The sequence below is a fragment of the Sapajus apella genome, unplaced genomic scaffold (genome assembly GCF_009761245.1).
Source record: "Sapajus apella isolate SASKATOON/1434 unplaced genomic scaffold, GSC_monkey_1.0 scaffold204, whole genome shotgun sequence".
Classification (NCBI taxonomy): domain Eukaryota; kingdom Metazoa; phylum Chordata; class Mammalia; order Primates; family Cebidae; genus Sapajus; species Sapajus apella.
The window spans coordinates 447,164-519,072 of NW_022437144.1; the positions used below are offsets into that span (position 1 = coordinate 447,164).

General features: G+C 44.3%; 2 protein-coding genes across 3 annotated transcripts in view; both read left to right on the plus strand.

Moving 5' to 3' along the window:
• The first annotated feature begins 20,987 nt into the window (after nucleotides 1-20,987).
• Nucleotides 20,988-25,696, plus strand: RPS4X (ribosomal protein S4 X-linked). Of its 2 annotated transcripts, none has more exons than XM_032270146.1 (7): nucleotides 20,988-21,110; nucleotides 22,063-22,140; nucleotides 22,556-22,736; nucleotides 23,194-23,291; nucleotides 24,356-24,527; nucleotides 24,924-25,081; nucleotides 25,528-25,696. In XM_032270146.1, the coding sequence occupies exons 1-7, from the start codon at nucleotides 21,108-21,110 to the stop codon at nucleotides 25,627-25,629; spliced, it is 792 nt and encodes a 263-aa protein (XP_032126037.1). In that variant the 5' UTR covers nucleotides 20,988-21,107; the 3' UTR covers nucleotides 25,630-25,696. The 2 variants fall into 2 exon arrangements, with proteins under 2 accessions (XP_032126037.1, XP_032126038.1); XM_032270147.1 differs by lacking the exon at nucleotides 20,988-21,110 and adding an exon at nucleotides 21,216-21,234.
• Nucleotides 25,697-58,486: 32,790 nt separating this feature from the next.
• ERCC6L (ERCC excision repair 6 like, spindle assembly checkpoint helicase) overlaps nucleotides 58,487-71,909 on the plus strand; it is a 42,437-nt gene continuing 29,014 nt past the window's right edge. The window contains exon 1 of the mRNA XM_032270148.1: nucleotides 58,487-58,705. Coding sequence (XP_032126039.1) covers nucleotides 58,638-58,705 — 68 coding nt within the window. The 5' untranslated portion in view covers nucleotides 58,487-58,637. The remainder of the gene's footprint in view (nucleotides 58,706-71,909) is intronic.

Genomic DNA, 71,909 nt, shown 5'->3' on the forward strand with positions numbered 1-71,909 from the left:
AAAGCACAAGGATGGAAAATGATATATCATACAAACATTAATTTTTAAAAGCAGATGTGGTTATATTAATATCAGATAAAGTAGACTTCAGAGCAAAGAAAGTTACTGAGGATAAAAGGGACATGTTTAAAGTTTCTTGTTTAAAATCCACTGAAAAGACATAGCAATCCTAAATGTGTATGCATCAAACAACAGAGGTTGAAAATACATGAAGCAAAAAACAAGAGAGCTGAACAATAAAATAGATAGATCCACAATTAGAGTTGGTGGGCTCAACCCCCTCTCTCAGCAATTGGTAAAACGACGAGACAAATTCAGCAAGGATATAGAAGAACTCAACAAAACCATCAACCAAGAGAATCTAATTGACATTTGTAGAATACTTCATCCAGCAACAGAAAATACACATTCTTTCCAAGTGTTCATGGAGCACTGACCAAGATATATCATATACGGGGTCAAAAACAAACCTTAATACAGAAGTGAAACCATACAGAATGTATTCTCTGGCTATAATGGAATCAAACTAGAAATTAATAACAAAGATAACAAAAAATCTTTAAAAACTTGAAAACTGAGCAGCATATTTCTAAATAATCCATGGGTCAAAAAGGAAGTCTCAAAGGAAATTTCTAAAAAATATATTTAACTGAATGAAAATGAAAATATGACATATCAAAACTTGTGGAATGCAGCTACAGTAGAGACGTTTATAGCACCAAATGCTTACATTTAGAAAGCAGAAAAGGGACCAGGAGCAATGGCTCACGCCTGTAATCCCAGCACTTTGGGAGGCAACGACAGGAGGATCACTTGAGCCCAGGAGTTCGAGACAAGCCAAAGCAACATATCAAGACCCTGTCTCTACAAAAAACAAAAGGAAAACAAAAACCAGAAGTGTCCAGTCAATAATCTAAATTCTTATGTAAAAAAAATACACACACACACACACACACACACACACACACACACACACAAGAAAAAAAGGGCAAAATAAACCGAAACCAAGTAGAAATGGAGAAATAATCAAGACAAGAGCAGAAACAAGGCCGGGCATGGTGGCTCACACCTGTAATCCCAGCACTTTGGGAGGCTGAGGCGGGCAGATCAACCGAGGTCAGGAGTTCGAGACTAGCCTGTCCAAAGTGGTGAAACCCTAATTCTACTAAAAATAGAAAAAAAATAGCTGGGCATGGTGGCTGGCCCCTGTAACCTCAGCTAATCAGGAGGCTGAAATAGGAGAACCGCTTGAACCCAGGAGGCCAAGGTTGCAATGAGCTGAGATCATGCCACTGCACTCCAGCCTGGGCAACAGAGCAAGACTCTGCCTCAGGGGAAAAAAAAAAAGAGCAGAAATAAATGAAATTAAAATCAGGAAAACAGTAAAGAAAATCAATGAAGCAAAAAGCTGGTTCTTCAGAAAAAAAGTCAATAAAACGGACAAACTTCTAGCAAGATTGACAGAAATAAAAAGAGAAAACACAAATTACCAACATCAGAAATGAAACAGAGGCTAACACTACAGATCCTACAGCTATTAAAACCACAAACATCCCTGTGCTAATGAACTCAACAACTTAAAAGAAAGAAATCAATTCCTCAAAACCCATGAACTCTCCAAAACTCTACCAAAATGAAATAGATAATCTGAGTAATTCTGTGACCATTAAAGAAATTGGATTTGTATAATTAAAGAGCTTTCAGAAAAAAATCTCTAGGCCAAAATTTTTTCACTGGAGAATTTTATGAAATATTCTAAGAAGGATTAGCACCGATTTTACACAAAAGAAGAGGGAACGTTTTCCAAGTATTACCCTGATATCAACACCAGACAAAGACAGCATACAAAAGAAGATAACTACAGACCACTCTCTCTCATGAATTTAGATGCAAAAATCCTGAACAAAATTTGATCCAATCCAATCCAATAATATATAAAAAGAATAATGCACCATGGCCAAGTGGGGTTTATTCTAGATATGTAGGGTTGGTTCAACATTCAAAATGAGGCCAGGCATGGTAGCTTCTGTCTGTAATCCCAACACTTTAGGAGGCTGAGGCCAGAAGATCACTTGAGGCCAGGAGTTCAAGACCAGCCTGGGCAACATAGTGAGACCTCATCTCTACAACAAATCAGAAAAATTAGCCAGGCATGGTGGTCTGGTGCCTGTTGTCCCAGCTACTTGGGAAGCTGAGACAGGAGGGTCATTTGAGCCCAAGATTTCGAGGCTGCAGTAAACTGTGGTTGCACCATTGCACTCCAGCCTATGCACCAGAGGTGAGACCCTGTCTCAACAAAAAAATTCAAAACTCAATGAATATAATTTACCATATCAACCGGCTAAAAAAAGAAAAATCACAATTATATCAATTAATGCAGAAAAAGTATTTGACAAAATTCAACACCAGATCATGATTAAAACTCTCAATAAGCCAGGCGTGGTAACTCATACCTGTAATCCCAGCACTTTGAAAGACTGAGGCAGGTGGATAACTTGAGGTCGGGAGCTTGAGACTAGTCTGGCCAACATGGTGAAACCCTGTCTCTACTAAAAATATAAAAATTAGCTGGGCTTGGTGGCATGCACGCCTGTAATCCCAGCTGTTCAAGAGGCAGAGTCAGGAGAATCACTTGAACTAAGGAGGTGGAGGTTGCAATGAGCCATGATCTAGCCACTGCATTCCAGCTTGGGCAACAAGCGAGACCCCATCTCAAAAAAAAAAAAAAAAAAAAAAAAAAAAAAACGGAAAAGAAGAAGAAGGAGGAGGAGGAGGAGGAGGAAAAGGAAAAAAAACCTCTCAATATAGGTCAGGTGTAGCGGCTCATGCCTGTCATCCCAGCACTCTGGAAGGCTGAGTTGGAGGATCACTTGAGGTCAAGAGTTTGAGACCAGACTGGCCAACATGGTGAAACCCCGTCCCCACTAAAAATATAAACATTAGCCGGGTGTGGTGGCAGGCGCCTGTAATCCCAGCTACTCGGGTGGCTGAGGCAGGAGAATCACTTGAACCTGGGAGACAGGTTGCAATGAACTGAAATCATACTCTAGCCTGGGTGACAGAGCGAGGCTCTGTCTCAAAAAAAGAAAACCCAAAACACCTCTCAGTACACTAGCAATAGAGGGGAATTTCTTCAGTCTCATAAAGATCATCTCCAAAAACAAACATATAAACAAAAAAAACCCACAGGTAGCATCATACTTAATGAAGAAAAACAAAATGCTTTTCCTCCAAGATTGGGAACAAGATAAGGACATACACTCTCGTTATTCCGCCTAGTACTGGAAGTCCCAGTCGCTGCTACTGTAAGGTAAGAAAAGAAAATAAAAGCTATGCAGATCAGAAAGAAAACTTTCTCTATTTGCAGATAGACATGATGGTCTATGTAGAGAATCCCCCAGGAATCTACAAAACACTGTTAGAACTAATAAGTGAGTTCAGCAAGGTCAAAAGATACAAGATCAACACACAAAAAGCAATCACATTTCTATATTCCTGTCCTAGCAATGAACGTTAAAAACAAAAAATCAGAATATGATACCATTCATCATCACTAAAAATATATGTATACTTAGGTATAAAACCTAGTCAGGGTCTGTTTGCTGAAAAATAAAATGCCAATGAAAGAAATCAAAGAACACCTGAAATGATCCATAGGTTTAATGCAATTTCTATTAGACTTTCAGCAAGGTTCTTTGTAGACATACACAAGCTTATTCTAAAATTTCTATGGAAAGGCAAAGGAACTAGTATGGCTAAGACAATTTTGTTAGAGAAGAATAAAGTGGGAGGAATCACTCTAGTTGATGTTCAAGCTTACTACATAGCTACAATAAATGTGATACTGGTGAAAAAAGATACATAGATCAATGGAACAGAAATAGAGAACCCAGAAATAGACTCACATAAGTATAGCCAAATGATTTTTAACAAAGGTGCAAAAGCAATTTAAAGGAGGAGGGGACCAGGCCTGTCTATAATCCCAGCACTTTGGGAGGCAAGGTGGAAGGATTGCTTGAGGCCAGGAACTCAAAACCACCCTGGGAAACATAGCAAGGCTCTCTCTATAAAAAATTTTTTTGTTGTGTCTCTGCCACATTTTGGTATCAGGACAATATTGGTCTCATAAAATGAATTAAGGAGTATTCCCTCTTTTTGTATTGTTTAGAATAGTTTCAGAAGGAATGGTACCAGCTCCTCTTTGTAAGTCTGGTAGAATTCGGCTGTGAACCCATCTGGACCGGGACTTTTTATGGTTGGTAGACTACTAATTGCTGCCTCAACTTCAAACCTTCTTATTAGTCTATTCAGGAATTCAACGTCTTCCTGGTTTAGTCTTGGAAGGGTGTAAGTGTCCAGGAATTTATCCGTTTCTTCTAGATTTACTGATTTATGTGCATAGAGTTGTTTGTAGTAATCTCTGATGATAGTTTGTATATCTGTGGAATTGGTGGTGATATCCCCTTTATCATATTTTATTGCATCGATTTGATTCTTCTCTCTTTTGTTTTTTATTGGTTTGGCTAGCAGTCTATCTATTTTGCTGATCTTTTCAAAAAACCAGCTCCTTGATTTATTGATTTTTAAAGGTTTTTTTGTGTCTCTATCTCCTTCAGTTCTGCTCTGATCTTAGTTATTTCTTGTCTTCTGCTTGCTTTTGAATTTGTTTATTCTTGCTCCTCTAGTTCTTTAAATTGTGATGACAGGGTGTCGATTTTAGAACTTTCCTCACTTCTCATGTGAGCATTTGGTGTTATAAATTTCCCTCTAGACACTGCTTTAAATGTGTCCCAGAGATTCTGGTATGTTGTGCCTTCATTCTCATTGATTTCAAAGAACATCTTTATTTCTGCCTTCATTTCATTATTTATCCATTAGTCATTCAGGAGCAGGTTGTTCAGTTTCCATGTAGTTGTGCAGTTTTGCATGAGTTTCTTAGTCCTGAGTTCTAATTTGATTGCACTGTTGTCTGAGGGACTGGTTGTTATGATTTCTGTTCTTTTGCATTTGCTGAGGAGTGATTTACTTCCAATTATGTGGTCAATTTTAGAGTAAGTGCGATATGGTACTGAGAAGAATGTGCATTCTGTGGATTTGGGGTGGAGACATTTACATTATGTAGATGTCTATTAGGTCTACTTGGTCCAGATCTGAGTTCAAGTCCTGGATATCCTCATTAATTTTCTGTCTCATTGATCTGTCTAATATTGACAGTGGAGTGCTAAAATCTCCCACCATTATTGTGTGGGAGTCTAAGTCTCTTTGTAGGTCATTAAGAACTTGCTTTATGTATCTGGGTGCTCCTGTATTGGATGCATATACATTTAGGACAGTTAGCTTTTCTTGTTGCATTGATCCCTTTACAATTATGTAATGCCCTTCTTTGTCTCTTTTGATCTTTGTTGGTTTAAAGTCCATTTCATGAGAGACTAGTATTGCAACCCCTGCTTTTTTTGCTCTCCATTTCCTTGGTAAATCTTCCTCCATCCCTTTATTTTGAGTCTATGTGTGTCTTTGCATGTGAGATGGGTCTCCTGAATTCAGCATACCGATGGGTCTTGACTTTTTATCCAATTTGCTAGTCTGTGTCTTTTGATTGGGGCATTTAGCCCATTTACATTTAAGGTTAATATTGTTATGTGTGAATCTGACCCTGCCATTTTGATACTAGCTGGTTGTTTTGCCTGTTAGTTGACACAGTTTCTTCATTGCGTCAATGGTCTTTACCATCTGGTATGTTTTTGCAGTGGCTGGTACTGGTTGTTCCTTTCCATGTTTAGTGCTTCCTTCAGGAGCTCTTATAAGGCAGGCCAGGTGGTGATGAAGTCTCTCAGCATGCTTGTCCATAAAGGATTTTATTTCTCCTTCACTTATGAAGCTTAGTTTGGCTGGATATGAAATTCTGGGTTGAAAGTTCTCTTGCTTAAAGATATTGAATATTGGCCCCCACTCTCTTCTGGCTTGTTGGGTTTCTGCCAAGAGATCCTCTGTGAGTCTGATGGGCTTCCCTTTGTGGGTCACCCGACCTTTATCTCTTGCTGCCCTTAGCATTTTCTCCTTCATTTCAACCCTGGTGAATCTGATGATTATGTGCCTTGGGGTTGCTCTTCTTGAGGAATATCTTTGTGGTGTTCTCTGTATATAAGCAACTTCAGCAAAGTCTCAGGATACAAAATCAATGTGCAAACATCACAAGCATTCCTATACCCCAATAACAGACAAACAGAGAGCCAAATCATGAGTGAACTCCCAATCAAAATTGATACAAAGAGAATAAAATACCTAGGAATACAATTAACAAGGGGCGTGAAGGAACTCTTCAAGGAGAACTAAAAACCACTGCTTCAGGAAATAAGAGAGGACACAAACAGATGGAAAAACATTCCATGCTTATGGTTAGGAAGAATCAATATCATGAAAATGGCCATACTGCCCAAAGTAATTTGTAGATTCAATGCTATCCCCATCAAACTACCACTGACCTTCTTCACAGAACTGGAAAAAAACACCTTAAACTTCATATGGAACCAAAAAAGAACCTGCATAGCTGAGACAATCCTAAGCAAAAAGAACAAAGTTGGAGGTATCACATTACCTGACTTCAAACTATGCTATAAGGCTACAGTAAGCAAAACAGCATGGTACTGGTACCAAAACAGAGAAATAGATCAATGGAACAGAACAGAGGCCTTGGAACTAATGCCACACACCTGCGACCATCTGATCTTTGACAAACTTGACAAAAACAAGCAATGAGGAAAGGATTCCCTGTTTAATAAACAGTGTTGGGAAAACTGGCTAACCATGTGCAGAAAGCTGAAACTGGACCCATTCCTTACAACTTATACAAAAATTAAGTCCAGATGGATTAAAGATTTAAACAAAAGTGCTAACACCATAAAAACCCTAAAAGAAAACATAAGCAATACCATTCAGGACATAGGCATAGGCGAAGACTACATGACTAAAACACCAAAAGAAATGGCAGCAAAAGCCAAAATAGACAAATGGGATCTAATGAAACTTAAGAGATTCTGCATAGCAAAAGAAACAATCATTAGAGTGAACTAGCAACCAACATAATGGGAAAAAATTTTTGCAAGCTACCTATCTGACAAAGGTCTAATATCCAAAATCTACAAAGAACTAAAACAAATTTACAAGAAAAAAACCGACAACTCCATAAAAAAGTGGGCAATGGATATGAACAGGCACTTTTCAAAAGAAGACGTTTATGCAGCCAACAAACATATAAAAAAATGCTCATCATCACTGGTCATTAGAGAAATGCAAATCAAAACCACATTGAGATACCATCTCACGCCAGTTAGAATGGTGATCATTAAAAAATCTGGAGACAACAGATGCTGGAGAGGATGTGGAGAAATAGGAACTCTTTCACACTGTTGGTGGGAGTGTAAATTAGTGCAACCATTGTGGAAGATAGTGTGGTGATTCCTCAAGGATCTAGAAATAGAAATACCATTTGACCCAGCAATCCCATTACTGGGTATATACCCAAAGGATTGTAAATCATTCTATTATAAAGACATATGCACATGTATGTTCATTGCAGCACTGTTTACAGTAGCAAATACTTGGAACCAATCCAAATGCCCATTAAGGATAAACCGGATAAAGACAATATGGCAGATATACACCATGGAATACCGTGCAACCATTAAAAAGGATGAGTTCATGTCCTTTGCAGGAACATGGATGAATCTGGAAACCATCCTCAGCAAACTGACACAAGAACAGAAAACCAAACACCTCATGTTCTCAATCATAAGTGGGTGTTGAACAATGAGAACACATGGACACAGGGAGGGGAGCATCAAACACTGGGGTCTGTTGAGGGGTGGAGGCTAGGGTAGCTATGGCAGGGGGACAGGAGGTTGGGGAGGGATAACATTAGGAGAAATATGTAATGTAGGTGAAGTGGGGGATGGAGGCAGCAAACCACCATGACATGTGTATACCTATGTAACAATCCTGCAAGATCTGCACATGTACCCCAGAACTTAAAGCATAATAAAAAAATTAAATAAAAATAATTAGCCAGTCATGGTGGTGTGCACCTGTAGTTCTAGCTGAGATGGGAGGATTGATTGAGCCCAGGAGTTTGAGACTACGGTGAGCCACAATTGTGCCACTGTACTCCAGCCTGAAGAACAGAGCAAGACCTTGTCTCAAAAAAAAAAAAATCCAACTAAAAAATAGGCAAAACACATGAACAGACATTTCACTGAAGAGGATATACAGATAGCAAATAAGTATATGAAAAATGTTCAACACCACTTAGCTATTAGGGAAATGTAAACTAAAACCACAATATCACTACACACTTACTAGAATGGCTAAAATTAAAAGTTCTGACAACACCAGATGCTGGCAAGGATGCAGAGACATTGGATGACCCGTACATTACCAGTAGAAATGTGAAATGGTACAGCCGCTGTGACATAAAATTTGGCAATTATTTATAAAACTAAACATGTACTTACCATACAATCCAGAGATTACACTCTTGGACATTGACCTCAGAAAAATAAAAACTTACGTCCACACAAAAACTTGTATACCAACGTTCAAGGATCTCTATTCCTAAGAGCCCCAAACTGGAGACCACCCAGATTTGCTTCCATAGGTCACACAAATGGTGGTACATCCATATCATGGAATACTATTCAGCAATCAAAAAAGAATTAACATCAAGGAAATTATGCTGAGTGAAAACCAGCCAAAATCTAAAGAAGACATATTTTATGACTTTATTTATGTAACATTCATGAAATAGCATAATTATAGGAGTGGAAAACAGATCACAGGGGTATTAGCTCATTTTCATGTTGCTAATAAAGACATACCCAAGACCGGAAAAAAAAAGAGGTTTAATTGGACTTACAGTTCCACATGGCTAGGGAGGCCTCAGGTTCATGGCAGGAAGCAAAAGGCACTTCTTACATGGCGGCAACAAAAGAAAATGAGGAAGGAGCAAAAGCACAAACCCCTGATAAACCCATTAGATCTCCTGAGACTTGCCCACCATCACAAGAATAGCACAGGAAAGACTGGCCCCCATGATTCAGTTACCTCCCCCTGGGTCTCTCCCACAACATGTGAGAATTCTGAAGGATACAATTAAAGCTGAGATTTGGGTGGAGACACAGCCAAACCATATCAATGGGAGACTGAATGGTTAAGAGCACAAATAAGCCCCGAAACTAGAATGGTTTCTAAACTCAGCTAGTGTGACTTTGGGTGAGTTGCTTAATCTCTCTGAGCCTTGATTTCCTCATGTGTAAAATGGTTTTCAAATTCATTTATTCAGTCAGTCAGTCAATAAACTTGTAGTTCCAGGTGCTCAGGATAGCAGTGAACAAGACAGACAAAATCTTTTTTTTTTTTTTTTTTTTTTGAGATAGGATCTTGCTCTGTCACCTAGGCTGGAGCAATCATGGCTCACTGCAGCCTCAACCTCCCGGGCCCAAGGGATCCTCCCACCTCAGCCTCCAATGTAGCTGGGATTACAGGCACGCACTACCATGCCTGGTTAATTTTTTTTATTTTTAGTGGAGATGAGGTTTCACCATGTTACCCAGGCTGGTCTTGAACTCCTGAACTCAAGCAATCCTCCTGCCTCAGCCTGCCAAAGTGCTGGATTACAGGTGTGAGCCATGGTGGCTGTCCCAAAATCTTTGCTCTCACAGAACTGACATTCTAATGGATAAGACAGGCAATAAACAAAGATAGAAATTAATATATATAAGCAGATATTTTAGTCTGAGGAAAAGTAAAGCAAAGCGAGATGAAAAAGAAAGCATAGAGACTGGCACAATGCTGGGATGTAGTAAGTATTCAAAAATATTAGTGTATCGCTTCTCAGCCTTTTGGCTAAGATCAAGTGCAAAAATATTAGTGTCATTACACATTGTTATTAATAACCACAAAAAATGCTATTTTAAAAGATTTAATTGCTGGTGAGGGTGAAGGGAAATGAACACTCTCATACACTGCTTGTGGGAGTGCAACTTATTACAGCCTCTTTAGAGGCCGATTTGGCAGGTCTTTTAAAATTAAAAATGCCAGCCGGGTGCTGTGGCTCATGCCTGTAATCCCAGCACCTTGGAAGGCCAAGGTAGGCAGACCATCTGAGGTCAGGAGCTTGAGATTAGTCTGGCCAACATAGCAAAGCCCTGCCTCTACTAAAAATACAAAAATTAGCCAGGCATGATGGTACATGCCTGTAATCTCAGTTACTCAGGAGGCTAAGGCAAGAAAATTGCTTGAACCTGGGAGGCAGAGGTTGCAGCGATCTGAGATTGTGCCACTTCACTCAAGCCTGGGTGAGAGAGCAACACACTGTCTCAAAAAAAAAAAAAATTAAAATGCCTATGCCCTATAACCCAGCAGACTTCACTCTAGAGCCCGTCTATCTGGGCTCAAACCCTGACCTTGCTATTGACTAGCTGTGTGACCTCTGACAAGTTGCTTAACTTCTCTGCACCTTAGTTTCCTCATCTGTAATCAAGGACAAAAACATGAGGTTGCTGTGAGGATTAAATGAATGAACATAGATAAACATTTAGAAACAGCACTTAGCATAAAAATGTTATAAATGTGTCTGCTGCATAAATTTCACATCTCGGTGTCTACCTACCTTACACATATGCACCAAAAGTAGATTCAGAGATGCTCAGCATTGTTTATAATAGTAGGAAAAAAATGGAAATAACCTAGATATCCATCAATAAGGAGATAGAGCCGGGTGCAGCGGCTCACACCTGTAATTCTAGCACTTTGGGAGGCCAAGGCAGGCGGGTTGCCTGAGCTCAGGAGTTCAAGGCCAGCCTGGGCAACATGGTGAAACCCTATCTCTACTAAAACACAAAAATTAGCCAGGAGTTACTCAGGAGGCTGAGGCAGGAGGATCGCTTGAACACAGGAGGTGGAGGTTGCCATTAACCAAGATCTTGCCACTGCACTCCAGCCTAGGTGACAGAACAAAACTCTATCTCAAAAAATAAAAATTAAAATGGGCTGGGCGCAGTGGCTCACACCTGTAATCCCAGCACTTTGGGTAGCCAAGGCAGGTGGATCATCTGAGGTCAGGATTTCGAGACCAGCCTGACTAACATGAAGAAACCCTGTCTCTACTAAAAATACAAAATTAGCCAGGCGTGGTGATGCACGTCGGTAATCCCAGCTACTTGGGAGGCTGAGGCAGGAGAATCGCTTGAACCCGAAAGGCAGTGAGTCGAGATCACGCCATTGCACTCCAGCCTGGGCAACAAGAGCGAAACTCTGTCTCAAATAAATAAATAAATAAAATAAATAGACCAGGCACAGTCCCTCATGCCTGTAATCCCAGCGCGTTGGGAGGCCGAGGCGGGCAGATCACGAGGTCAGGAGTTCAAGACGAGGCTGACCAACATGGTGAAACCCCATCTCTACTAAAAATACAAAAATTAGCTGGGCATGGTGGCGCACGCCTGTAATCTCAGCTACTCAGGAGGTTGAGGCAGGAGAATCGCTTGAACCCGGGAGGCAGAGGTTGCAGTGAGCCAATGTCGGGCCACTGCATTCCAGCCTGGCAACAGAGCAAGACTCCATCTCAAAATAAATAAATTTTAAAAAAGAGATAGTAAAACAAAGTAAGGTATAGTGCTACTATGGAATACCGTACTATGAAACAGCTAAACAAAATTAAGTAGATCTCTATGTTTTGACACGGAAAGATCTCTGAGAGGTGTTGTTATGTAACAAAAACATAGTTTCAGAATAATACATATGGGATGATCCTATTTAAACAAAATAAAATGTACAATATTATATATATGGATACATATATCCATGCATAGAAAAAGATCTAGAAAGATTCACCTCATAGGGATGTTGTTAGAGCTGTTACCTGATAGGAAGTGTAGGAGAAAGCATGATTGGGTGTGAAAGCGGTCAAAAATGATTTTATATTTTACAAGAAGATATTCATCTGCAACTTACGCAATTAAAATGAATTTTTCCTATAATAAGGAAGTATCATTAAATGGTCAAAAGAGAACTGTCATTTCAACAAACGATTCTAGAACGATTTGTTATCCATAAATAATAAAATGAACCTCTATACATACCTTGCATTATATACAAATGTTAACACAAAAATGGATCATAGACCTAAATGTAAAATCTAGAATTATTAAATTTCCAGAAGAAATTATAGGAGATCTCTGTGACCTTAGATTAGACAAAGATTTCTTACACACCATACCAAAAGCAAAATCAATACAAGAATAAAATAGATAAATTGGCCTTCATCATAGTTAAGTGTTTCCGCTCTTTGAAAGACACTTTAGGCTGGGCACGGTGGCTGACAACTGTAATTCCAGCACTTTGGGACACCAAGGCAGGCAGATCACCTGAGGTCAGAAGTTCAAGACCAGCCTGGCCAACATGGTGAAACTCCATCTCTATGAAAAACACAAAAGTTAACTAGGTATGGTGGCATGTACGTGTAGTCCCAGCTACTGGGGAGGCTGAAGCACAAGAATCACCTGAACCTGGGAAATGGAGGTTGCAGTGAGCTGAGATGATCCCACTGCACTCCAGCCAGGTGACGGAGTGAGACTCTGTCTCAAAAGAAAAAAAAAAAAAAAAAAAAAAGACACTTTAAAAAATAAAAACAAACCACCACAGACTTAAAGAAAATACTCGGAAATCACATATCTGATAGAGGATTTGCTTCCATGGTAGTCCGAGTGCAGTGGTATTCACAACTAACTAATCACAACCATTTACAGATGTATTTGTTCCTTCTCCACTCTTACTGCTTCACTTGACTAGCCTTTAAAAAAAAAAGATTTGCATCCAAAATATATAAACAACTCTCAAATGCAATAAGAAGAAGATAAACAGCCCAGTTTTGAAAACTGGGCAAAACATTCGAACAGATATTTCACCAAAGAAGATACATGGGTGGTTAAAAAAAAAAAGCACATGAAAATATTGTAAGCATCATTAGCCATTAAGGAAATGTAAAACAAAACCACAATAAGATAGCACTACGCATGTATTTGAATTGAAAAAGACTAACCTTCACAGACAACAAAAGAAAAAGATAAATGGGGTGTTATCAAAATGTAAAATTTAGTGCATCGAAGGACTTGAGAGTGAAGAAAAAAAAACCCAGAGAATGGAAGAAAATATTTGCAAATCATATATCTTGCATTAGTCCATTTTCACGCTGCTGATAAAGACATAACTGAGACTGGGAAGAAAAAGAGGTTTAATTGGACTTGGAGTTCCACATGGCTGAGGAGGCCTCAGAATCATGGTGGGAGGCACTTCTTACATGGCAGTGGCAAGAGAAAAAATAAGGAAGATGTAAAAGTCGAAACCCTTGATAAAGCCATCAGATCTCATGAGACTTACTCACTACCACGAGAACAGTATGGAGAAAACTGCCCCCATGATTCAAATATTTCCCACTGGGTCCTTCCCACAACATGTGGGAATTATGGGAGTACAATTCAAGATGAGATTTGGGTGGGGACACGGAGCCAAACCATATCATATCTGATAAGAAATTAATATCCAGAATATATAAAGAACTCCTAAAACTCAACAACACCAATTTAAAAAAAAAACAAAAACACAGTTTAAAGATGGGGAAACTACATGAATAGATAATTCTCCAAAGAAGGTATAATATAAATGGCCAATAGACACAGGAAAAGATGCTCAACATCATTCATTAGGGAAATACAAACAAAAACCATAATGCAATATCATTTCATACCCATTAGTATGGCAATTACAAAAAAACAAAAACGGAAAATAACAGGTGTTGGTGAGAATGTGGAAAAATTTGGAACCCTGTGCATTGCTGGTAGAAATGTGAAATAATGCAGCCACTGTGAGAAAGTTTGGCAGTTCCTCAAAAAGTTAAGCATAGAATTACCATGTGATCCAGCAATTCCACTTCTGGGTTTATATCAAAAAGAACTGAAAGCAGAAACTCAAATGGATACTTGTATACCAATGTTCATAGCAGTATTATACACAGTAGCCAAAACATGGAAACAACCCAAGTGTCTATCAACAGATCATGGATACACAAAATGTGGCATATGCATACAATGGAATATTAACAGGCATAAAAATGAAATTCTGATATACACTAGAATGTGGATGAACCTTGAAAATATTTTTCTAAGTGAAATAAGCCAGATACAAAAGGACAAATATTTATGATTCCTCCTATATGAGATACTTAGAATGAGAAGATTCACGGAGACAGAAAGTTGAATAGAGGTTGCCAAGGGTTAAGGGCATGAGAAATGGGGAGTTATTTTTTAGTGGGTACAGAGTTTCTGCTTGGGAAGATGAAAAAATTCTGGAAGTGGATAGTGGTGATGGTTGCACAACATTGCGAATGTACTTAATGCCAAGGAATTATATATGTAAGAATGGCCAAAATGATAAATTTATTTATTTATTTTTATTTTTTATTTTTTGAGATGGAGTCTCACTCTGTCACCCAGGTTGGAGTGCAGGAGCGATCTTGGCTCACTGCAACCTCTGCCTCCCAGGTTCAAGTGATTCTCCTGATTCAGCCTCCCGAGTAGCTGGGACTACAGGCGCGCACAACATGCCCGGCTAAATTTTTGTATTTTTAGTACAGACGGGGTTTCACTATGTTGGTCAGGCTGGTCTCGAACTCCTGACCTCATAATCTATCTGCCTTGGCCTTCCAAAGTGCTGGGATTACAAGCATGAGCCACTGCGTCTGGCCTCAAAAACTTTGTATGTATATTTCATCACAATAAAAATGTTTAATAAACATGGGCCTTCATATGCATTGGTAAGGATGTGGAGCAACTGGGATTCTCATACACTGCTGATGGAAGTGTAACATGATACAAACCACTTTGAAAAACATTTTGGCAATTTTTATAAAAGTTAAATGTGCACCTACCATATGACCTAGCCATTCCACTCTTAATTATTTGCCCAAGAGAAATGAAAACGTCCATAAAAATACTTGTATGTGAACATTCATAGCAGCTTTGTTGTAATTGCCCCAAACTGGAAATGACCCGCATGTTTATCACGGGTAAATGGATAAACTAATTAATGTTTATCCATACAATGGAGTACTACTCAGCAATAAAAAGAAGCTAAACTATTGATACATGCAACAACATAGATGAGCCTCAAAATAATTATGCTGAGTGAAAGACACTAGACCAAAATGAGTACATACTGTTTGATTTCTATTTATTTCTATTATTTAAAAATCTAAAAAAAGCAAATTAACCAATAGTCAGAGAAAGCAGATCAGCAGTTGCCTGGGAATAGGAGTGGGGATGGGAGGAGCTGGAGTGAGGGATTACAAAGGCACATGAGGAAACTTGTTGGTGATAGGCATGTTCACTATTATAGTTGTGATGGTTTCTTTGGGTGTATACATGCGTCAGAATTGTCCAACTGTGTACTTTAAACACTTGCTATTTATTGTATGTCAAGTATTTCTCAGTAAAGCTGGGGTTTTTTGTTGTTGTTGTTTTCTTTTGTTTTTTGATCCTCCCACCTCAGTCTCCAGAGTAGCTGGGACTGTAGGTGTGGGCCATCATGCCTGGCTACTTGTGTTTATTTTTATTTGTAGACATAGGGTCTTGCTATGTTGCCCAGGCTGGCCTCAAACTCCTAGGCTTAAGCTATCTGCCCACTTCAGCCTTCCAAAGTTCTGGGATTACAGGCATGAGTCACCTCACCTGGCCAGTAAAGCTGTTTTAAAAATAAGTTTAAGGCCAGATGTGGTGGCACAGGCCCGTAATTCCAACACTTTTGTAGGCTGAGGTGGGCAGATCACTTGAGCCCAGGAGTTCGAGACTAGCCTGGGCAACATAGCAAGACCCCCATCTCTACAAATAAAAATAAACAAAATTAGCCAGGTGTGGTGGCCTACACCTGCAGTCCCAGCTACTTAGGTGGCTGAAGTGGAAGGATCACCTGAGCCCAGCAGGTTGAGGCTGCAGTGAGCCGTGATTATGCCACTGCACTCCAGCCTGGGCAATTGAGTGAGAGCTTGTTTCAAAAAAATATATATAGGCTGGGCGCGGTGGCTCACGCCTGTAATCCCAGCACTTTGGGAAGCCGAGGCGGGCAGATCATGATGTCAAGAGATAGAGACCATCCAGGACAACATGGTGAAATCCCGTCTCTACTAAAAAATACAAAAAATTAGCTGGGTGTGGTGGCATGCACCTGTAGTTCCAGCTACTCGGGAGGCTGAGGCAAGAGAATGGCTTGAACCCAGGAGGTGGAGGTTGCAGTGAGACGACATTGTGCCACTGCACTCCAGCCTGGCGCCTGGTGACAAAGTGAGACTCTGTCTCAAAAAAAAAAAAAAAATACGTATATATATAGTATAAGAAGGGAGCAGCCAGAAGAAGCTAGGAGGCAATTAGAGCACTGATTCATTAATTGAGTCATTACTGTATTCTATGCATTTGATACACCATCTCTGATCCTTACAAAAAAACTGAGGATTAAATATTGTGATCCGTATTTTCCAGAGAAGGAAGTTGTGGTTCACAGAGGTGAAACCACTTGCTCAAGGTCACACAGAGCAAGATTTGAACTATTTTCTTTCCACTCTGCTTTAATGTCTCTCAGCAATGTGAGATATGGAGGAGTATACACTGTGTTGGTTTATTGCTTGCTGATGGTAAGTGAATCAGAAAATAGAAGGCATGAAGGGAAGGGCTATTCTTTATGATGAGGAGTAGAGGGGGCTTACACTGCCCCACCCATAGCATGAGTTACTACCATGATCTGCTCATACATGTCTATCCTCCTTAGTAGTCTGGGACAGGATGCTGGGGACATGTGTCTCAGTTCTCTCTTCATAGACTCATCTCCCATTCCCACACTTACAGAAATAGAGCCATGTACTATGTGATTTCATTTACTATATGCTAAAGCAATTCTTACAAAACAACAGTGGAAAGATCATTCAATGTATTATAGTAAGAACATCAGTTAGCTAACATTTGGGGGAAAATATAATTTTTTTCTATTTTCTATTCTACTTATCTTTATCAACCCCAAGTTAATAAAAAATTAAATATATGTTATTAAATAGAATTGAGTATCTAACAGATCTTTGAACTGATAGTAGCTTTCTAAGCTTTGAAGGGACAAGAAGAAATTACAAGAGAAAAGATCAACAGATTTGGCTATATACAATCCTGAAAGTTTGTACACTGAAAAATGCAACCAAAAGGAAAATAACCAAGGTAAGGATATCTGCTCCAAATATGGCAAAGGATTAAGGTCTGTATTTTATAAAGTACTCATGTCAATCTACCTAAAAAACATGTCCCTCTAAGATAAATGGTCAGAGATACTTCACACAAAAGGAAATGGAATGAGTAAACAAACGTGGCAAAATATTCCATCTCACTAGTGGTTTTTTGTTTGTTTGTTTTCTGAGATGGAGTTTCACTCTGTCACCCAGGCTGGAGTGCACTGGCATGATCTCAGCTCACTGCAACCTCCACCTCCCAGGTTCAAGGGATTCTCCTGCCTCAGCCTCCCTAGTAGCAGGGATTACAGGTGCGCATCACCACCCCTGGCTAATTTTTGTCTTTTTAGTAGAGAAGGGGTTTCACCATATTAGTCAGGCTGGTGTTGAACTCTTGACCTCAAGTGATCCACCTGCCTTGGCCTCCCAAAGTGCTGGGATTACAGATGTGAGCCACTACACCCAGCCTAGTGGGTTTTTTTTTAAGTGCAAGTTAAAATAATCACACTTGCAAAAGTTAAAAATAGGTTATTGCCAGGCTGGCACGAGTGTAGTAAAATTGCAAGGATCCTCTGAGAAAAGTTTTTTTGGCAATACACATATGCTACTACAAAAGCATTCAGACTCTTTGACATAGTGCTCTTTCTAAGGGTTACTGCCAACCACTCTCCTGAATTAATCACAGACGCACCAGTTCTCCCTCATCTGACTCTCTAACCCAGATCATGCACCTGAGCTCAGGACTGGGTCTATACGATATCTCCGGGTTGATGTTCCCCCGCACCCTCAGCCCACTGTCTCAGACTCATCTCATGTTCTCTTCAAGCACACTCCTCTGCCTCCTCCTTGTTCCAGTGAATGCATCACTGAGTCACCAAGCCAGAAACCTGGGAGTCATCCTAATTACCTCCTTGTCCCTCACATTCATCATTTCCCAGTCAGACCCTGCCAATACTCCATCTCCAATGTCTTTTGAGTGTGCCCCTCCTCCTCAGCTCCACAGTCACAGATCTAGATCTCAGCCTCCTGTTTTTTGCTTGTATTGTTGACAGAGACCTGACCCAACTCCACCAAGCCACTCACATTTCCTTCAAACTATTCTACGTGAAGGAGTTTGAGTTATCTTTTTAAAACACAACACTGATTCTGTCCTCCTTAAAATCTTTCAACAGCTCTCCATTGTCTACCCACAGGCTGAAGTCCAAGATCCTTAAGATTTAGCTGTCCTCTTTGTTACAACCCATTTCACCACCATTTTTTCTCTGATGAGTTTCTCCCAGCTTTCCCTCCCCACCTCCCCAGCTTGCTTGAGGGCAAGAACTAGATCTTAATCATCTCTGCATCCTCAGTTCATAATACAGAACTTGACACAGAGTAAGCACTCAATAAGTGCTGGTTGAAGGAACAGATTTATTCTGAGGAAATTATTCAACTGAAGGAAAAAGCTGTTCACTGTAGCAACAGGCATAACAGAGAAAAATCACAGAAAACTAAATGTCCAACAACAGAGAACTTTTATTAATTGTGAGACATCCACTTAATGGAATATAATACAGCTGTTAAAATAGTAATTATGAGGATTATGTAGCAACTTGGAAAGTGTTTCTAATATAATCAAAACAGAATAGAAAATGCCCTGTATGCTAGGACTAAAATTATGTAAAAGTATGCATGCACACAAATCGATCAGAAAGAACAGGAACAGGAACAAATGAATACAGATGATGTATTTAGGGTGTTTCGGGAGGTGCAGTTTGCAATTTACTTAGCTCTTTCCAAATTCCCTTTATTGTTGTTAGAATGTCGTTTGTGCATAAATACAAATTGAGAGAGAGAAACATACTGAAAAAGATGCTTCAATTCCCTGAAGTCATTTTACAACCTGTGGTATAAAAACAAACAAGCCATTCACCTGGGAGGCAAGAGACAAGCCCCCTCATCCCCTAAGCTGTGTGATCTTGATTGAGATCTGCAGCTCAAACCAGTTGTTTCTCCTAGCATCTCTAGCTGGAAAACACACGGTCATCCCCCCACTCCCACAGCAACTCCTCCACCATTTCTGTTAATTGTACCAGCATCTTTCCAGTGCTCTCAGATTAAAAACCTCAGAATCAACTTCCATTATCTCATCACCTTCACATTCTCTCTACTCTTCACCTCCAATTAATCCATCCTTTCCAATAATCACTTACAACATGCTTTATTGTGGATCGTACCCCAGTTTTAGACAAGGAGTAGTCCCTGCCATTCTAGTTAATACTGTCTGCTTGAGAAGAGCCAACAATGTTTCCCTCTCTTGCTCTTCTGCTGACTCTGTTTATTCATCCAACAAGTATTTACCAAGTGCTGGACACAGTGCTGAGCTCTCTGTTAGGTGGCAAAGGGCCTTCCCAGATGAATTAAGGCAGGCTCGGTACTGGAGCTGCTCAGTAAACTAGTCTTTGCTACACAATGTGCTATGTGCCCTCACCAAGTTTGAACACAAGCCTCTGGGGCAAGAATCAGAGATTTACCCTGACTGAGGGGACCAGGAGCTCACAGAACCAGAGGGACTTGAGCTGTGCATTTTTAAGGCTGAGGAGTGGGATTAGGTGGTACCCAGGAAAGGGGTTTGGCTGTTCATGGCAGTTCCAAGCTAAGGAATCAAGTCCACAAGCAATCTTGAAAGCTCTGACTCAGGCCAGGTGCAGTGACTCAGGCCTGTAATCCCAGCAATTTGGGAGGTCGAGGCGGGTGGATCGCTTGAGTCCAGGAGTTCGAGACCAGCCTAGGCAACATGGAGAAACCCCCGTTCTCTAAAAAAAAAATTAATAATAAATAAATAAATAATAAATTAGTCGGGTGCAGTGGCGTGCACCTGTAGTCCCAGCTACTCGAGGGGGCTGAAGTGGGAAGATCGCTTGAGCCCGGGCTGTGGAGGCTGCCGTGAGCCATGCACTCCAGCCTGGTGACAGAGTGAGACCCTGTCTCAAACAAACAAACAAAAAGAGTTGACTCCCTCGAACAAACTAGCTTGGCGAGGCTTAGGCTTTAAAGTTTGGGGTTGGCGGTAGAGAGCAATGGAGCCAGGCAAAGTTCGGACCTGCTCCCTTAGGGCAGGAAACGGAGGGCCAAGGGTAGTTTCGAAGCCGGATCAGATCTACATTTTAGTTTGATATAACCAGATGATCTCTAATATCCTCTGTCTTCCCTGAGACTCTGTAAGTGCCGAATGCGTTGTACAGGAAGTAAGGGGGAGGAGGTCAGGATTCAAGAAGAGAAGTACGAGGCTTTTAAAAACGTTGTTGGCTCTTCCCAATTCAGTATGGGCTGCCTGGCTGACTCGAGGGAACCCGGAAAAAGGGACAGACAAAATACGTTAAAGAGATAACATTAAATATTTATTAAAATATTTATTAAGATTTCTATTGGTTATATAATCATCTGTACGTGAGACAGAAAGTAGGCTCACTTTGAACTCTCCTTGAGGGCAGGGATGTTGTCTAGTTCATCTTTGTAGTCCCAGCACCTAGCACAGATACAGACTCAGGCACACCCGAGGCGCTCAGCAGATATGGTAGGAGGAAGGTCAGAAAAGGGAGGGAGAAAATTGAGCTTAGGAGACACCCTCTTTCCGCGGCCGTTCCCCCGCTCCGGACTTCCGACCTCCCACCAGCAGATGGCAAGAAAGAGTACCGGCGCTCCAGGAACGGGTTGAGCTGGGCGGAGCATCTCAGTATGCAGCGCGCGCAGTCTCCGGCCCCAATTTCTACGCTCACCGGAAGACGGAGGTCCTCTTTCCTTGCCTAACGCAGCCATGGTAAGCCGTTTAGTTAGTGAGCTCTTGGGACGTATCCACCTCCATCCTCCCCGGGCTGGGGCTGCCCGATCGGGACTCCCACGGAGGATGGCCGGGCAGAGGCGAAGGGATCACGGCCTCCGTGGTAGGCAGGGACCGGTTCCAGGACAAAGGGCGAATGCTGGCCTAGGATTGGGGAGGCGCAGATCTGGTGCCGCTCTTGAGAAGGCCTCGGTCTCTGACCCGGCCACATATACTGATTCCGGGTGAAGCTGCTTCTCCTGCGTGGCCGGATCCGCGGCTGGGCCCGGACCGCAGAGCCCGAGGCGGGTGGGTGCTGGGTCCGCCCGGCGGAGAAAGGCTTTCTTCGTTATTGTCTTTTTGGCACGGCCTGACTTTACCATGCGTGGCCGGTAAGCATCTGGACACAGCATTAAAAAGGCTTCCTTACTCTTTTTAAACTAAAATTGGTACTAGCTTTTGGCTTTAGTGTACGAAGGAGCAGCACATGTGCGGATGTCGGAATAATCTTGTACCAGATGTGTCAAAAACAGACGGTAATACGATGAAAACTTTAGGAACACAAGTAGAATTCCTGGTCATTTCTGTTGCTGTACATCCCCCTGGCCATTTCACTCGTATGGTGTCCTAGAAAGACCCTAACCTCTGTAAGCAGATACAGTTTCAAGCAGTAACATGAAAACACTGTAGCAAGGTTCTGAAACATAGTAAACGTTCTGAAACGTAGTAACCAAGAATCTTCCCTGAACAATCAGATGGCTTATTGCAGTTTGTGGGTCTCAGGGTATTTGCTAAATAATTGTGTTTGCTTCTTTTTATCGGAACAGTATTTTTTAAATATTGTCCACATTTTGCTGAAGATGAAACTAAACTCAGTTTTTAGAAGTTACACACTATGTTTTCTAAGCTGTTCTGAAACCTTATTAACAGCATTGCAATCTAAAACTTTCAGGCTCGTGGTCCCAAGAAGCATCTGAAGCGGGTGGCAGCTCCAAAGCATTGGATGCTGGATAAATTGACCGGTGTGTTTGTAAGTATCTTATATAAATATTTCTGTGGCCACTGTTTGTGGTTGCCTCCCAGGGCTTATTTGGGGACCAGGCTGGGGAGGAGTATCTATTCTTGGCTTCCTCTGCTCCTGAAGAGCTGTGCTATCTAGCTGTCCCCCACTTCCAGTCTATTCAATAATTTTGTGCCTCATTTATTTCACATACCACATAGACACTCACATGGACTCAGGATTCATGATCTTAATGATCCTGGTCCTCTGACAGGGAAGCTGCTGTAAAACTTTAAGGCATGAAATAGTTTTGGAAGCTTTTTACACCTGTCTAAAAGCCCAAGTTGAGTGTAATGAAAAGTCTTGGTGTTCAGTTAGTGGACTGGCAGGTGGGTTTGTGTGCTTGAGTGAATCCCAACAATGATTACCGTTTTTAATGTTATAGGCTCCTCGTCCATCCACCGGTCCTCACAAGTTGAGAGAGTGTCTCCCCCTCATCATTTTCCTAAGGAACAGACTTAAGTATGCCCTGACAGGAGATGAAGTAAAGAAGATTTGCATGCAGCGGTTCATTAAGATCGATGGCAAAGTCCGAACTGATATAACCTACCCTGCTGGTTTCATGGGTAAGTGGAAGTTTTTTCTTTTTTTTTTGAGACAGCCTTACTCTGTCACCTAGCCTGGAGTGCAGTCCCACGATCCCATTGCAGGCTCCACCTCATGGGTTCAAGTGATTCTACTGCCTCAGCCTCCCAAGTAGCTGGGATTATAGGTATGCACTACCATGCCCAGTTAATTTTGTATTTTTAGTAGAGACGGGGCTTCTCCACGTTGGTCAGGCTGGTCTTGAACTCTGGACCTCAGGTGAGCCACTGCACCTGGCCAAGTGGAAGTTTTAAATACACTGGAGGCGCATATTGATGGGAGCCTTATGATAATCCAAATACTGTCATAGTCATAGCTCTCACGTTTGGTGTAAGAAGTGGGAAGCACGTGGGCGTTCTCTACATTTCTTAGCTATGGTTGGTGCTTAGCGTGAGGTAGTGGGAGTCACTGTAGTAACGGGTTACTGCTTGATTTCAGATGTCATCAGCATTGACAAGACGGGAGAGAATTTCCGTCTGATCTATGACACCAAGGGTCGCTTTGCTGTACATCGTATTACACCTGAGGAGGCCAAGGTGAGTGTGGCAACCAAGCTGGATCTTTACTCATTGTAGTTACTTAGTTGTAAGGACCTGCTTTGAGTATGTGTGCTGTTTGCAATGAGGTGGGTATTGATTACTTAAAATCTCATACCTGGAAATATCTAGCTAACAATTTGATTCTATTTTACGTGTAACTTTTTGTCGTGTTATTAAAAGTCTGATAGCTGTAGAGTAGCCTGTTGCTAGATACCTAAAATTGACCCCCATTTGAAGTTAACTTCCTCAGATTTTCTTTTTTTGTGGTAGAAATGAATTACAGTTGAACAGTGACTTCCTAGTGTCTCTTAGAGTCAAGGAGAATGATTTCTGGGAACTTGTTTATTGGGTACCTCAAGTATGCCATGTCTCTATTTGTGGGGCTAGATTTACTTTGGGGAGGGGAAGGTGTCAATGGAGGAAACAGACAGTCCCTGAGGCACTAGTTTGAGGTTTAAGAAAGATTACAGTCTTTGATTATTTAATCCAGTTTGTTGTGATGGTTTTACACAAAAGTTTAGGGCTGTTCGGATTATTGGCTGTAAATGAAGGTTAATTCAATTGACTGATGTGTCTCCTAATTTCCTTTTGCACAGCCTTGTTATCAGCAGGCTGGAGGGCATGTGTAGTGGTGTCTGTGATTATTTGATTTGCTTTAAGGATATCAGGGAGTAGAGATCCAAAATTGAAATGATATGTGAAATATTTGTTGATTCGATGAACTAGTAATGCAATTGCTGTTTGTGAGGCAACACTCAATCATAATGTACAGGGAGCCATTAAGATAAGAAAGTTGAACTGAAGGGAAGAATTCCCAGGGCCCCATGAGGTTTAAAGAGGCTTTGAAACTGGAGTGACATTTATATTGGAGGAATGAAGGACAATGGTGGATGTTAGGAAGACTAGCCTAGAGCAGGGCTGCATGCAACATACACTTAAGGAGGGTGGAAAGAACAATGAGCACTACAATTGCAGTAGTTCAGAGAACTCGTGGGTCCTGTGTAGGGTTAAAAAGTACATGTGAGCTGGACTGACTTTGGCAAACCCTTGTATTTTTCTAGTACAAATTGTGCAAAGTACGAAAAATCTTTGTGGGCACAAAAGGAATCCCTCATCTGGTGACTCATGATGCTCGCACCATCCGCTACCCTGATCCCCTCATCAAGGTGAATGATACCATTCAGATTGATTTGGAAACTGGCAAGATTACTGATTTCATCAAGTTTGACACTGGTAAGCATCCTCTTTTAGGACCAGATCATTATGAATTGCACAGGATTTGGGTGTGGGTGTCTTTTTATTAAAAACCATCTGTTCTGATCCTCCAGGTTTATTTATAGCCAGAGGCACAAATGCTCAGAATATTCATTTCTTTTATAAATTAATTGTTTTTTTATAGAGGGGGGTATTACTATGTCCCAGACTGTTCTCAAACTGATTATAGGTGTAAGCCACCAAGCCCTGCCATAAAATTTCTTATGAGAGCCCTGGGAGTCCTAGCATGGGCAGCAGTTGCATATAAGGAAATTCAAATGGGGGGAAAGAGGAATAAGATTTGTTTTGGACCCATCTCTGAGCTGCTTGTCGTTTGTTATATTGGGTTGAAGCAGATGATTTCTTCCTGCCTAGGTAACCTGTGTATGGTGACTGGGGGTGCTAACCTGGGAAGAATTGGTGTGATTACCAACAGAGAGAGGCACCCTGGATCTTTCGATGTGGTTCATGTGAAAGATGCCAATGGCAACAGCTTTGCCACTCGACTTTCCAATATTTTTGTTATTGGCAAGGTAAGTCTGGCTCTCTAGCTGGGGAAATACGTAAATGCAGATGGTGCTGGGATTGCAGCATCCGCGCTCCTGGCTGGCTCTGCTGAACTTAGTGCAAAGCCTCTTCTGGGTTAGGACTCACACAGAGCTGGGCCGAGTCATGATTAACCTTAGGTACTACTAAACTTTGACTCACTTGAATTAAATGTTGGGTGCCTGCTATGCACAATAAACTTCTAAGACATTAATTATGAAGGGCATGCAGTGAGTTTTCATAGGACAGCCCCAGGAACCCAAGCAGTGGGTACTTTTGGTAACCAGCATCTGTGTCTTACAATTGCCTTAGCTGATGGCAAGTGCTCTCACAAACAGGCTTCAGTTCTGTCAAATGAGGTGACAAATGTAGCATGTACTAAGCTACTAGGAGTTGGTGTGTGGTGGGTTTTGATTCTTGTTTTCTATTCCAGGGCAACAAACCATGGATTTCTCTTCCCCGAGGAAAGGGTATCCGCCTCACCATTGCTGAAGAGAGAGACAAAAGACTGGCAGCCAAACAGAGCAGTGGGTGAAATGGTCCCTGGGTGATATGATAGATCTTTATGCGTAATTAAAAATCATGTGGCATGATTAATAGCATTTTGGTTTTGTGGGGTTTTTTAAAGTTCAGCTTCTTGCTCTTTCACTCCATTAACATGAACAGTGATTGAATTCTCAGGCAGGCTTAGGCAGTCTGTGTTATGGGCTGGGCTTGGTCAGTGGTAGGAAGTAGAAGATACCAGAGTTGGGAAAGAAGCAGCAACTAACTAAGGAGTAGAGAGAGCCACGAAAGCCCAGAGTGTTGATCTCCCCTCTTGGCCCAGAACTTCTCTACCCATTGGGTCCCTCTGCCCTTGTTAAGTTCCCTTGGCTTTTTAAAAATCTGACCTCATTTTCTTCTCTAGTTTTTATTGCATTGGCCCATCCACAAGCCTAGCTTGTCTGGTTTTCCCACTCCTGTGCCCATCTTGCCAAATAGAGGATGAAAATCTCCAGCTGCCATTAAACATCATTATAAATTGGCTGTTGATGTTGCAAAGCAGTGCACTTCCTTCGATTTAGTGCCCCTGTTCATCTCCAGCTGCTACTGCAGTTCTCAACTCAGTTCCTCAGAGGACTTGGCAAAACAGAGATGTAGAACATAAACTTGTTCTTGCCCAAATGTGTGGGATCATGTCAGGTTTGCTTATCAGTCTCAGGAAGATGTGCCCCTGCTTCATGGGGCCTGCTGTCACACACGTGTGTGTGACAATATTACAGGGTAATCGTTGTCAATTACCCTGCCTTGTGATTTCAACTTCTCCCACTCTCTTGTTCCTGTTACCCTATAAATTAGCATGTCTGCCTGCTAAAAATGAAAACCTCCCTCGCCACCTATAATAGGGCTTTTCAGCTTTGATGCTATTGACATTTGAGGCTAGATAATTTGTGGGTAGCTGTCCTGTTCATTGTGGGATGTTTAACAACATTCCTATCCTCTATCAACTAGTTATCCACTCCCTGAGTTGTGATACCAAAATTTACTTCAGGCATCACCAAATAGTCTCTGGGAAGCAAGGTTGCCCTGTGTTAAGAGCTACTGCCTTGTATGTAGATGCAGCATTTCACATCACTTTCATTAGCCCCTTGCATTTAATTTGCTGTAGACCACGCAAGCTTAATCATCCCACCATCCCAGGTTTAGGGGAGAAATCAGTTGTTTTGGACGTCTTTCTCTAGGATGTAATAAACATGTGAAGTCACTTGGCATATTTGGCTGGGACTGTTAAATGGTCACTTTTCCCAGGCATATGGTTTAGCAATGGGTAAGAGTTTTAGACGCCTGTGGCTTGGGGCAGTATCTCTGCCCATGGCAGCATCCTGGGCTTTGAGTCAGCAGCCACAGACTACTTGGTCTTGCCAGAGAAACTCAGCTAAAGGAGGCATGCCAAGGGTCCCTGAAGCCCAGATTTGGTCCCATAGGGTTTCTCTGCCATTCAGATTGCAAACTCTAAAGCATGATTGGCTGGGATCCTGTTAACTTTTTATTTTTTTTAGAAACAGGGTCTTGCTCTGTCACCCAGGCTAGAGTGCAATGGTTCAATCATAGCTCACTGCAGCCTTGAACTACTGGGCTCAAGCGATCCTCCAGCCACAGCCTCCCAAGTAACTGAGACTATAGGCACACACCGTGAGACCAAGCTAATTTGTTTTTGTAGAGAAGGTCTTGCTACATTGCCCAGGCCAGTCTTGAATTCCCTGGGCTCAAGTGGTCCTCCTACCTTGGCCTCCCAAAGTGCTGGGATTACAGGTGTGAGCCACTATACCTGGGCCAGAAAAGGAATTTCTGCAGGAACTGGGCCCAGCTGAATCAGGGATGGGAAGGGTGTGTAAGTGGGCTTGCCAGATAATTTGCTTTAAGAATGGTTCTCTTGCCAAGAGAATGGAGCTCATCCTGGTAGCAAGTTTGGATGAGAGGTCAGGTCAGAAGTAACCTTATGGTGCCCTTCAGAAACAGGCAGATGAGGCAGGGCTTGGCGGCTCACACCTATAATCCCAGCACTTTGGGAAGCCAAAGCAGCTGGATCGATTGAGCCCAGGACTTTGAAACTAGCCTGGGTAACATGGTGAAACCTTGTCTACCAAAAGTTAGCCAGGCGTGGAATCATGCATCTGTGGTCCCAGTTATTTGGGAGGCTGAGGAAGGGAGGTTGCAATGAGCCATAATCGTGCTACTGTACTCCAGCCTGGGTGACAGAGTGAGACTCTGTCTTAAAGAACAGGTGAGTGAGACTATGAAAGGCCAGCAACCTGGATGCAGGGTCCTACATGCTAGTAGGCTCTTGGTGCTTCACTACTCAACATATCCTTGGCTATACTTTGCTTCTTTCTAGGTTTGTTCCAAAGTCTGCTCAGCAGATGTTAGAAATGTGAATTTTAGTTAAGGGACCAAAGCAAATATGGAAAATGAGAAGCCTCAGAGTTTCTTCCGAATAAGATGGTTTCCTGGATGCTAATTGGTGAGCCATCCAGCACAACTGGAGAATTGGTGTGTTCAGCTGTGGTCTCATATCATAGGGAGAGGTGGGTTTTTTTTTAATTTTTATTTCTTGGAGATGGGATCTCACTTCGTCAGCCAAACTGGAATGCTGTGGCACAATCACAGCTTACTGTAGCCTTGACTGCAATCTTCCCACCTCCGCTTTCTGAGTAGCTGGAACTACAGGAGCACACTACCATGCCTGGCTAATTTTTTGTTTTTTGTAGAGATGAGGGGTCTTGCTGTGCCCAGGCTGGTCTCAAACTCCTGGGCTCAATGACCCTCTCAAAGTGGTGGGATTACAAGCGAGAACCACTGCACCCTAGCCTGGGAGATTTATTTTAACATTTTAAACTTGTTTTGGATTTTTACTTGTTAAACTCGCACAGGGGTTTTTTTGTTTGTTTGTTTTTGTTTTTCCATTAGCCCCTTCCCATTGTGGGGAAGATTCCCATTCCTTAATACCAGGCTAGTGGACTTAGCCCATGGAGCCTGAATCCTCTAAATGAACTACAAATTTCCAAATAAAATGGCTTGTGTCTTTGTATGGCTTTTTAAGCCTTCCAATTTGATTCATATTCAAAGAGCTGGAGGAAACCTTTGAGATCATCTCAGCAGGCAGGCAAACAGAAGTCCTGAGATGAAACGGACTGAAGCCAGCGGAACGTCACCCGGTTTAGTTTACATCCCTGTGCCTCTAACAGGCTAGGCCTACACTGAGTCAGAGCAGCACTACACAGCACAGCTTTGAATAAGAATACAAACAACTGGGACATAAATAGTACTTTATAGTTTACAGAGCCATTTTGATTTTTTGATACCCAAATCCTGTATTTTCCCTAAACCAGATAGAGAAGAGCAATACCTCTCTCCTTCCTGTTAGTCTGTTCATAGTGTCCCCATCAAACTCCAGCCAAAAGCTTTGGACACATTCTTGATTCCCATCCTTTTCTCATACTCTGCATATAATTTTATCAGAAAATCCTGGTGATTCTACCTTCAAAATATGTCCAGAATCCATATTCAGTGATACTTAAAAATAATTGCTCAATTTTGAACAATCATACAGCTTTTTACTGAGTCCTTATCTTTGAGGATACATGCTGAAGGATTTGCAGAAGAAATGACAATCTGAAATTTGCTTTAAAATAGTCTTAAGTTTGGGTGCAGTTGTTCATTCCTGTAATCCCAGCTCTTTGGGAGGCCAAGGTGGAAGGATCATTGAGGCCAGGAGTTCAAGACCAATCTGGGCAATGTAGAGAGACCCTCCCCCACGAATCTCTACAAAGGAAAACTAAAAATTAGCTGAGTGGTGGTTCTTGCCTGTAGTTGCAGCTACTTGGGAGGCTGGGGTGGGAGGATGGCTTGAGCCCAGGAATTTGAGACTACAGTGAGCTACAATTGCCACTGCACTCCAGCCTAGCAACAGCAAAACCCTGTCTCAAAAATAAAAATAATAAAAATTACTAATGTTGAAGGTGGATGATGGGTAGATGGGATTCATTACCCTCTCTATCTCTGTATATGTTTGAGATTTTTCATAATATAAACATATAAAGGAACAAATAAGTAGCACAGCATATGCCCTCTTCCCAAATAATATCAGACCACTTATCACCTGCATCACTACCACCCTGGTCTGAGCCACCAACAACTCTGTTTTAATGCATTTTTAAAAATTTTTACAATTGACAAAAATTAGTCTTTATGACACGTAACATGATGTTTTGATATATGTATACATTGTGGAATGGCTAAGAGCCACCAACTCTTGCCTACATTCTAGGTTATAGATAGCACCAGCCCGTAATGGGTCTCCTGGCTTCTATTCTTGACCCCTGCAGCCTCAACCCAGCTGCTGAGTGGGATCCTGTTTAAAGTAAAACAGATCAGGTCACTCCTCACTCAAGCCCCTAAATAAGTTCCCATCTATCTCAGACTAAAAGCCAGTCTTGAGAACCTGCAAGACCCTCGCAGTCTGGCCTCTCACCTCATCTACCCATTCCCCATGAGTCAGTCTGTTCCAGCCACACGCCTCCTTGCTGTTTCTTGAACATGAGAGGCATTCTCCTGCCTCAGTACCTTGTACTGATTCTTACTGTAGTTTATATTATGAACATGCTCAAATATACAGAAAACTTGAAACAGCAGTACAGTAATCTATATGGACATCAGCTGGAATCAATAATTGCTAACATTTTGCTGTATTTGCTTTATTTCCATACCTGTGTATGTACACACACATCTATTTTTCTCAACACTTTGAAAGTAAATTGCAGCTAGGCGTGGATGGCTCATGCCTCAAATCCCAGGGGAAGCCAAGGCGGGAGGATCTCTTGAACCCAGGAGTTCAAGACCAGCTTGGGCAACATAGGGAAACCCCCAACTGTGCAAGAAATACAAAAAATTAGCTGGGCATGATGGCACTGGCCTCTAGTCCCAGCTACACAGGAGGCTGAGGTGGGAGGATCACTTGAGCCCAGAGGGTGAAGGTTGCAGTAAGTCAAGATTATGCCACTGCACTCCAGCCTGGGTGATAGAGTGAAACCGCCTCAGAGAGAGAGAGAGAGAGAGAGAGAGAGTGTGTGTGTGTGTGTGTGTGTGTGTGTGTGTGTTTTGCTTAGTTGCCCAGGCTGTAATGACTCGATCTCAGCTCACTGCAACCTCCACCTCCTGGGTTCAAGGGTTACTCCCACCTCAACCTCCTGAGTAGCTGGGATTACAGGCATGAGCCACCACACCTATTTTTGTAGAGACAGGGTTTCACCATGTTGGCCAGGCTGCTCTCGAACTCCTGACCTCCGGTGATCTGCCCGCCTTGGCCTCCCCAAGTGCTGGAATTACAGGTGTGATTCCGGCCTCAAGATGTTTTTTTTAAAAGGAAGGGGCACATGTTCTCAGGACCTCCTGAGGGCTGTGTCATGGAAAAAAAAAAAAAAAATTAAAAAGTACGTTGCAGACATGACCTTGGGTTCCTGGTACCAAAAAGTGGCAAGTGCTGAGTCTGAGGGACTCTACCCAAGGAGTTGATTTCTATGTTCCCTTGAACGTAAACTGGATATCCAAGAGTGATGCTATATTTTCAGGTGGGACTTTTCTCTCCTGAATTGGAAGTCTACTGATCTACCCCAGGTTGTTTAGCCTGGAAAATTATTCAAACATAAAGATCAATTCTAAAGCCCAAAGGGGCCGGGCATGGTGGCTCATGCCTGTAATCCCAGCACTTTGGGAGGTGGGCAGATAGGAGTTCAAGACCAGTCTGGCCAACATGGGGAAACCCCGTCTCTACTAAAAATACAAAAATTAGCCGGGTATTGTGGCAGGCACCCGTGGTCCCAGCTACTCGGGAGGCTGAGGCATGAGAATAGCTCGAACCCAAGAGGCGGAGGTTGCAGTGAGCCAAGATCATGCCACTGTACTCCAGCCTGGGTAACAGAGCAAGACTCCATCTCAAAAATAAATATAAATTAAATTTTAAAATACTCTTTTTTTTTTTTTTTTTTTAAGCCTACAGCACCTGTATTCCCAGGCGGTCTCCCATCCAAGTACTAACCAGGCCTGACCCTGCTTTGCTTCCGAGATCTGACGAATTTTAAAATGCTCTTTATTGTGAAGCCCGTATAGCCAGTTGATTCTCACAGAATGCTTTTATTGACTTTTGCCAAACTCTATATCCATAGCCATCCTATGGTTATGGTTGCAATCGACAAAAGAATGTCAGCTCCCATGAGACTGTTGGTTGATATTTTTGTTTGCATTAACAAGTAAGGCAAAAGTGAAACAACAAAGACATATATGTTGGAACTTCAATTAATCTGTCAATCACGTGAGCAGCTTCTTTGCTGACTTGGGGAATAGTTCTTGAATACTGAAAGAATATTTCCTTAATTTTTAACTTCTTTTTTTTTGAGACAAAGTCTCACATTGTCACCCAGGCTGGAGTGCAATAGTGCAATCTTGGCTCACTGCAACGTCTGCCTCCCGGGTTCACCTGATTCTCCTGCCTCAGCCTCCCAAGTAACTGGGATTACAGGCGCACACCACCACACCCGGCCAATTTTTTGTATTTTTAGTTGAGACGGGATTTCATTATGTTGGTCAGACTGGTCTTGAACTCCTGACTTCGTGATCTGCCCGCCTCAGCTTCCCAAAGTGCAGGAATTACAGGTGTGAGCCACCGAGACCAGCTAATTTTTAACTTTTAAAAAAAATTTTTGGAGACAGGGTCTCACTCTGATGCCCAGGCAGGAGTGCACTGGCTATTCAAGGCACAATCACGGCACACTGTAGCCTTGAACTCCTGGGCTCAAGTGATCCACCTGGGACTACAGGCACATGCCACCGCCCCGGCAGTTTTTCTGTACAATTCACAATGTAATGGCTACAGTGACAGGACAGTTTAACCTGTGTTTTTAAATGTTTTCTCCATCACTTCCTTAACTCTAGACAGTCACCAAAATAATTAACCAAGTTCTGATTTGTGGTGTTTGCCAACTTCCATGGCTGATTTGAGGCTACCAACATGATGTCACTAAACAGGAGTTGGGAGGAGATGCACGTAGCACACCATTACATAGCATTTCCACCATGCAGATACGACAGGTGTGAATAACTTCAAGGGCATCATAGAGAATAGTAAAATGTAGTAAAATAATTAGGAAGTGAAGAGTTTTTAGTATTTATTACCTTTAAGTACAATTTACCTCATGTAAGTTTATTACAATTTTTAAATATATATATATATTATATATTTGAATTTTTTGGCTGGGCATGGTGGCTTATGCCTATAATCCTAGCACTTTGGAAAGGCCATGGCAAAGGACTGCTTGAGCCCAGGAGTTTGAGACCAACCTGGGTAAGATGGAAAGACCCCACCTGTACGAAAAAAAAAAAAAAAAATTTTTTTTCTTCATACAGGGTCTCACTGCACTGCACTGATTTTAGCTCAATGCAGCCTTGACCTTCTGGGCTCAAGCAATCCTTCCACCTCAGCCTCCTGAGTAGCTGGGACTACAGGCACGCACTACCATGCCCGGCTAATTTTTTTTCTATTTTTTGTGGAGACAGGATTTTGCCGTGTTGTGCAGGCTGGTCTCAAACTCCTGAGTTTAAGCAATCTGCCTGCCTCAGGCTCCCAAAATACTGGGATTACAGGCATGCAACACTGCACCCGGCCAAAATGTTTTTTACAAATTAGCCAGGCATGGTGGTGTGTGCCTATATTCCCAGCTATTTGGGAGGCTGAGGAGGGAGGATCCCTTGAGCTCAGGAGTTCAGGGTGGCAGTGAGCTATGATTGCACTACTGCACCCCTCTGTCTCTTTAAAAAAAAAAAAAAAATCAAAGACAGGATCATGCTATGTTGCCTAGGCTGGCCTTGAACTCTTAGTCTCAAGTGTTTCTCTTGCATCAGCCTTCCAAGTAGCTGGGATTACAGGCCTGAGACACTATACCCAGCAAAAATATTTTTAATATTGATGTTTTTCATTTTTAATGAATGCTGAGAAAATTGCTGAAAATTTAACAATTGGCTCTTGGGAGCTGATAGGAGCTGGTTCCAGTTGGTATGAGACCTAGCAGGCTGCCCTGATTCTGGCAAGTGTGCCACCTCGGTGCCCCTCACATGCACACTTCTTCATTCCCTCTGCTACCTCTGCCATGGGCTACTTTCTGTGCTCCTAGCCTAGTCCCTTTTCCGCAGGCCGCTGCCCACTCCCTAGAGCTCACATTGATGCGTGTCACTTTCTCTTCAAAACCTCTTGTTCAAAAGCACTGCCAGTAGAGTCAAGTTCAAATTCCTTGGGCTGCCCTTGCAAGGCCTTCCCAGTGTGGTGCTCAGTTATTTTTTCAATAGAAAGACAACAGTAGCTTGCAATCCCAAGTCTCTGTTTACCACCATGACTTCTTTCTTTGACATCAGGCCCACATAGCTGTTCCCTGGGTGTCTCCTGTTGGATGGTCCCCTGATTGTCTTGTAGGCCCTCAAATTCACCCTGTCCCCTTTTCTCTTCAAACTCTTTGGACACTGTTTCTTCTCACAGGAACAATTTTCTTCCACTCTGAACCCTGCTTGTCCCTGCTCTGCTAACTTTTTTCTGGCAGACTCTCATCCATCCTTCAGGTCTCAGCTGAAATGTTGCTTCCCCTGGGAAACCTCTGGGAAGATGAGGGACTCACACACACCGTTTCCCTGTTTCTCCCATCATAGAATTTGCCACATTGCATTAAAATTGTCTATTTAATTGTCTGTCTCCCCAAGGAGGTTGTGAGGTGCATACGGCTCATCTTGTTCACCACTCTATCCCCAGCACCTAGCCCTGTTCACTGGCACACTGTGGGTGCTGAACAAATTAATGAGGTACATCCAGCAGTTCCCCTACAAACCCGCCCCCACATCTGTCTGGTTTTCTCGCTGTTCCCCAAGCACACCTTGTACTTTCTCTCTTCTGAAAACAAAAACAAAAATCCATAGTTTTTGTTTGTGCTTAAGGGGACAAAGTCAGAAAATGTCACCTTCTGAAATTGGAACTAATAGAATCAACATTGAATAGATGAGATCAGCCATCTGCAAAATAATCCACTTTAAGGGTTGGTTTGTAAATATGATACCAATGAGACGAGGGTGCTTCTCAGGTCTCTATGGTGACCAGCATGTTGCTGCAGGCTGGGAATCTGCCAAACATAAAGAAAGTGATAATGTCAATCAATTGTAACCTGATTGCTAGAGATAATGCTGTATAAACAGGAGGGCCCTTGTCTGCATGAGGTCTTGACAAGAGTTGAGCCAAAGAGCAACACATTTATTGTGTCTGATCAACATTAAGTGCTACATGCAGCCTTTTGCAGTTTACAAAGCTCCTCTTTGCAGTGAATTTCCATGACCCTGAAAAGGTGGGCTTATTTGCCATTTTACTGGTGAAGAAAAATGCCCACACCTTCACTAAGCTCACAGGGAGTGAGGAGGTTATGAACTCAAGGACAGAAATACTTCTAAGGCAGACACAGCAGCTTTTGGCTTTGAAGAGGTTTGGCTTGGGGCCTCGAACCCCCTTGAAGAGGGACAGGTTGGCATGGGGTGGGACGCCGAGGGCTGCCAGATTGGTCTCTTATTCATTCAGAAAACATTTATTGAACCATGAGCATATGCCCAGCAGAGAACTAAGAGCTTGGAATACAGTGGTAAGACATAGAGCTCTTTGTCAAAGTGATGACCTAAGTCCAGGACTGTGACAAGTAAATAATCACAAATATGCTGTGATAGGTGGTCTGGGGGCCCATAGAAGGGCCACCTACACGGGTCTGGGGGGCAGGGTCTGGGAAGCCTTCACAGAGGAATTGGTGCCTTGTGCTGACTTAGGCATCCAAAGGGACTTAGAGTGACAAAAGGGGGCTGGAGGAATCAGGATGGGAAGAGGAGGACTTTCCAGGGAGAGATGGCAGAAAATGAAAAAGCCTGGGAGTGAGTGTGTGACAAGTAAATGCAAGAGGAGGGGCGAGGGGGAGCTGTGAGAGGCAAGGCTGAAGAGATCATCACAAAATCCAAGTCAATATCATAACCTCACAGTAATAACTTGTAACAAATCCATCATATTATTGATCATAATTAGTAATCATTAGTTGATCAAATCAATACGAAATTATATTACTGGTACTGACAACTTTATAATAACCAGGCCTAATTGGCAGCAAGTAATTAAAGTGCATAGGTGCAGGGCACTGAGTTGAGCAGGTTACACACTCTCTCTCCTCTCACCCTCACAACAGGGAGGTACTGTTCTTCTCCCACTTTACAAATAAGAAAGTTGAAGATTCAAAATGTTAAAAAGCATACCAAAAGTCACATTAACTATGAAATGGCTGGCCTGGCATTAGAATCGAGGTTTATAGGGACTCCAGAACCCATCCTGTAAAATGATTTGCCTAATAGCACTAGGTCTCATTACATATGTAGAGGAATTTGGACTTAATCCTAAGAGAAATAAAGTTATCTATGAGTTTTGGACAGAGGGGTCGACACCCAGATTTTGCTTTAAAAAGCTCTCTCTAGCTGGTGGAAGAGGGGAGAATAGAGGCAGAGAGGGCCGCGGAATGCCTTTTACTTCATCTCTTAGGTAGTGTGACTTGGCCTAGTGAGACACGGGGACATGAAGACGTGGGGACGGAAAGAAGGGATTGGCTTCATGTGATTTGTAGGGGGTAAAGTTGACAGGCCTTGGTGACTGACGGGACACGGAAAGTGAGGGCAAGGAAAACTTGAGGATGACTGCCTGAGTTCTGGCTTAAGCAAATGGATCAGTAAGTGACAGAGCCTTTCATAGGAAAGAAGAATGTAAAAAGAGGAAGAGGTCCGGGGAAAGACACCCACCGAGCTCATACTGCAGGTGGAGGGCGAGGTACATACGTGGAAGACACTAAGGAGGAGGGCCTTGGGAGGCAGCTGGAGAAATGGTTCTCAACCTCAGAGGAGAGGTCTGGACCAGGTATCAGGATAAAGAAGGTGACGAGCTCTGGAGAGATGAGGTCTCTCAGGCATGCTATGCCCCTGAGTGAGAAAGGCAAGGGCTGAGGATACCCTGATGCACACCGCTATTTGAGGGATGACAGAGTGAAAGGGTCTGCAAAGGACCTGCTTGCCCCCATAGGAGAAGATAGCTGGCAGGCCCAAGGGAGAGTTGAGACTTCAGCTCCTTGAACTGAAAGGTCCTTTGGAAATCATGTCATTCAAACCTCTCCATGGAAGGATACATAGATGCCTCTCCATGGAAGGACACAGGGCTGCACCATTGCCAATTTGATCACTCTTGTATCTTGCAGCTAGGATGCAGGATTGGGGCTGGGTCTCTAGCTGTGGGGAGGGCTACCCAAACAACCAATCCCACTCTCTTAACCCAGCCAGTCCCCATTGGAATACAACGCTCTTATATGTGTGGCAATAGTTTGATCTCACTGTTGAAGAGACACTACATAGTATAGTGGTTAAGGATATGGCCTCTGGGCCAGGCACGGTGACTCATGCCTGTAATCCCAGCACTTTGGGAGGCTGAGGTAGGTGATCACTTCAGGTCAGGAGTTCAAGACTAGCCTGGGCAATATGGAGAAATCCCATCTCTACTAAAAAAAAAAAAAAATATATATATATAAATATACACACACACAAAAAAAAATTAGCCAGGTGTGGTGGCAAGCACTTGTAATCCCAGCTACTCGGGAGGCTGAGGCAGGAGAATGGCCTGAACCTGGGAGGTGGAGGTTGCAGTGAGCAAAGATTGCGCCACTGCACTCCAGCCTGGGCGATAGAGCAAGACTCCATCCCAAAAAAAGGGAAAAAAAAAAAGGATATGGCTTCTGTGCCAGAGTACCTGTGTTCAAAACCCCCACCAACATTCACTAGCTGTGATGGTGGGGAAGTCAACTCACCCCCCTGATTCTCAGCTTTTCCATCTGTAAAAGGGGATAATAATTGTACCAACATCATAGGGTTTGTTGTGAAGATAAAATGTATGACAGCTGGGCATGGTGGTTCATGCCTGTAATCCCAGCATTTTGGGAGGCCATGGCAGGCGGATCACCTGAGGTCGGGAGACCAACCTGACTAACATGGAGAAACCCCATGTCTACTAAAAATACAAACTTAGCCAGGAGTGGTGACGTATGCCTATAATCCCAGCTACTCAGGAGGCTGAGGCAGGAGAATTGCTTGAACCCAGGAAGCAGAGGTTGTGGTGAGCCGAGATCGCGCCATTGGACTCCAGCCTGGGCAACAAGAACAAAACTCTGTCTCAAAAATAAATAAATAAAAATTTTAAAAATGTATTAGAATACTCCCTGGCAAGTATTTATAGTAAACTCTGGGCCAGGCACAGTGGCTCATGCCTGCAATCCTAGCACTTTGGGAGCCAAGGTGGGTGGATCACCTGAGGTCAGGAGTTTGTTACCAGCTTGACAAACATGGTGAAACCCTGTCTCTACTAAAAATATAAAAAATTATCCAGGCATTGTGGCGGGCGCCTGTAATCCCAGCTACTCAGGAGGCTGAGTCAGGAGAATTGCTTGAACCTGGGAGGCAGAAGTTGCAGTGAGCCAAGATCATGCCATTTGCACTCCAGCCTGGGCAACAAGAGCAAAACTCTGTCTCAGAAAAAAAAATAGTAAACTCTATTGAGTGTTAGCTGATCCTGGCCGACAAGAATGTGTCTGGCTCATTACAGTTTCCAAGTCCATATTCTCTGGGGCATAACTGCTCACTAAAAATGCTTAGGGCATTCATAAAGCAGGATGACAACAAAAGGGTTTTGGAAAATAATATGATAATTGAGATTTCAAAGAACTCCATCAAAGTAGTCATCACAGGAAAAGTCAGACTTTGGTTATAACCCTTTTGTAAAAAAAATTTTTTTTTAACTTTCTGGTGGGAACTAATAGAGTATTTCTAACCCTTTATACAGTTTGGTATAATTTATATTTTGAATCACATAATGGTAGTGGGAGTATTGAGTGGGGGGTGCAGGGGACAAGGTAAAACACATTTTTTAGAGTCCCTGAGTTTTAGTCTCAGATAATCCCATTTAAGCCTTGCATCGAGCCTGTGATGGAGATGTCATTTACATCCTTCTTTACAGAGGTGGAAAATTAGGCTCAGGGAGGTCAAGAACCTCTTCCAAGTTCACACAATTAATAGGGATGGGCTGGATGGGAACCTAGGCAGTCTGATGTCAGAGCCTCTCATGAGGTGAGGGGTTGGCATTTGTGGTTCTGAAGGCAGGGGTAAGGTTTCCTCAGTGTGGGCCTAACAGTCCCACATAAAGGGGATTCATGCTTTTGTACAAGGAGTAAGGGAGTAAGGGGTCCCTGGTGGCAGGTCCCTGACTGGTGCGATTCAGGCCAGAATGCAAAGATGGTTCGCAAGGGCTTTTGGAGAGTCTCTTCCTTGGGGGCCATATGTTTGCAATCAGTGTGCATATGGCTGTGTGGGGAGGCCTGTTCTGGCCAGTGGCCAAGCCAGATGTTTGCTGTGTGATTCACACACAACACAAACCTCAGTAACTCCTCGGCGTGCTGGGAATTTGTGTGCCAGCGTTATAATCTGCTTCATCCCGTAACTCAGAAGGTTTCAAAGGCCCTCTGGGCCAGGGCCAGTCCAAGGCAGAGCTGGGGTGGCAGGAGGCGGACCTCTTACCCCCTCATGCCTCCCCATTAGGGTCCCTTTCTTGCACACGACTTTCTTTCCATCACACAGTCCAATATCCACACCCTGTCCTCCTGCAGCCTTCCCCAACTCCAAGACATTGACTAAGGCCTGCCTGGCCATTGGCTTTATTTCCTCCTGCCTGTTGTGAAGGATAAGCCCAGTGCACCTCTTTTCTGCCTAACAGAGTCCACTCATCCTTCCCAGCTGCCTCCAACCTCAGGCCCGCTATGAAGCTTTTCCCGCTTCCTCAGAAAAGGAAGGTGAAGGGAGCAGCAAGTGCTCAGGAAGCACCTAGTCTGTGCCAGCTGTGGAACTGGGGTTTTACATAATCACCTTGTTAAATCTTCACAACAGCCCTGTACGCTCCTACAGAAGAAGAATCTTGGGTTCAGAAATGGGGAGCAACTATCCTAAGGTCACACAGCTAAGAAGGGCAGGGCCAACTTAACTTCTGAATCCCTATGAACTTGAACTCTCCGTTTCATACCACACTTCCTGCCCCAAGACACTTTCCTCCTTGATCATCTTCAACTCCTTTTGTTTTCATCCCACCCCATGTCCAATCCATCACCAAATACTCTTGGCTCTACCTTTAAAATACATCCAGAATCCACCACTTCTCATTATCTCTATAGCTCTCACCCTGATCTGTTTCCATCACTTTTCATCTGGATTACAGCAATGGTACTGTAACTGTTCCTTTGCTCCTAACAGTGCTCCTAACTACTTTGCCCTTGCCCCTCACACTGTTCCCCCCACACAGTCTATTCACCACACAGAAGCTAGAGTGATTCTGTTACAACACAAGTCAAATCATGTCACCTTTTTTTTTTTTTTTTGAGATGGTGTCTCGTTCTGTTGCCCAGGCTGTAGTGCAATGGCACAATCTTGGCTCACTGCACTCTGCCTCCCAGGTTCAAGTGATTCTCCTGCCTCAGCCTCTCAAGTAGCTGGGATTACAGGTGCATGCCACCATGCCCGGCTAATTTTTTGAATTTTTAGTAGAGATGGGGTTTCACTGTGTTATCCAGGATGGTTTCTATCTCCTGACCTCGTGATCTGCCTGCCTCAGACTCCCAAAGTGCTGGGACTATAGGCATGAGCCACCACACCCAGCCATCATGTCACTTTTCTACCTCAAAATCTTTCAATGGCTCTTGTTTCATTTGTAGTCTAAGTCCTTAATGTCAGCCTATATAGCCTAGGTGATCTGTTCCCTGCTCTTTCCTATTATCTCCCTTGTCCTGTTCCAGCTACCCTAGACTCGCTGTTCCTCCAACATGCCAGAGCCTCAGAACCTTTATACCTATTGTTTCTTCTGCCTGAAACATTCTTGGAAGTCTGCATGGCTTGCTGCCCCACTTGTTTCATGTCTCTATTCAAATGGTACCTTCTCAGTGAAACTCTCTCCATCATCCTGTTTCAATTTGCAGCACCTACTCCACCAACACTTGCAATTCCTGCTCGCCTGTTTTTGTTTGTTTGTTTGTTTTTTCTCCCTTGTACTTGTCTCTGTGCTAGTGAATTTTATGTGTCAACTTGACTGGACTGTGGGGTGCTCAGATATTTGATTCAACATGATTTCTGGGTAAGTCATGAGGATGTTTCTGGTTGAGATTCACATTTGAATTGGTAAACTGAGTAAAGCAGGGTGCCTTTGGGCCTTGTCCAATTCGTTGAAGGCCCTAATGCAATAAAAGGCTAAGTAAGGGAGAACTCTCTCTCTGCTGACTTTGAGCTGGTACATTCATCTTCAAATTGGAACTATACTTTGGCTCCTGTGGGTCTCCAGCTTGCCAACTGCAGAACTTATTCTCAGCCTGCATAATCCTGTGAGCCAATTCCTTATAGTAAATATATACATATATGTTACATATGTGTATAAATCTAGAGATCCTGTTGGTTCAATTTCTCTGGAACACACCAACTAACAGTACTTTAGCTATTTTATAAAAATGTGTTGTCTGCCTCTACCCTAAGGTAAACTTCATGAAGGCAAGGATTTTTGTGTGTTTTGCTCTCCGCTTTTTTCTTAGCACAATGCCTGACATATAGTAGGTGCTTAATAAGCATTGGTTGAATGAATCATGGCCCTTTGTGTTTGACTCTCCCAGGAGTCTGTGAGCCACTTCACTACAAGAACTTGGAGCCCTTGCCTTTGCATTCCCGGTGCCGGGCAAATTGCCCACCTCCAAAGGTGCCTAGTAAATATCAAATGAAATGCCTCCATATGATGCATCCAGAAGAACGTTGGAGTTTCCAGAACCAAATTAGGAGGACCGAGCCTTCTTCAGTCCCTAATTCAGGCGCACCACCTCTCTGCTTTCCTCCACCACTCCCTGAAACCCCAGCCTCACCGCGGCTGTTTGTCTACTGTGCCAGGCCTCCTTCCCTGCCTCTGAATCCTCTCTCCCTTCCCCCATCCGCCCCTTGCTTGCCCGCCTGGGTACAGGCTATTATCTGGGGGTGGTAATTATCGCGAGTAAATTGGAAGTTGTTTTGCACAGAGCTGTCTCACGCAGGTCGATTTGTATGCTTCCTGGGCACTTCTGACACTCCAGAAATGCCATAGCAACGGCTGGGCGCCGCCGGGCTCACTGATGGCAGGAGATCAGGGGGGGGAGCAGTGCGCCGTGGGCGGGAAGAGGGGCAGGAAGGCGGCAGGGAAGGCCGAGGGCACCACGCGGCAGGGAGGCCGAAGCCTTCTCAGCCGCCACCTGTCTGAGCCTCGATTTCCCTGTCAGTGACCCCGGGATGAGAACCTGCAAGTAAGCTGTTTCTGGGCGTAAACGAGCTAATGGCTTGAACAGTTTGTAAACTGTAAAATGAGGGCCAGCTGGCATTACAATGAACTATTATTATTATTTTTAGAGATGGGGGTCTTGCTCCATCGCCTAGGCTGGAGTTCAGTGGCATGATCATGGCTCACTACAGCCTGGACCTCCTGGGCTCAAGCGATCCTCCAATGGACTATTATTACACGACTATTTTTCCTTGTATTGTCTTCTTTTTCCCTTCTCCCAGCCTTTCTGCGGCTGTACCCCCACCCGCCTCGCCCCCACCCCGACTCGCCCCCCCGACTCCTCCCACCTCCCACGACCCCCGCCCTGAGCCTGTGCCTGCCTGATTCCCTCGCTGCCGCCAGAGCGGGGTTCCTGCTGGCCTTCCTTTATTCCGTGCAAAAATCACAGTCCCTGGGACACCTTTTGGAGACGAGGCCCACAGAGACACCGCAAGCTCATCCTGCAGCGGCAGAGCCGCTGATTAAATTATATTCACTCAGCCTTTCAGTCATTCAGATTGGCTGGGAGGAGGCCAGCTGGAATTAGTAAGAAATTTGAAGCAGAGAATATTGACAAAGAAAGGCTGTTTTATTGCCTGCAATGACACAGGATATTTCAAAGGCAGCTCAGCAGGTCAAGGAGAGCTTAGTTCGTGAATAGATCAGACTTTTTGCTAATTATTTGGATAGACACAGATCTCAAGCTTTTAAAATCTGTTTTGTTTCCTTCCGGGACTTCAAAAACAACTCTTCCTCCCTCCCCAAATCTGAGGTCCTTACCAGGTGAAGGCTTTGAAAACAAGAAAGTACTGTTAAACTATCGATTCATTCCAAATATTTTTTCAGCACCTACTATGTGCTTGGATGATTGTGGCTTTTGAAAATCCAGACATGGAGCTGATATGCTACAGAGGGAACAAATAACATGGAAGTAAACAGGGAAACAGATACTTTTAAATCGTGGTAAGGGCTCTGAAGTATATAAATAGGATTAGAGTTTTGGGGGTAGCTACTTTAAAGAAGGTGGGTCAGGGAAGGTCTCACAGGAGAGATGGCTGAGATCTGAATGATAAGGAGCCAGCCGTGCTGAGATATTAGGGGAAAGTGTTCCTGGCCAAGGGGACAGCAAAAGCAAAGACCTGGTGGTGGAAATGGGCGCGGATGTTCAAAGAACAGAAAGAAAGCCAATGTGCCTGAAGAAACAGGGTGAGATTTGGAGATCACATAGGGACCTGTACGCCTCAGTGAGGAGTTTAGATGGTATTTCCAGTGTGTTGTGAACTCAATGAAAGGTCTTAAGCAAAGGAGTGACCTGATCTACTATATGTGTTTTATTATTACTATTATTTGAGACAGAGTCTATCTCTGTTGCCAGGCTGGAGGTCAGTGGTGCAATCTTGGCTCACTGCACTATCCGCCTCCTGGGTTCAAGCAATTCTCCTGCCTCAGCCTCCCAAGTAGCAGGGACTACAGGCACCCGCCACCATGCCCAACTAATTTTTGTATTTTTAGTAGAGACAGGGTTTCACCATGTTGGCCAGGATGGTCTTGATCTCCTGACCTCATGATCCCTTGCCTTAGCCTCCCAAAGTGCTGGGATTACAGGTGTGAGCCACCGCACCCGATTCTCACGTGGCTTTTAAAAGGATTATTGTGTACTGTTTGAAGAATGGATTTGATTTTCTTTTCTTTTTCTTTCTTTTTTTTAAAGACAGGATTTCGCTTTGTTGCTCAGGCTAGAGTACGGTGGCATGACCATGGCTCACTGAAGCCTCAACTTTCCTGGCTCAAGTGATCCTTCCACTTCAGCCTCCCATGTACCTCGGACTACAGGCATGCACCACCATGCCCGGCTAATTTTTTAATTTTTTTGTAGAGATGGGGTCTCACTATGTCACCTAGGCTGGTCTTGAACTCCTGGGCTCAAGCAATCTTCCCAACTCAGCCTCCCTAAGTGCTGGGATTACGGCTGTGAGCCACCAAGCCCGGCCTGATTTTCTAATAAGAAAAATGTGCCATTTTTCTTATGGGCAGTGGCTCATGCCCATAATCCCAGCACTTAGGAAGGCCGAGGCAGCAGATCATGAGGTCAGGAGATCAAGACCATTCCGGCTAATACAGTGAAACCCCATCTCTACTAAAAATACAAAAAAAATTAGCCAGGTGTGATGGCTTGCGCCTATAGTCCCAGCTACTCAGGAGGCTGAGGAAGGAGAATCGCTTGAACCCAGGAGGTAGAGTTTGCAGTGAGTTCGCGCCACTGCACTCTAGCCTGGGCGACAGAGCAAGACTCCGTCTCAAAAAAATTAAAATAGGAAAGAAAAATGGACTGGAGAACAGGAATGGGAATAGGAAGACTAGTTAGCAAACCAACTGGTAAATTCCACGTGGCTTAGGCTTGGGTAGTTGCAGTGGGGTGGGGAGAGGTGGAGAGATTCAGAATGTATGTTGGAGAGGGAGCCAACAGGGCTTGATGATGAACTGGATGAAGGACAGAGATGATGTTTCTAGTTTCTAGGTTTTTGGCTTGAGAAGCCGAGCGATACTGTTTGTAGAGCTGGGGAAAACCAGAGCAGATCAAGTTTGAGGGTGGGTTGGGAACTAATAATTCTCTTTTGGATGTTTTCAGTGTGAAGTGTCAGATGTCAGGGGGGCCTTGATATAGGAGCCTGGGACTCTCGTGAGAGGTTTGGACCTAAGAAAGACAATTTTAGGTGTCTTTAATATTCAGCTAAGAGCCCTTGGATTCTTTTATTTTTATTTTTTTATTTTTACCCAGGAGAGCACCGAGGAGAGCCCTTGGATTCTTAGTTACTTGTTCAAAGCTAACACAACTAGAACAGAAACATGGTAAGATACCTGCTGTTATGAACCACGTTTGTGTCTTCACTAAAGGGATATGTTGAAAGTCTAACCCGAATCTGGATGGTATTAGGAGGCGGGGCCTTTGAGAAGTGATTAGGTCATGAAGGTGAAGCCCTCATGAATGGGATTAATGTCTTTTCAGAAAAGACCTGGAGGGACTGGGCGAGGTGGTTCATGCTTGTAATCCCAGCACTTTGGGAGGCTGAGGTAGGCGAATCACTTGAGGTCAGGAGTTCAAGACCAGCCCGGGCAACATGAAACCCTGTCTCTACTAAAAATACAAAAATTAGCTGAGCATGGTGGCACTTGCCTGTAATCTCAGTTACTCGGGAGGCTGAGGCAGGAGAATCGCTTGAACCCATGAGGCGGGGGTTGCAGTGAGCCGAGATCGTGCCACTGCATTTCAGCCTGGGTGACAGAGCAAGACTCTGTACCCCCCCCCCCCAAAAAAAATAGCCGGACACAATGGCTCACACCTGTAATCCCAGCACATTGAGAGGCTGAGGCAAGGGGATCACCTGAGATCAGGAGTTCAAGAGCAGCCCGACCAACATGGTGAAAACCCATCTCTACTAAAAATACAAAAATTAGCTGGGCGTGGTGGTGGGTGCCTGTAATCCCAACTACTGAGGAGGCTGAGGCAGGAGAATTGCTTGAGCCCAGGAGATGGAGGTTGCAGTGAGCTGAGATCATGCCACCTGGGCAGCAGAGGGAGACTCCCTCCCAAAAAAAAAAGAAAATACCTGGAGGCCAGGCACCAGATGGCTCATGCCTATTATCCTGGCACTTTGAGAGGATCATTTGAGGCCAGGAATTCAAGACCAGCCTGAACAAGATGGCAGGAGCCCACCTCTACAAAAAAATAAAAATAGCCAAGCTTTGAGACCAGGAGGTTCAGGCTGCAGTGAGTTGTGATTGTGCCACTGTATCCCAGCCTGGGTAATAGAGCAAGACCCTGTCTCTCAAAAAAAAAAAAAAAAAAAAAAAAAGTGTTAAAAAGAAAATACTCCAAGACCTTGTTTCCTTTTTCTCTCTGTTCTCCCTCTAGTGAGGGTACAACAAAAAGGTAGATGTCTACGAATCAGGAAGAGGGCCTCACCAGACACTGGATTTGCCTGCACCTTGATGTTGGACTTCCTAGCCTCTAGAACTATAAAAATAAATGTTTGTTTGCTTTTTAAAAAAATTTTAATTTTGGGGTTTTTCTTTAGAGACAGGGTCTGTCACCCAGGCGAGAGTGCATTGGTGCAACCATAGCTCATTGCAGCCTAGAACTCCTGGACTCAAGTGAGTACACTTCAGCCTCCCAAAGTGCTGGGATTTACAGGCGTGAGCTTCCCACACCCAGCCATGTTTGTCATTTAAACTACTCAGTCTATGATATTCTGTTATAGCAGCCAGATCTAAGACAATTGCCTTCCTCCCTACCTCCAAAACAAAACCTCCTAAACCTCTCCTCCACTTGAATGCCCTTGCTTTATCTGAGTCAGTTAAGATTTACTCTTAGGGGAAATGCAAAATAAAACTATAAGGTACCACTTTTTAATAATCACAGGGGTGAAGATCAAAAGGTTGGAAAACACTGTTAGCAAAGGTGGGGAAAACACGCACTCTCATATATTGTTTATGGGAATGTAAATTCATTTATCCCTTATGTAGGGCAATTTGGCAGCTTCTAGCAAAATAAGAAAGATATATACACTTTGACCCAACATTCCAATTTTAGGAAATTATCCTACAGATACACTCACACATATTTAAAAAAAAAAATGCATTGGCAGGGCGCAGTGGCTCACGCTTGTAATCCCAGCACTTTGGGAGGCTGAGGCGGGCGGATCATGAGGTCAGAATTTCGAGACCAGCCTGACCAACATGGTGAAACACTGTCTCAAAAAAAAAAAAAAAAAAAAAATGCATGTACCTGGCCGGGCATGCTGGCTCACACTTGTAATCCCAGCACTTTGGAGATGGAGGCAGGTGATCACCCGAGGTTAGGAGTTCAAGACCAGCCTAGCCACCACGATGAATCCCCATCTCTACTAAAAATACAAAAATTAGCCAGGCATGGTAATGGGTGCCTGTAATCCCAGCTACTTGGGAGGCTGAGGCAGGAGAATTTCTTGAACCTGGGATGTGGAGGTTGCAGTGAGCCAAGATCGTGCCACTGCACTTCAGCCTGGGCGACAGAGACTCTGCCTTAAAAAAAAAAACAATGCATATACTAGAATATTTATTGTCACTATGTTTTTATTTATTTTTATTTTTCATAGAGACAGAGTCTCACCATGTTGCCCAGGGTGGTCTCAAACTCTAGAGCTCAAGCAATCCTCCCACCTCTGCCTCCCAAAGTGCTAGGATTACAGGTGTGAGCTACCATGCCTAGCTGTCACTATGTTTTTAACAGCAGAAGATTGGGAAAAATATCCTTCAGTAGAGGACTGATTAAATGAAGTCCACTTTTACAATGGAATATGTGCAGCCATCAAAACTAAGGAAGCTCTTTTTTTTTTTAAAGATGGGGTTTCACCATGATGGCCAGGCTGGTCTTGAACTCCTGACCTCAGGTGATCCACCCACCTCGGCCTCCCAAAGTGCTAGGATTACAGGCATGAGCCACTGCGCCCAGCCTAAGGAAGTTCTTGATTATTATTATTATTTTTTTTTTTGAGATAAGGACTCTCTGTGTTGCCCAGGCTGGTCTCAAACTCCTGGGCTCAAGTGATCCTCTCACTTAGCAACCTGAGTAGCTGGGACCATAGGCACATAGCACCATGCCCAGCTGATTTTTTTTTTTAACTTGAAAAACTGAGATGAAATTTACCTAACATAAAAATTGACCAATTTAACCACTTTAAAGTGTAAAATTCAGTGCTTTTATGTTTTGATATGAAACAGCCTTTGAGATATATTGGTATGCACTTACCCTCATTGATCTTCTATCCTTGCTTGCCTACCTCTGCTTATGATAGTGGGAGAGGCTTTTTCTGATGGACATCTCTGAAAAGTATCCAGAACAAAGGAGGCTGAGAGGGACTGTTGTCAGGGAAAGGTGGTGGTAATGTTATCAGCAGTTCTCACTCCCAGCTGCACATTAGTATCACCTGGAGAAATTTTGAAAATGCCCTTGCCCAGGTCTCACCTTTAGATTTAATTAGGGATAAGGCCTGGGCATGATTCTTAAAACTGAGGCATAATTTACACAGAGTAAAATGCATAGGCCTTAAGTGTACAGTTCAATGAATTGTGATAATGTGGGCACCTGTGTAACCACTGCCCCATTAAAACATAGAACATTTCCATCCATCCAGTCACTGCCCTTCACCTCTACCAGAGGCAGGCACTGTTCTGCTTTCTATTATAGGTTCATTTTGATTGTTCTTGAACCTCATAGAAATGGAATTAAGCAGTATGTAACATTTTGATATTGGCTTCTTTTGCTTAGTATAATGCCTTTGAGATTCATCCAAACCATTGTATTGATCAGTAGATCATTTGTTTTTGTGGCTGAGTGGTATTCCCTTGTATGGACACATCAAAGTTCATCCATTCAGACATCCAGGGGCATTTGTGTTGGTCACAGTTTTTGGCTATTAGAAATAAAGCTGCTTGCATTAGAACTAAATCATTTTCTGAGTGCTAAAAAAAAAAAGAAAAAAAAAAAAAAAAAAGAAACAAAGCTGCTGAGGCCAGGCACAGTGGCCCACGCCTGTAATCTCAGCACTTCAAGAGGCCAAGGCGGGCGAATCACGAGGTCAGGAGATTGAGACCATCCTGGCTAACACAGTGAAACACTATCTCTACTAAAAATACAAAAAAACTAGCCAGGTGTGGTGGCATGCACCTGTAATCCCAGTTACTCAGGAGGCTGAGGCAGGAGAATCACTTGAACCTGGGAGGCAGAAGTTGCAGTGAGCCAAGATCACACCATTGCACTCCAGCCTGGGCGACAGAGCAAGACTCCATCTCAAAAAAAAAAGAAAAAAGAAAGAAAGCTGCTATCAACATTCTTGTACAAGTCTCTCTGTGAGCACATGTACTCATTTCTCTTGGAGAGGAATTCCTGGGTTTAACTTTATTTCGAACTGCCAGTTTCCAAAGTGGTTGTACCAATTTACACCCCCCACCAGCAAAAGATGAGACTTACAGTTGTTCCACATCCTTGCTAACACTTGGTATTGTCTGTCTTTTTAATTATAGCCATTCTTATGGGTAGGTAGTGGCATCTCCTTGTAGTTTTAAGTTGAATTTCCCTAATGGCGAATTATGCTGATCATCTTCTCATGTGCTTATTGACCGTTCATATATCCTGTCTCATGAGGTGTCTGTTCCACTCTTTTGCTCATATTTTTGGGTGGTCATTTTATTATTGATTTGTAGGAGTTCTTTACATATTCTGGATATTAGTCTTTTGTTAAATATATTGCAAACATAATTATTATTTAAAACATCCCCAGTGAGTCTCACATGAATCCAGACCTGAAAACCCCTGGTGAACTAAAGATGAGCCCCAAAAGTCCCCTACTTTTGCAAGTCCCCAATCATGCCCCCTAGCAATTTTGTTTTTTTCTTTCCTTCCTTCCTTCCTTTTGCTTTCTTTCTTTCTCTTTCTTTCTTCCTTTCTTTCTTCCTTCTTCCTCTTTTTCTTTCTTTCTTTTTTTCTTTTTCTTTGTTTCTTTCTTCTTTCTTTTTTGAGATGGAGTCTTACTCTATCACCTAGGCACAATCTCAGCTCACTGCAACCTCTGCCTCCTGGGTTCAAGTGATTCTTCTGCCTCAGCCTCCTGAGTAGCTGGGATTACAGGCATGCACCACCACGCCCAGCTAATTTTTGTATTTTTAGTAGAGACAGGGTTTCTCTATGTTGGCCCGGCTGGTCTTGAACTCCTGACCTCAGGTGATTCACCGCCTTGGCCTCCCAAAGTGCTGGAATTACAGGCGTGATCCATTGTGCCCAGCTGAGGATTGGTTTTTCAATTCATGTGAATGTCCATGGCTGTGGGGGATTTTAGGAGGGAGGGATGTCAGTCTTTCTCCTGTATATCTGCCTGGCTTCTTGGACAGCTCCATTGATCTGAACTGTTCTCTTACTCTGACTGTGAGACCTTAAGAAAGTCTTTTCCTGTCTCCATTCTAAGATTTTCCACTTGTAAAACCTGACATTAGTGCCTGACCCATTCCTACAACCCAGGGACAGTGTGTGTCAAAGGAATAAGAACATGTTTCCTTCCAGATGGAGCAATCTATGTCCTAGGCATAGAAGGAGTGTGACTTTTTGTATCCCCTCCTGGCTATTATCCTCAGGCTGCCTATCTGCTCACTGAAGGGGAGAATCATTTTCTAGCAGCCTTGGCAACCGATCACCAGAGGACAGGTCCCAGTCTCATTGAATCTGCTGTGTACTTGCTGCATGACCTCGCGCAAGGCAATTAACCTCTCTAATCCTTGATTCCTTCAACTGGTACAAGAGAACATCTTGTTTGTTGTAGCAAAAGTTCTTGGCATAAATTAGCTGCTCACAAAGCATGGAAGACATGGTTCTAAGATCAGTGGAACTGGGCTGTGAGAGGAGCTCTCTGTTCTGGGACTTCTCATGCCCTCGATGTGCCCTAGTGTCACATATCTGCTCCTTCCTCCCACACCTTCAGAGGCCCAGACTGGTCAAGTCCCCTCCTGCTGTGCTGTCTTCACCCTGCTCTTTTTGGCTAATGTGAACAGAACATCCCATAAGAGCCCCTAGGCTCTTTAAGCTCTGAGCAGATGGCTGGGAAGCCAGTTCTCTGAAACATACAGTTCCTGACTCAGATCTGGGCAGGGGGCCAAGACCTTCGAAGGGCTGTAGAGAAACTTAACCTTCGCCCCCACTTCCCTCCTGTCGCCCTCAAGAGCTTGTAGTTTTTACTACCTGTCTTTTTTAGTGCCAAAGAGGAAGGGGAAAAGGTCACAAATATTCAGATTAGGTGCCCACTTGGAGTCCCTTCTTGGGCTAGCACCGGGAGAAGACTTGACCCTGGGTTTTGGGAGAGGCACCCTTGCTATATAGGCAGAGTTTCTCTGCTGCTACAGGAGGAGGGTAAGGAAGCTACAGGAGAGGTCATGGGGAGCTCCCAGAAATGTCCTTGACTTGGGGAACAAGTGGGCATAGGGCATCCAGAGAGTCAAGCAACACTAGGCTCTGGCTGGAACCCGTTCATCCCATAGCCAAGCATGGGTGGCTTTGTCTAGCACACAAGATCTGGGAAGGGACCGGAAAAGGGCTGTCTAGTTCCTGGGTGTACCTCAGAATCCTCTGCGCTACTTCCAAGTCCATCTGGAGGCAGGTATAAGAGGGATACAGGGGTAGTATTGGCAAGAGGAGTGGCTGGGATGGGTATGTTTGGCCCTCCTCACTTCCTGGTTCCTGGTCCCCATTATGACTTTGGATATATCAATCCCACCCAGGGCCTCATTCTAGTTCTCTAACACAGAGCCCAGTGCTCTCCTTTAGGATTACTAATTGACAAATCATCCATCCATCCGTCCATCCATCCAACAACTATTTGCTGGTCAGCCATTATGTATAGAAAGATCAGGGAAGGTTCCTGGAAGCAGGGAGACCTGCACTAAGAGGAGTGAACAAACAATAGTGACGTGAAAAGGAGGAGTCCAGGCAGAGGAAACTGCATGTGGGGAGGCCTGGAGGCAATATCTGAATAGCTGTAAGTTGTTCAGTTTGAGAAGAGAGTGTGTGCATGTATGTGTAAGGGTTGTGAAGAAGTACGACGTAGCTGGAGAGTCAGAGGCCAGATCAGGAAGGCTTTGTAAGCCATGGTGAGAAGGCAGGACTTGGCCTTGAGGGAAATGAGGAGGCTTTGAAGGATTGAGACAGGGCCATGGCATGGTCAGTTTAGTGTTTTTGAAAGATGATCCTGGTTTCTGGATAGAGATCAGACAGTGGAGGAAAGGCCCAAAAGAAACAGGAAGACGGCCGGGCGCGGTGGCTCACGCCTGTAATCCCAGCACTTTGGGAGGCCGAGGCGGGTGGATCACGAGGTCAAGAGATCGAGACCATCCTGGTCAACACGGTGAAACCCCGTCTCTACTAAAAATACAAAAAATTAGCTGGGCATGGTGGCGCGTGCCTGTAATCCCAGCTACTCAGGAGGCTGAGGCAGGAGAATTGCCTGAACCCAGGAGGCGGAGGTTGCGGTGAGCCGAGATCGTGCCATTGCACTCCAGCCTGGGTAACAAGAGCGAAACCCCGTCTCAAAAAAAAAAAAAAAAAAAAAAAAGAAACAGGAAGACAAGACAGGAGGCTAGTGCAGTGGTTCAAGTGAGAAAGAATGGTGGCACAGACTACTGTGGTGACAGTGGGGATGGAGAGAAGTGATTGGATTTGGGATGTATTTTAGAGGTAGAGACAACAGGACTCACTGATGAATTGAATGTAAGGGGCAGATAAGAGGGGGGCCCCAAAGATACCTCCCGTTTTCTGACTTGAACCACTTGGGAGGTTGGTAGTGCCATTCATGGAGATGGGAAATATTGAGGGAGCAGGTCTAGGGGAGAGTGGGTGAGTTCAGTGCCCTGTTGAGTTTGAGCTTCCAGGGTGACATGTCCTATAGCCAGTTTGCCATTTAGGTCCAAAACTCAGGAGAGAGGATGAAGCTAGACAAGACAGAATTGTGAGGTCTTGAGAGTGAGTGAGGCAACCCAAAGAAAGTGGAGGATGCCAGGTTTTGTGCAGTGGGACTGCCTTGTCAAAGGTTTCTCTACCCTTTGGTGCCCACTTCAACCAAACCCCAAAAGGCAGGTTTAGAAGGCATTCGTCAAAGACTGCGAAACTTACGGCAAAGAACCTACAGATAATCCTAACTCTTGGTTCCCTCCCTTCATCCCAGTTCCTGTCATTTCCACAGCATCCTGGGCTGACTTGATTGGTTTCCAATAAGAGTTTATCCATCCCAGGGGCCAGGCCAGCTGCCGTTCTCAGGAAATTCAGTTTCTGGCTCCCTCTGCTGGCAGAGCTGGAGATGACTCTTGGCTGGGGCAGCCTCCATCCCACTGCTCTCCTCCTTCCTGCTTCCCCTGGGTGATTAAACCTTCAGTCTCAATCCTCTATCCCCTATCCCCAAATCCTACCTACTTTATAACAACTCTAGCAAGAAATGGGGTGGGAGAAGCCTAATTAGGTATCTGGGAAACACAAATTCTTGCCGTTGCCAGAGCTCAGTGGCTCATGCCTGTAATCCCAGCACTTTGAGAAGCTGAGGTGGGAGGATTGCTTGAGCCCAGGAGTTGGAGAACAGCCTGGGCAACATAGCAAGACCCCATCTCTACGAAGTATTAAAAAATTAGGTGGATGTGGTGGCACGTGTCTGTAGCCCTAGACACTAAAGAGGGTGAGGTGAGGGGATCACTGGAGTCTGGAGGATCACTTGAGCTCAGGAGTTTGAGGTTACAGTGAGCCAAGATCACACCATTGCACTCCAGCCTGGGCAACAGAGTGAGACCCTGTCTCAAAAAATAAATACATAAATAAATTATTGCTGTTACTAATAGCTTTCATCTTTTTTTCTGCCCCAAACCCACCTTGGCTCCTTTTTTTTTTTTTTGAGACTGGATCTCACTCTGTCACCCAGGCTGGAGTGCAGTGGTACGACTCTGCTTACTACAGCCTTGAACTCCTAGGCTCAAGAGATTCTCCCATCTCAGCCTGCTGAGTAGCTAGGACTACAGCCATTCCTCCACACACAGCCAATTTTTGTATTTTTGTAGAGATGGGGTTTCATCATGTTGCCCAGGCTGGTCTCAAACTCCTGGGTTCAAGCGACCCTCCCACATTGGCCTCTCAAAGTGCTGGCATTACAGGCGCAAGCCACTGTGCTTAGCCCCAAACCCACTCATGATCTCCTTGCCCATGAAAATTTCATTTGGTTATCAAAAACACTCTCCCATTATCGGTCCCTAAGAGCAGCATTTTGCTGGCACTCCCTCCTCATATGCAGGGAAGCCATGATGTGTGTGGAAAAAAACACTGGGTTGGGAGTGAAGGTACCTAGGTTTGAGTCCTGTTTCTGTCACTGATTCAGGGTCTGACTGGTCACTTCCTTCTTTCCCAGTGACAGTTCCCTTACCTGTGGCATTGCATTGGAGTCCAATAAACCACTTCAACTCTGGCATTCTAGGCTTGCTCCAACCACCTTAGTTAGTAACCTTTTTAGTTCTTCATATACATCAAACCCTCTCCTGCCTCAGGGCCTTTGGTCATGCTATTCCCTCTGCCTGAAATGCCCTTCCCTTTTCTTTTTGTTTGGTTAGCTCTTCCCTATCCTTCAGCTCCTAGCTCAAATCCTACTTCCTCAGAGAAACCTTTCCCAGCCCTCCAGATTGGGTCAGATACCTCATTGCATGCTCTCATAATTGCCTGCAGTTTTCCTTCTGAGCCCTCCTCACGTTTTTAATTTTCCAAGGGTTTGTATGATTATTGTTTCAAGTCCATCTCCCCCATGGAACTTTAAGCTCTTTGATAGCAAGAACCTGTTTTGCTCACCACTCTACCCCCAGCACCCAGATCCTTGCCTGCCCATCTTGTAAAGGCTCAACACATATTTACTAAATAAATGAATAAGTAAGTGGATGAATGCATCCTTTTCTTCAACTGTTTGCTTCTTTCTATATCTAACTAGCATCGTGTTTAAGAGCAAAAAGTAGAAAGCCAGACTGCCTGTGTTTGGAATCCTGCTTCACCACTCACAAGCTGTGTAAACTTTTATGTTATTCAATCTTTCTGTGCCTCAGTTTCCTCATCTGTAAAAGGAGGATGATAGTAGAGATGGGGTTTCACCATGTTGGCCAGGCTGGCCTCAAACTCCTGACCTCAGGTGATTCACCCACCTCGGCCTCCCAAAGTGCTGGGATTACAGGCATGAGCCACCATGCCTGGCCTAGGGAGAGCTTTTTAAACCCCATTCCCTTGAGAGAAGCTGGGGGAGCAGGAGCCCTTGATTTGGGGTAGATGCATAATGAGGAACAGATGAGAGTTAATCTACGTAAAGTGTTTTGAAAGGGGCCTGTCCCATAAGAGGGATGTAGTTAGTGGTAACTATTATTTTGATTCTCTTTCATTCTCTACATTTACCCACTCAAAATTCTCCCAATCCCTCTCTTATTTTCAGGCTGTGCGTCTGGGTAACCATTTACGAAGGAGGACTAGGAGCCTGGGCTAGGGAGTTTCCTGGGTCATCAGAGCCCTGGGTTGAGAGCTGGGACTCCAGAAGGCACCAAGAAGGGCCCAAAGGAAGCAGAGACTACAGGGTTGAAGGAGAGGGGAGGAGCAACCAGAGCTGGGGAGTTCAAAGGAGGATCCCTACAGCTGTGTGAAAATGGGGCTTAGAAAATCCAATAGTCAAAGGGCAGGCAAGCCAAGGGTTAGTCCTTCCTTCCCAGTGATCAGGGCCTTTGGGCATCACTGCCAGTTGGGAAGCAGAAGGGAGGTAGCCCGGTTCCTGAGGGAGCTCTCTTTAGCTCTTCTTCACAGCCCACAGGGGGGCAGCTGCCTACAACCCATCACCAAGGGCCTGCTTTGCTTCTTGAGTTCTCAACAATTCCCAGCATATGAGTGATGGTGGTAGACTCTGAGCCAAAGCACAACTAGACACGGCATTCCCCAGACTCAAGATGCAGATTTTTGTGCTCTCACCTCTCTTTTCCTTTCTGCAGAATTCTCCAGTACATTTTCTCCCCTATTCTGCTCTTCTCATCCTACGCATCCTTTGGGTACTCAGGGCATCTGGACACTCAATTCATCCTTAGCTCCTTTGTGCTGTTATAATAAAATGCCACAGACTCGAACTCATAATTTATAAACAATAGAAATATATTTATTATGGTTCTGGAGGCTGAAGAGTCCAAGATGAAGGTGCCAGCAGGACTGGTGTCTGGTGAGGGCTGTTCTCTGCTTCCAAGATGGCGCCTTGTTGCTGCATCCTCTGGAGGGGAAGGAATACTGTGTCCTTACATGATAGAAATGCAGAAGAGCCAAAAGGGCCTAAACTAGCTCCCTAATTCATTCATGAAGTAGGATCCCTCATGACACAATTACTTCCCAAAAGGCCCCGCCTCTCAATGCCACCACAGTGGGGATTAAGTTTCAACACATGGCCAGACACGGTGGCTCATGCCTGTAATCCTAGCACTTTGGGAGGCCGAGGCGGGTGGGTCACAAGTTCAGTTCAAGACCAGCCTGGCCAACATGGTGAAACCCCGTCTCTACTAAATATCTAAAAATTAGCTGGGCATGGTGGCATGTGCCTGTAATCCCAGCTATTCGGGAGGCTGAGGCAGGAGAATTGCTTGAACCAGAACACAGGAGGCAGAGGTTGCAGTGAGCCGAGATCACGCTACTGCATTCCAGCCTGGGCTACAGAGCGAGACTCCGTATCAAAAAAAAAAAAAAAAAAAAGAAGTTTCAACACATGAATTTTGAAGGACATTCAGACCATAGCACAGCCCAATCCAGGCTGGCCTCTAGGAAAAGATGTGATTCAAACACTTACGCAGAGTAAACAAGCTCCTTCACAGCCTGGCCTTCAACTACCTCATCAACCTCATTTTCCACCACTGCCCTCTTCTTTCCAGTGTGACACAGCGAAACAGCACAGATTTGGGTCCACATGGCCCTAGTATTGAATTCTGGCTCTGCTGCTTCCAAGCTCAGGAAGCTTAGGTGAAGTCACTTTATCTCTCTGAGTGTTTCCACGTCTGAAAAATGGGGATAATAGTATACTAAAAGGCCTCTTACAAAGGGCATGGCTTCAAGTCATACAAACCAGGAAAACAGCCCATGTTCTCCAAGATCCCTTTTAACTCATAATGGTCTATGAATGTTATAAAAAGCTTAAAATTCTCTGGACGTATGATGTATGACTGGGTCAGTAGGTGAGTTTTCAAATACTGAATGCTAAATTAGTGTCTTGAGGAATCATGTCTGTGTTCTTAACGGTATATGAACGAGGACAAGGACGATTTTTCTTGTCCCATAATTTCCTATTTAGTGTCACCCAAGCAAGCCACTTAAACTCAATCACATATCCTTAAGCTCTAGGCTGTGCCTTTTTTTTTTTTAAAGGCTCTGCCTTTGAAAAATGACTGTATCTTAGTTGGTGCTTCTGAAGAAATGGTGACCACAGCACAACTTCTTTCTTTCTTTTTAATTTTTTTCTTTTGAGACGGAGTCTCACTCTGTTGCCCAGGCTGGAGTGCAGTGGCACGATCTCGGCTCACTGCCACCTCTGCCTCCCAGGTTCAGGCGATTCTCCTGCCTCAGCCTCCCGAGTAGCTGGGATTATAGGCGCATGCCACCATGCCTGGCTAATTTTTGTATTTTTAGTAGAGATGGGGTTTCACCATGTTGTCCAGGGTGGTCTCGAACTCCTGACCTTGTGATCTGCCTGCCTTGGCCTCCCAAAGTGCTGGGATTACAGGTGTGATCCCCGGTGCCCAGCCTTTGTTTTTTGTCTTCCTCTTATTACACCACGTATGTAAACCTAACTACTTATTTCTTAAATAAGAACTTTAATTTTTTTTTTTTTTGAGTTGGAGTCTCGCTCTGTTACCCAGGCTGGAGTGCAAGTGGCACAATCTTGGCTCACTGCAGCCTCCACCTCCCAGGTTCGAGATTCTTGAAGACCGTTCTCTCTCTCTCTTAAAAATAAATACAGCATAACGCCCTGTGGAAAAGAAAAAAATATTAAAAATTAAAAAAAATAGAGACCATGCTATGTTGCCCAGGCTGGTCTCGAACTCCTGAATGCAAGTGATATTTCCCCCGCCTTCCCCGCCACCTCGGCCCCCCAAAGGGCTAGGATTACAGGTGTGAGGCACTGCGCCCAGCCTTTTTATTTTTTTTGTTTTGAGACTGGATCTCGCTTTGCCACCCAGGCTGGAGTGCAGTGGTGCAATTGCAGCTCACTGCAACCTCCAATTCCCAGGACCAAGCGATTCTCATGCCTCAGCCCCCTGAGTAGCTGGGACTGCGGGCGCCTGCCATCACGCCTGGCTAATTTTTGTGTTTTTAGTAGAGTCAGGGTTTCACCATGTTGGCCAGGCTGGTCTCGAACTCCTGACCTCAAGTGATCTGTCCCCCCCAGCCTCCCAAAGTGCTGGGATTACAGGCGTGAACCATGGCGCCCGGTCGCTTCTTCAATGTGAGTTTAAATCATAGAGACTATGCCTCTCAGGGTGTTTGAATTCAAAGCACGCTCCGTGCCAGGCACTGGCGATCAAGGAAGGGAGGATATCTGTGGATGCGAGGCGGGGTTGGTTGGGGGACACAGGCGGCGGAGATCTCCAGGTGTCGCCACAATGTCTCCTCCACTCACAGTGATGGAACACACACGCGCGAACGAATCGGCCGCAGCATGGTTTGAACTGGGTTGAAACGCGAGGCGCCACAGAGTGACGCAACACACTCAGTGTGTCGCGGGCAGAGATGGCCTCCTACCTCCCGGCGCGCGTAGGCGCAGGCGCCTCCTCTCCTGGGCGGGGCTCAGGCGGTGGCGTCGCAGCGTGCGGTAGGGGATTGGCCGGCAGCGAGGCCGACGGTTGGCTGCGTCCCTTTCCACAGGCGCAGAGAGCATGCGCGGGGCGGGAGTGAGCGAAATTCAAGCTCCAAGCTCCCGCCGCGGTAACTGGAACCCGACTCGAGGGTCATGGAGGCGTCCGGAAGGTTTCCGGAAGCCGAGGCCTTGAGCCCAGAGCAGGCTGCTCATTACCTGAGGTATGTCTGGGCTACTGGGCGGGTTTAGCTAACCTACCTGGCCTAGGGCGGAGGTGGGGTGGCCCCCGTATCCTTCTGGGGACTCAAACTGCTGAGGCGGAGCCTTGTGAGACGCGTGCTCACACTCTTCTCGCAGTAGGGTGTGGGCGTAAACTCTGGATGTTTGACCAGATTTCTAAAACTTGGGGAGACCCCGATGCCTCTCCTTTTAGGCAAATGACCCTCTGGTATGAGCTCCTTAAGAGCCAAAGCTTTAATCAAGCCCTTCTTGATTCTTTTCAGCTTATCAAGGCCCAAATCTAGGGGATACAGAGATGAGTAAAACAAGGTCCCTGCGCCCCAGATTGCTTGTAATTTAGTAGTGGAAACAGATCTGTGAAGTGATAATTACTATAAGTGCTGTAAGCGGTATAATGTGTGTGCAGGGCATAGTGTTGGCATAAGTGAGGGGATGGCCAACTACAAGAGTGGTCAGCTAAGGGATGGCGTGGTAAGAGGAGACATTTGAGCTGTGCGTTGAAAAATGAGTAAACATTCAGCAGTTGGCTAAGGGTGGGGGGCATGGTAATGTTGGGATGAGCATTTAAATTTTTTCTTAAATTGTTGTAAAGTACACATAACATAAAATTTATCTTTTTGTGCATATGGGTTTTACGAAAAATAAAATGTATCACTTTAACAATTTTTTTTTTTTTTTTTCTGAGACGGAGTTTCGCTCTTGTTACCCAGGCTGGAGTGCAATGGCACGATCTCGGCTCATCGCAACCTCCGCTTCCTGGGTTCAGGCAATTCTCCTGCCTCAGCCTCCTGAGTAGCTGGGATTACAGGCATGCGCCACCATGCCCAGCTGATTTTTTGTATTTTTAGTAGAGACGGGGTTTCACCATGTTGACCAGGATGGTCTCGATCTCTTGACCTTGTGATCCACCCGCCTCGGCCTCCCAAAGTGCTGGGATTACAGGCGTGAGCCACCGCACCCGGCCAACCATTTTTAAATGTGTAGTTAGTACTGTTAACTACATTCATATTGTTGTGCAACTGTCCCATCACCTCCAGAACTTTTTTTCATGTGGCAAAACTGAAACTACTCCCATTAAACAACTCCCCATTTTCCGCTCCCCTCAGCCCCTAGCAACTAGTATTCTGTCCCTTTGAATTTTACTACTTTAATTTTTTTTGAGACAGGATCTTGCTCTGTCCCCCAGACTGGAATGCAATGGCCTCATTATAGTTCACTGCAGCCTTGAACTCCTGGGCTCAAGCAGTCCTCCTGTCCCAGCCTCCCTAATAGCTGGGACTACAGGTGGGTGCCACCATGCCCCACTAATTTATTTTTTATTTTATTATTATTTTATATATATTTTTAGAGACAGGATCTGGCTCTGTCACCCAGGCTGGAGTGCAGCGGCGCGATCTCTAACTTGGCTCACTGCAACCCCCCCCCAAGTGATCCTCCCACCTCAGCTTCCCAGTAGCTGGGACCACAGGCGGACACCACCACACCTGGCTGTTTTTTTGTACTTTTAGTAGAGATGGGGTCTTGCCATGCTGCCCAGGCTTGTCTTGAACTCCTGAGTTCAAGCAGTCCTCCTGCCTCGGTCTCCCAAAGTGTTGGGATTACAGACATGAGCCACCATGCCAGGTCTTTCATTTAGATTTTTCCAATTGTTTGCCATTATATTTTTGTTGTAATAGGCAGCCTTTGTGCACTTTTTAACTTAGTATACACTTTGGAAGTGGGATTGCTGGTCTTAGGGAATGTGTATATAAAATTGCTATTCAAGAAAACCATGCCAGAGTTTAATAAAATCAATAGTGTAAGAATTTATTTGTATTTTCTCAGGCTGGTGTGTGATGAGCTATTTGAGTCAATTCAAAAGTTAAGATACATAGTTTTACTTTTGAAACTAGGACTTCTAGCATTTTCTTCTACAAATACACTTACACGAGTGGGCAAAGATGTGTGTGCATGTGGATACAGTAAGCCCTCACTGAACATTGTCCCTAGGTTCTTGGAAACTGTGACTTTAAGTGAAATGACATAGTAAAACCAGTATTTTTCTCATCAGTGTTGCAGCAAAATGATGTTGAATGAACCAGTGTTATTCAAGGGCCTGCTGTGCATCATTTTGCTTAAAGTTGCAGTTGCCAAGAACCTACTGACCATGTTAACTGAGGGCTTACTGTACATATAAACATATACTACAGGTGTGTGCCACCAAGCTTAGCTAATTTTTAAAAGATTTTTGTAGAGATGGAGGAGTCTCACTGGGTTGCCCACGCTGGTCTTGAACTCCTGCACTCAAGTGACCCTCCCACCTCTGGCTCCTAAAGCACTGGGATTATAAGTGTGAGCCACCACACCCAGCAGAATCATACTTGCTATTACATTTCCGTTATTAACCACCATTCAAGCATTCTACTCTCCAACCTCTACCTTACTCCCTCTAGTACACCTCTTCCAACAACCATTTGATGTCATTGGGACCTGTAGTTCATTGATTGCATATTTCACTGTTGCACACCCCTCAGGTTCTCACTTCTCTCCTTATGGAGTTTGAAGTTCAGAGTCAGTAATTGTGGAGGCTTCCTTGTATACAACTTTAACTTATTTTTTTTTCTCTTTCACACTTCATTGTACTGGCTTGGCAAGACCATAGCCTTCGTATGGTAAGCAGAGTAATGGCCTCCTGAGGATCTCCACATGCTTTCTGAACCCTGTGAATATGCTACCCTCATATGGTAGAGAGGAATTAAGGTCGCTAACTAGCTGACCCTAAAATAGGGAAATTGGAATATCTGGGTGAGCCCAGTATAATCAGAGGGTGCTTAAAAGTGGAAGAGCGGCTGGGTGTGGTGGCTCACGCCTGTAATGCTAGCACTTTGGGAGGCCAAGGCAGGCAGATCACGAGGTCAGGAGTTCGAGACCAGCCTGGCCAACATGGTGAAACCCCATCTCTACAAAAATACAAAAATAAGCTGGATGTGGTAGTGCACACCTGTAATTGCAGCTACTCAGGAGGCTGAGGCAGGAGAATTGCTTGAACCCAGGAGCTGGAGGTTGCAGTGAGCCAAGATTGCACCATTGCACTCTAGCCTGGGCTACAAGAGTGAAATTTGGTCTCCAAAAAAGCAAAAATTGGAAGAGGGAGGCAGAAGAGGAAGTCATAGTGATGCAGTGTGAGAAGGACTCAACCTGTCCTACCTGGCTCAGTAGATGGAGGAAGGGGCAATGAGCCAAGAAATGTGTGTGGCCTCTGGAAGCTGGAAAAGTCAAGAAGCAGATTTCTCCCTTTAGAGCCTCCAGAGGGAACACAGCCCTGCTGCAACCTTAGCTTTAACCCAGCGAGACCTGTGTCAGACTTCTAACCTATATAACCTGCAACATAAAAGATAATACATTTGTGTTATTTTAACATTTGTGATGATTTGTAATGGCAGCAATAGGAAACTAATACACTTTGCTAAATCCATCTGGCCTGTGCAGATGAACACGGTTGAAGAAACAATCATGCTGACTGGTCTCACTTGAATGAAATCCATCAATATTAATGTCAAGCAGACCCTTCATGCTACCTGGCAATCATATTTCATTTATCTAATATAATCACTCATCCATTCTACTAGATGCCTGTTTCATACCTTCCTGCTTTTCAGACCCTCAACACCTCTCTCTCATCTCTCTTGCTTCCAATTTCGCTGGGTTGACAGAAGCAGTCAGAAGAGAGTTTCCACAAGCCGCTTCCTTCTCCTGTATCAATTCACTTCCCAGCATTATTCCCCTGTGTTCTTTGCTTTCTATCCTGTTAGTATGGACGATTTCTCCATGCTTCTAGTTAAGGCACAACCCCTCCATTTGTGAAAAAGATCTTATCCCTTGTCACTCACTGGTAGAAGGACTTCAACTGACCAATTCTTTCATTGTTAAAAAAAAATCCTCTCTTGATCGTATTTTCCTTTCCAGTTATCGCTCCATTTCTTTTCTTTCCTTTACAGCAAAATTCCAGGTGTCAGTATTATTGTCTACACTTGTCATTTCCTATTTCTTGCCTCCTAACTTCTGTTGAACTCACCCCAATCAGGTTTTCACCCCATTACTTTACTCAAACTGCTTTTACCAAAGTCACCAATAACATTCATATAACTAAATCCAGTAGTCAATTCTCAATCTTCATCTACCTCGACCAGTAATACTTAATGAAGTTTATCACTTCTCCATGAGACACATGATTCATTGGTCTTCCAAGGAGCCTGTGCTCTCCAGATTTTCTTCCTACCTCACTGGCTGCTGCTTCAGATTCTGTTGATATATTCCTCCTCATATCTTTTAAGATGATTTAAATCCCCCGATGTGACATTATCATCCTGAAATGCTTAAGTATATATTCCTTAAAAAGAACATATTCTTTTGTTTTGTTTTGTTTTGTTTATATGGAGTCTTGCTCAGTCACCCAGGCTGGAGAGCAGTGGTGCAATCTCAGTTCACCGCAACCTCCATCTCCTGGTATTGCAGAAAATTTTACCTGACAAGAAACCCTAGCGGCACTCAGGGGAATGGAGGAACACGCTTTATTACGCCGGCGGGCCCAGAAAGGTTCACACCCAAAAGTCTGGACTCCGGCTAAGAAAAGTACACAGTTTTTATAGGTGAAGGGGCAGGGGAAGTAACTCAGAACTTTAGACAATGCAGCAGGTTTTAGATGACATGGAAGTTTTCCTTAAGGTTTGTAGCTAATAAGCAATAAGCTGAGGTACAGAAGCAGAAAGAGGCAGTTATTGGCAGAAAAACAGGGACCGTTTTAAAATAGGGAAGTTGCTATGTGCTAACAAAATCCTGGACAAAACTTCCACTTCATCCCCCCCTTTGATGCTCTCTTATGGATATTAGGAAGCACCACCTTTACACCCTGGTGCCTGTATTTAGCGGCTTGTATCCAGGGAAGGCCAGCAACTGAGCATTTGATTTTCGAATTACCGTGGCTTCAATGAAGCACCGAAGTATGTTAATTAGGCAAGGGCTGAAGGCAAGGGCCAAGAAGATTATTAATAGCAAAACAGGAAGTGACATTTTACACCAGACGTGGACAAGGAATGTCCCTCAATGGACGACAATGATGACAGCACAACAGTAGAACAACAAATGCTGTCAGAATAGTTCTAAGTATTAAGATTTCAGTCCACATTTGCTGATTCAGTGGAGGCTCCTCAAGCTTCAGCCATGGGTTGACTAGTCAGCTTCCGGTTGTGTGACTAGAGCAGGACTTGATGAGTTCTCAGGATTCAGCTCACAGGAGCATGATTTTCATGGGGTGCCGAGGGTCTGGATGTGCAGTCCACGGGTCCAGCGATGAGTTTGGGTGGGCCCTCTTGGCTCTGGAATAGTGTACCCACAGAACGACTTCTGCAACTTTGAGAGCAGTTGGGGTGATAAGGATTACAGTATGGGGCCCTGTCCAGACAGGTTGGAGGGGTTTCTTTTTCCAATCTTTACCCAGACCTGGTCCCCAGGTTGGAAGGGATGTACTGGATTGGCTAGGGAGATAGGTGCTCTTTCTATTACAAACTGACTGACCTGGGACAGCACCTTTCCCAATGCTTGCAGCTGGGATGTCATACTTGTTTTCCCTGGCTGTCTGAGGTCCCCCCTCACTTTGTTAACCAGGGAGGGGGGCTCCTAAACAGGATTTCACAGGGTGAGTAACCGATAGGTCCTGGTGTACACCGTGACCACAACAGGGCTAAGGGAAGCACACCTACCCAGGAAACCTGGGTTTCCTGACAGAGCTCTGCTAGTGTAACCTTTAGGGTTCGATTCATGCACTCCACTTTCCCTGAACTTTGTGGCCTGCAGGCTGTATGGAGTTTTCACTTAATCTTGAGCACTCTGGTGAGGGCTTGGATATCTCTGCCACAAATGCTGGCCTATTGTCACTGTTTTGTGAGTGGAATCCCGTATCGGGGAACAATTTCACAAAGTAGGACTTTCACTGCTTCTTGAGCTCTTTCCATCTCAGTTGGGAGTGTCTCAGCCCAGCTTGAGTATGTACGTACAAGGACCAGTAAGTATTTGTATCCTTTACTGGGCTTGACTTTAGTGAAGTCCACCTCTATGTCCTCAAAGGGGTAGCCGCCCACCTGTTGCACCCCTGGGGCAGGTTTCAGCCACTGTGGGGGGTTGTTTTTAGCACAGGTAAGGCACTGATTGCTTACTGCAGCACAGAGTTTGGGGAGGGTTGCAATATAGTAATAGCTATTGAGTAAGGTTTCCAGAGCAGTTTTACCTAGGTGGGTGAGACCATGGCACTGAGCAATGACAGTATGAGCTAAGTTCTTAGGCACCACTGGTCTGTTATCAGGGAGTAGCCACCATCCCCCAGCACTCTGCTTTGCCCCCTCCTGCTGTGCCTACAGGTTTTCTTCCTTAGAGTACTCTGGCCTTCCTACATCCTCTGGTAGCAAAGGGGTGACTGTGAACAAGTGGGCGGGGGCCTGCACAGGCCGTTTCTTCAGTGCAGCTGCCTTAGCCTCTTGGTCAGCCAGCCGGTTTCCTGTAGAGATAAGATCAGTTCCTCTTTGGTGGCCCTTATAATGTATAACAGCTACCTCTTTGGGCTTCCAAACTGCTCTACCAGTCTGAGAATTTCTTCCTTATTTTTGATTTCTTTCTTTCTTTCTTTTTTTTTTTTTTTTTTTTTTTTTTTTTTGATTTCTTTTTCTCCTGCTGTCAGCAGCCCTCTTTCCTTGTATATCGCCCCATGTATGTGGACAGTTGCAAAGGCGTACTTGGAGTCAGTGTAAATATTGACAGTTTTACCTTCCACGCAGCACAGGGCCTGAATGAGGGCATATAATTCTGCCCGTTGTGCTGACCAGCCTCTGGGCAAGGGGGCTGCCTCGACCACTTCAGTGGCGGTGGTGACTGCATTCCCTGCATACCTCTCCCCATTTTGGACATAGCTGCTCCCATCAGTGAACAGATTTAAATCTGCCTTTGGGAGGGGACAGTCCTTGAGGTCTGGCCGACTAGCAAAGACCTCATCTACCACCTCCTCACAGTCATGGTCTGGGGCTCCCTCCTCCGTGGGTAGAAATGTGGCCGGGTTGAAGTCACACACGGTCTCAATGGTAGTCCGTGGGTTTTCACAGAGCAGCCCTTGGTAGTGGGTTAAACAGGCATTTGAGAGCCATTGGTGCCCCTGGCTTCTCTCCTCTGTCTCTCTGTCTCTCTCCTCTCTCTCTCTTCTCTCTCTCCTCTCTCTCTTCTCTCTCTTCTCTGTTTCTGCCTCTTTCTCCTCTCTCTCTCCTTCCTGTTTCTGTCCTCTCTCTCTCTCTCTCTCTCTCTCTCTCTCTCTCTCTCTCTCTCTCTCTCTCTGCCAAGGCCCAGTAGTCTGGGCAAGGACCCCAAGTGCTGTTTTGTTTCTCTCCTGAATGAACAGATTGAATTCTCGGGTGACATCTGGAAGTCCTAGTGCTGGGCACTTTGGAGCAGTGCCTTGATTTCCCAGAAAGCCATGTCTTGGCTATGACACCACTCAAGGGGTCTATCTTCCGGCCCAGTTAGGGCCCCAAAGAGGGGCCTTGCTATGACCAAGAAGCCAGGAATCCATATGCGGCAGAAGCCTGCTGCCCCGAGAAACTCCCGGAGCTTCCACTTGGTGTTGGGAGTGGGCATGAAGCAAATCACCCTTTTTCTCTCTGGTCCCAGGGACCGGTGTCTTTTGGTGATGATGAGCCCCAGGTACCTCACCTGTTGTCTGCAGATTTGGGCCTTAGCCATCCCTGGGGGGTTTGTCTCTGCCCAGACTGTAGGGAAGGCATCCAGGAGTTCCGGTGGGTTCTCCTCTGACCTCTCGGCAGTGTGCAGTTTCCATTCTTCCTCACATGGAAGTGTGATTGCCAGAACCAGGCCCCCTTTGGCTCACCCAAAGTCAGACTGGCTGGTCCCCTGGGGTTCAAAGTTGATTTGTGCCCCCAGTTTGCTTAACAAGTCTCTTCCCAGAAGGGGGACAGGACATTCCAGTAGGTAGAGGAACTTATGGCATACCTGGTGCCCCCTTATTGGCATACCTGATCTTGGCAGAACGGCCGGGGCTCTACCTGGTTGCCTGTTGCCCCCACAACAGTTGTCTTCCAGTTGCTAAATGGGGCAACTGGAGTGGTGACCACCGAGTACTCCACTCTGGTGTCTACCATAAAAGTCATTGGGTGGCCCCCAACCTTCATCCTGACCATGGGCTCTGGGGGCAAAACTTCCACTCCACTGGGATCAAGTGATTCTCTGCCTCAGCCTCTTGAGTAGCTGGGATTACAGGTGCCTGCCACCACAGCCAGCTAATTTTTGTATTTTTAGTAGAGATGGGGTTTCACCATGTTGGCCAGGCTGGTCTTGAACTTCTGGCCTCAGGTGATCCACTCGCCTCAGCCTCCCAAAGTGCTGGAATTACAGATGTGAGCCACTGCACCCAGTCGAAAAAAAAAAACCGTATTCTTATAAAACCACCATGCTATATCACACCTAACAAAATAAATGAATTCGTTGATACTATCTAATACGTAGTCCATACTTGAAGTTGTAGAACAACAAGGTCTACAACTTCATTTGGGTATTATGTTTCTTGAACTTCTAATCTAGGACAGTTCTCCCCTTCACTTTTATTTCTATGACAATGATTTGAATTAGCCTGATTCTTGTAGTGTTATTAGTTTGTTCTATCTCCTGTAATTTAAACTAAAATCTTGATAAGATTAAGCTTCAATTTTTTTTTTTTTTTTTTGAGACAGAGCCTCACTCTGCCGCCCAGGCTGGAATACAGTGGTGAGATGTCCGCTCACTGCAACCTCCGCCTCCCGGGTTCAAGCGATTCTTGTGCCTCAGCCTCCTGAGTAGCTGGGATTACAGGCGCCCGCCACCACACCCGGCTAATTTTTGTATTTTTAGTAGAGATGGGGTTTCACCATGTTGGTCAGGCTGGTTTCAAACTCCTGACCTCATGATCCACCCTCCTTGGCCACCCAAAGTGCTGTGATTACAGGCATGAACCACTGTGCCCGGTCTAAGCTTCAATATTTTTGGCATGAATACTTTATAGGGAAGGCTATGTACCTCATATTGCGTCATATCAGGAAACATATAATGTCTGACTTTCCTACTTTTAGTAATGCTAAGGTTGATCAGTGGGTTCAGTGATTACAGTCTGATCCCTCCTTTGCAAAGTTGCATTTTCCCCTTATGATGAGGAATTAATACGTTCAGGATGTCTTAGCATTCTGTGACTATCCAGTTCCCCACCATCAGCCTTTCATCCGTTGATAATTATTGCTTAAATCAGTTTCTTTTTTTTAAGAGATGGGGTCCCCCGATGTTGCCCAGGCTGGTCTTGAACTCCTGGTCTCAGTGATCCACCTACCTCAGCCTCCCAAAGTGTCAAATCAGTTATTAGAGATTACAAAGTGGTGATTTTTCTCTTTTCTTTTCTTTCTTTTTTTCTTTTCTTTTTTCTTTCTTTTCTTTTCTTTCAACAGAGTTTTGCTCTTGTTGCCCAAACTGGAGTGCAATGGCATGATCTTGGCTCACTGCAACCTCCGCCTCCCAGGTTCAGGCGATTCTCCTGCCTCAGCCTCCCAAGTAGCTGGTGCATGCCACCACACCTGGCTAATTTTTTGTATTTTTAGTAGAAACGGGGTTTCACCATGTTAGCTAGGCTGGTCTTGAACTGCTGACCTCAGGTGATCTGCCTGTCTTGGCCTCCCAAAGTGCTGGGATTACAAGCATGAGCCACCACACCTGGCCATGAAGTGGTGATTTTCTAACTTCACCTTTCCTTCTGTATTCATTAACTGGAATTCTTCTATAGATGATCTTAATGTTGGAATGCCATGTCTTTTTTTTTTTTTTTTAAACAGGATTTGGCTATGTTACCCAGGCTGGCCTGGAACTCCTGAGCTCAAGCAATCCACCTGCTTTGGCCTTCCAAAATGCTGGGATTTAAGGAGGGGGCCCCCTCTTTTGCTTTTTTTTTTTTTTTTTTTTTTTTTTTTTTTTAAATACTCCTTTCTTTTAACTTCGAGCTCAGATATTAAAAAAAAAAAGAAGAAGAAGAAGAAAAAAAAAAAATACTCCTTCCTTGGGTGATCTTATCCAGGTTTTTGGCTTTAAATCTCATCTCTGTGCTAAGAACTTTCACATTTTTATTAAGTAAGCCTTTTACTTTGTCATTATTTTATTTTTTATTTTTAAAGTTTTGGTTTATTTATAATTGACACATCATAATTATACATGTTTGTGGGGTACAGTTTTATCCTTTTGTAAATTTTTTTAGAAACAGGGTCTCACTCTGTCACCCAGGCTGGAGTGCAGTGGCGCCATCATACTTCACTATAATCTTGAACTCCTGGACTCAAACGACCTTCCACCTTGGCTTCCCAGTGTGCTGGGATTACAGGCATGAGCCACTGCACCTGACCAGTTTTATTTTTAACCAACAATAATTGTATATATTTGTGGGGTACAATGTGATGTTTCAGTGCATGTATACATTGTGGAATGATCAAATCAGGCTAATTAACATATTCATCACCTCAAATACTTACTACTTTGTGGTGAAAAAATTTTAAATCCATTCTTCAGCCTGGCCAACATGGCGAAGCTCCATCTTTACTAAAAATACAAAAATTATCCAGGTGTGGTGGCATGCATCTGTAGTCTAGCTACTTGGGAGGCTGAGGCAGGAGAATCACTTGAACCTGGGAGGTGGAGGCTGCAGTGAGCCGAGATTGTGCCACACTGCACTCCAGGCTGGGTGACATGGGGAGACCTTGTCTCAAAAAAAAAAAAAAGTTGATTCTTTTAGCTATTTTGAAATACATGATTCATTATTATTAATAATAGTCACCATGCTTTGCAGCAGATCACTAGAACCTATTCCTCCTATTGAACTGAAACTTTGTACCTTTGACTAACATTGCTTCTTTCTCTGTCTACCCCAATCCCCCTAGCCTCTGGTAACTGATATTCTACTCTATTTCTTTTTTAGATTCCTTGTATAAGTGAGATCATGGAGTATTTGTCTCTCTGTGCCTGGCTTATTTCACCTAGCAAAATGTCCTCCAGGTTCATTTGTTGTTGTTGCAAATCAGAATTTCCTGCCTTTTAACAGCTGAATAATTTTCCATTGTGTGTATATACATTTTAAAAATCCATTCATCCTGTTGATGGCTACTTTGGTTGTTTCCTTTTCTTGGCTGTTGTGAATAATGCTGCAGTGAACATGGGAGTATCTCTTCAACATACTGATTTTAGTTCCTTTGGAAATACCCAGAAGTAAGATTGCTGGATCATATGGTAGAGTCATGGTTTTTTTGAGACAGTTTTGCTCTTGTTGCCCAGGCTGAAGTACAATGGCACGATCTCAGCTGACCACAACCTCTGCCTCCCGGGTTCATGCGATTCTCCTGCCTCAGCCTCCCGAGTAGCTGGGATTACAGGCATGCACCACCATGTCTGGCTAATTTTTGTATTTTTAGTAGAGATGAGGTTTTGCCGTGTTGTTTAGACTGGTCTCGAACTCCTGACCTCAGGTGATCTGCCCGGTTCGGCCTCCTAAAGTGCAGGGATTACGGGTGTGAGCCACCTTGCATGGCCAATTTTAAGTTTTTTGAGGAACCTCTGTGCTGTTTTCCACAATGGTCGTACTTATGTATTTATTCATTGATTTAGAGACATGGTCTCCCTCTGTCACCCAGGCTGGAGTGCAGTGGCACGATCTCAGCTCACTGCAACCTGGGGTTCCTGGGCTCAAGTGATCCTCTTACCTCAGCCCCTCAAGTAGCTGAACCACTAGTACACGTCACCATGCCTGGCTAATTTTTTGTATTTTTGGTAGAGATGGGGTTTTGCCATGTTGCCCAAGCTGGTTTCAAACTCCTGAGCTCAAGGGATCGGCCCGTCCTGGGCCTCCCAAAGTGCTGGGATTACAGGCGTGAGCCACCACGCCCAGTCTAGAATGTCTATACTAACTTATAATACTGCCAGCAGTATACAAGTGTTCCCTTTTCTCCACATCCTTGCCAACACTTGTAAGAGTTAAAGAAAGAGGAAAGAGGAGGCTGAGGCAGGGGAATTGCCTGAACCCAGGAGGCGGAGGTTGCGGTGAGCCGAGATCGCGCCATTGCACTCCAGCCTGGGTAACAAGAGCGAAACTCCGTCCCAAAAAAAAAAAAGAAAGAGGAAAGAAATACAAAATGCAGCTCGACAATTAAAGGCAAGTTTACTTTAAATAAAACCTGAAAGGGGCTTCTGGCCAATTTTGGTCAGGAGCATTTTCTCTTACAGAGTAATAGTATATACTGGTTTTAGGGTGAGGGGGCTTATCACAAGCTTGGAATATTTCTGTGTGAGGGAGAAGTTTTTTGGTGGGGTTGGAATGTCTCTGGGAGGAGGGGAGGTTATCTTAGGGCAGACATCTTTCCAGCCGATGGGGAGGGAGGTTATCTCGAGGCTGGCATCTTCCTGGCCGGTGGTGGGTTATCTTGGGGCTAGCATGTCTCTGGTTGGGGAGGAGTTTGGAATGTTTCTGCGTGGAGATGTTATTTGTGGTTTATGGTCATGCTAACCTTAGCCATTAGGCTGATGCCCTTTGGATTTAGGCGGTTTTTTATTAAGGTGAACTTTAGAATGAGGGGCTTGTCCAAGAAGGCGATGCTCCTGCTCTGTCAGTCCAGACCCTATAGTTATAAAAAGGAGGAGGGACAGTGTGTTCTTTCTGGCTACTTCCTGCTGACGAAGGGATGGAGAGTTTTCTGGTCTTGGGTTGACTGTAGGAGCATTGCTGTCTGTAGATGTTTTGGGGTAGTTGTCTGTGAAATGGCCATGATCCTGTCAGTTAAAAATCTTTGAAAAAGGGCCGGGCGCGGTGGCTCAAGCCTGTAATCCCAGCACTTTGGGAGGCCGAGGCGGGTGGATCACGAGGTCAAGAGATCGAGACCATCCTGGTCAACATGGTGAAACCCCGTCTCTACTAAAAATACAAAAAATTAGCTGGGCATGGTGGCGCGTGCCTGTAATCCCAGCTACACAGGAGGCTGAGGCAGGAGAATTGCTTGAACCCAGGAGGCGGAGGTTGCGGTGAGCCGAGATCGCGCCATTGCACTCCAGCCTGGGTAACAAGAGCGAAACTCCGTCTCCAAAAAAAAAAAAAAAAAAAAA

What these genes read in the sequence shown, in the direction of transcription:
- RPS4X (XM_032270146.1), top strand. An exon ending in CTACCCTGCTGGTTTCATGG is followed by an intron (nt 22,737 to 23,193) that starts GTAAGTGGAAGT and finishes GCTTGATTTCAG; the next exon opens with ATGTCATCAGCATTGACAAG. An exon ending in TTTCATCAAGTTTGACACTG is followed by an intron (nt 24,528 to 24,923) that starts GTAAGCATCCTC and finishes CTTCCTGCCTAG; the next exon opens with GTAACCTGTGTATGGTGACT.